This window comes from Ailuropoda melanoleuca, chromosome 14 (assembly GCF_002007445.2).
Source record: "Ailuropoda melanoleuca isolate Jingjing chromosome 14, ASM200744v2, whole genome shotgun sequence".
NCBI classification, from domain to species: domain Eukaryota; kingdom Metazoa; phylum Chordata; class Mammalia; order Carnivora; family Ursidae; genus Ailuropoda; species Ailuropoda melanoleuca.
Window position 1 is genome coordinate 94282801 of NC_048231.1, and position 72089 is coordinate 94354889.

Below are 72089 nucleotides of genomic sequence, written 5' to 3' on the forward strand. Positions count from 1 at the left end.
AATACAGTGATATGATATGTATTTATTAGGTTTATATTTATATTGTAGTGTATGATATATATTAATGCTTCTCCCAAGAGTAACCATTATTTCAACTATTAACACTACAGATTAATTTTGTCTGTTTTTGAATGTTATTGAAATAGAACCATATATTACATATTCATGAGTGTCTGGTTTCTTTCACTCAACATATTATGAGTCTAAATTTAATTTTATGAAAAAAACATAGTGTTTATGAAACCAGGTTACTCTGTACATTCATCCTCATCAATGTACCCCTTGTACTACAATAAGTATGTCTCATTTTATGGCTGATGGAGATCTATATATCTATATCTATATGTGTGTGTATATATATATATATATAGTTCATTATTGGGAATGGTTTAGGAAAATGCAAATCAAAACTACCATGAATGAGATACCACTTCTTACTCATTAGGATGGCTACTATCAAACACACACACACACACACACACACACACACACACACACACGCACACACACCCCAAAAGAGAAAATAACATGGAAAGAATGTGGAGAAATTGGAATCTTTGTGCATTATTGGTGTGAGTGTAAAATGGTGCCGCCACTGTGGAAAAGAGCATAGCAGTTCATAAAAAAATTAAAAATAGAATTACCATATGATCCAGCAATTCCACTTCTGGGTATATACCCAAAAGAACTGAAAGCAGGATGTTGAAAAAATATTTGTACATCCATATTTACAATAATATTATTCACAATAATAAAATGTGGAAGCAACCAAGTATCCATTGATGGATGAATGGATAAACAAACTGTGTATATATACAATGGATATTATTCAGTACAAAAAAAAGGAAGAAAATTCTGACATATGGTACAGCACGTACAAAACTTGAGGATACTATGCTAAGTGAAATAAACCAATCATAAAAAGACAACTACTGTAGGTTTCCACCTATACAAGGTACTTAGAGTAGTCAAAATCACAGAGTGAAAATAGAAAGGTGGTCGCCAGGGACTGGGGGGAGAAAGGAGTAGGGAATTATTGTTTAAGGGGCGTAGAGCTTCAGTTTTACAAATTACATCTGACTCAAAGTAAATAGAAACTACCTCACTCATCACTTCCTTTTATGTGTGAAGACTCAATTTCAATGCTCACAATTCAACTTGTTTTAGCCATGGAGATAAATATTAGGTGACATGCAATAATCACCAGTGTCTGACTGGAAACTTCAGAGAAACATCCATTAGTATTTTCAGAAAAAAAACAAGAAAGAAACAAAAGAAAAAGAGAAAGAAAGAAAAAAAGAAAGAAAGAAAGAAAGAAAGAAAGAAAGAAAGAAAGGAAGGAAGGAAGGAAGAAACCGAAAGAAAGGCTAAAGTTTTAAGTTATTAAGGTACCGTAAATCACTAATTAGAAAACCTACAGGTTTTCATATTTTAACATTTCTTTCATAAAAGGAAGAAAGTAATAACATCAGAATTTGCCAAATATGTGTCCCGCTGTTGGGAGAAAATACCAGAGACAAGGGCGGAACATTCTTTTAAGGAATTCCACATCACCAATGTTTTTGATAGTACAGCATGGTATTTTAGGGTTAGGAACAAACTTCAATGGCTCTATGTCAACAAGAGATTCTGAAGGATTTGACTTAGAATGAGGAGTATTTTAGAAAAACTGTAATAAATTTCTTTTACTTATATTCTCATATTATATACATTTTGGCATGATAAATAATAAAATATGTCTAAATATGTCTAAAAGTATGCTTCAAAAGTATAAAATAAAAGAGTGATAAGATGGTATCTTGTAATAGTTTAACAAGTAACAATTTTTTTCCTTAATGGTATACAGGATAAGGATGTGCCTTATGACTGAATCATAGATTCAATGAAATATGACATAATAAAATTTACTTCTGCTTACAGTAACTCATGAGGAGATATGCATAAAAGGGGAAAATATGACAAAATATTGATATATGTGTATATGCATAAGCTTATAAGGAAATAATAACTTATTTTTGGAAAAATTATAGAGTCATATTCATCACTAAGTAAATAGCTTGATTATTATTTTAAAAAATGAGAGCGACAAAAAAGCTTGGATGATCTTATACTACAAGTCGCTATTCAAATATGCTATATTAAAAAAATTCCTTATCGTCTTCAAATTGTTTTTGGTACATATTAGAAGAGAAACCTATCTGGAGAAAAACATTAATCTTGTAACTATGTCATTTTATGTAAACATGTTAAATATTTTATTCTGTTTTGTATCTTCTAGCAATAGATACAAGTTATATTAGCAAAAGAAGATTTAAATAAATCTTTCTGTCATTAGGTTAAGCCCCACAAAGCTCTGAGAGAAAATATCTCCATGTTTTTCATGTTTTTTATGACCCTTGTGGTGCAGTAAGATGCCTGTTTCTAAGCAGCAGCGTTAAACAGAATAAGAGTAATTATTATTGACACATAATGTAATTACCAATAATGTATTGGGTTCAAATGAAGAGGAGCATTTTAATCTTCACATGAAGCGATTGATGTGTTTAGCTCCCATTTGTGTTAATGGCAAGTATTCCCATGAACTCAGTGTCAGCAGAAGACAAATACACTCTAAAGAATCCTCATCAGAAATTCAAGCTGTTTTATTCAGCAGAAAGAACAGAGCTCCCCGAGAAAGTTCTATTGTTTAAATGAAAAGAGTTTTCTACTCCATAGAGCATAACCAAAGACTCCCCGCCCTTCCAAACATGTCCGGTGCACTGTTTTCTCCTAAAGAGAATCCTTTCAGGCTTCCTGTTACAGTAAGTGAAACTTTCCTCTGAAAAAATAAATCATTTGAGCAGAATTATGGCCAAATATGTGCTTTTTGGCGATTCCAGAAAAATGGAATCTTCTGTGTATAAAACTGGAGATAGGAAAAGAGAATTATCTCTAGACCAAGAAAAGAGTCTATTTTCCCCTCTATGTTTTCTGCTGGAAGTGAAAGAATAATTATTTTCCTAATATTGATACAAGGACATGAGAACATAGGCACTAGAATAAAAAATGTAGCTTTCTAGGTATCCTCTTTGGTGTAATTTTTACAAAATCAAAATTTCACTCAAGTTATTTTCTATTTTAAGAGCAATAAAACATCAGTAAATTCCTTAAGCCCTATCCAAACTGACTTCATGACGAATTCAAGCAAATATTTAAAATAAAAGAACTTGACTCATTTTAATTAATTACTATAGTTTGAATGATCTTCAAAATAAAACCACCACCAAACAACACCAACACCACCACCACCAACACCACTTCCTACTTTGAGATCCTTCAGGGAACCTTTTTATGAATAGATTAAAATTATGTGTAATGAGTATGTTGTTTCCCTGTGAGTAAAGCAATGCTTCTAAACTATCCCCAAAGATTGCTAAAATAAGTTGTGGCATATTTAAACAACAAAATACTGAAGAACATGTTATAAGAGAATACTTAAATATCTTGGGAAAACATTTATGCCTTTATTAAAGACTAGAAGAGTACAAATTAATATGTACAATGAGATTTGTTTCAATGTGTAGCACCAAGTATAACATTTTATATAATCATCTGTAACTTTGGAAAAATTTGGGAGAAATTTGAAATACACTAAACTATTAAAAGAGCCTATGGTGTTGGGAGCTTCCTTCCATCTGCTGGATGGGATGATGCCCAAGTCATAAATTGTTGAATAAAGAATAAAGCCAATTAGATATTAAAAAAAAAAAGAGCCTATGGTGGACTGGTGGGATTACAGGTGATTTCTTTTATTGTCTGTGTGCCTTTCCATATTGTACAAACCTCATACATTTAAGAAGCTGCTACTGCAATCATCAAAAGAATGCCTTAAAATAATCTCGTGTAGGTGAAATATGTGTTTGGAGTACATATTTACATACATAATATAGTTTATTAGCATAGTTTTGTCCCTATAGAACAAAAATGAATTTTATTTGCAGTAATCCCCATCTAAATGATCACATTTCAATTAACAACCCTCAGTGTTGCAGTATTACTGCTTCCCTTTTGAATTAAAAATTTCCCAGCTAATATCAGATACCATCATTATCTTATAGAACCCTAGATACAAGAATCCCCAAATATTTTGAGAGAAGTATAAACATAAACCTTCAAACTATAGGAAATAGGTCATACTGCTCACTTGTTTATTAAGCAGTGCAAATGGAAGAACAGAGAATTAACTGATTTCCTCTAAGATTAGATAGTGAATTTTACCTGCAAGCGTATCTTGTTTGCCTTCCATTTGAGAGATGTTTCAAGCTGATTAGTGGAATTACAATATCGATGTAACAGCCTCTACTGCAAAGCTTGCTGAACCCTATTTTTAAAGACTTAAGCTATGTATCTTTATTAACTTGGCCAGTCTGTTCTGAGATCACGATTAGAGTCCACATAAAAATATAATAATTAGAAAATACTTTCTGACCTTGAGCTGGCCAGAAAATTTCCTTATTTAAAAAAAGGGAATATTATGCTTTTGCAGTAATTTGTTAAACGTTTCTTTGGAAGACATAGGGAAGCAAAACTATAAACTTACACTTGCAGTATCTACCCATCAGTGGCAAATCTTCTCACCTAAGAAAAAAGAAAAATTGAGGATTGAGAGGGTGAAGTTATATCTCAATGTAATTACAAGGTATCAAAGAAATGCGGGAGCATAGAATTTCTTAATGGCTCTAATAATGCTATCTGAACAATAACATGTAAGTGAAATCAGTAATTTTTCCAAAGACACAACTGTGGTTCTGGATCATGTGAAAGTGTGGTGAGGAGAAAAACTTTACACAAAGCCAAGTTCATTAATCATGATGTTGGGACAAGGGCAGAGTTGTGCAGGAAATTTCATAAAACTATGGAGCAACTTATCTAAAAGACCTTCAGATGAATTTTAGACGTAATGTGATATTGTGGAAAAAATACTGGCCCAAAACTGGAAGATGGACTCTTTCAGCAACTAATTAGCTAGATAGACCTGCAGTGTCTTTGGACCTCATTTTTTCTTACCTGTGAAATAGGATTTAGAAATTCTACTTTCCATCCAAAAATAATGTCACTGTGTGAAATAATTATTGTCTCTTGGTTTCCTACATATAACTGGGAAGTATTTTTGCCCATATTGAAAACTCTATTTGGGAAATATTTTAGATTTTTCTTCCCTTAAAGATCCATTGTGACATATCATATAAAGTAAAACTGATCTTCAACTCAATATAAAAATGTAAGATAAAACTATTTTCCACTCTTAGTGCTGTGGGATAGGGGGAGACCACACAGTGAACCAATGAATTTCCGACAAGATAGATGTGGTGTCATATCACTTACTGAAAACAATTATTCTTTGGTGCCACAATTTCCCAAGGCCAGGAAATTACTGAACAATTAAAATAGGAAGAAGGCACAGTTATAATATTCATGGCAATGGGGGGGGTTGTATTTTTTTCATAAAAGAAAATATCCATTAATTTTATCAAAACCACCATGAGTTCTGTTCATTTCAGGTCATGTTTTGGTCGCCTTTTATACACCACAAAACATGCCAGGCTTTGGAAACACAACAGTGATTTTATAGTCAAATAAAGAGGAAGACATCCAGTTACACAAGGTGCTTTGACTGTGTGTATTTATCTTTTCTCTCCATCAGAGCACCTCTAAAATGGACAAAGGAAATGTGATTGAAGGCAATAATGGATGACAGATTTGAATACATTTTACTGGAAGAAGTCAGATGGAGGAGGGGCGCCTGCACGGCTCAGCTGGTTGAGCCTCCCCCTCTTGGTTTCAGCTCAGGTCAAGATTTCAGGGCTCTGAGATCCAGCCCTGTCTCGGGCTCTATGCTGAGCATGGAGTCGGCTTGAGATTCTCTCTCCCCCTCTCCATTGTCCCCTCCCCCCTCTAAAGTAAATAAAATAAATCTTAAAAAAAAAAAAAGAAATCAGACAGAGGAGATGTAAGTGACTGCATACAGAGGGCAGGCTGTGGGAGGCTGCAGAGGGCACACTAGTGAGAAGCAGCAATGTTCCAGATGTGACCCCAGGCATGGTGGAGGCCAGGGGTGACTTCCAAGGATAAAAACAGGAAGATTCAGATAAAGTTGACATAGTAGTGAGCCAAACTCCTCTAAGCCCAGAACCTGCTGAAATCCATCGGTAATACTTTGCATGTGTAAAATTATACCACAGGGAGGGAAAATATTATCCTTCGATTTCCCAAAAACAGGCTTCCTGGACTGGCAGCACACATCCGATGACTTGAAGGTGAAGTGAGCAGCGCACAAGGTTGATCCCCATACTGAGTTTCAATCAGCTTTCCAGGAGTCTTTTTCTTATATAGGCATAGACAGTCCCAGACCATCAGGCTTTTGAACAAGCTTCTATAATAAAAGAGAGAAGCAAGACCAAACAAACGAAAAAAACAAACAAGTTTTGTGAAAAAAAGATCGTTCAGGAAACAGACCAAAATCTTTTAAAAAAATTAATTAGTAACTTCAGATAAGCAAAGATATTATATCCCTGAAATCAGAGTAAAAAGGGGATAATTAGAGAACAAAAAGAGAAATATCAAAATTTTAAAGGATAAAAAATTTAGAAGAAGAATTCAAGAGGTTTAATATATTGGAAAGACAGAACTCAGGGAAGTGTATGGGAGTAATATGTAACAGAGATAAATCCTCAACTACAAAAAAGAAATGCAGGAGAAACTATCTTCATTTTGTAAATGAAGAAATGTCAGCATATGCACATTTTTANATTTAGAAGAAGAATTCAAGAGGTTTAATATATTGGAAAGACAGAACTCAGGGAAGTGTATGGGAGTAATATGTAACAGAGATAAATCCTCAACTACAAAAAAGAAATGCAGGAGAAACTATCTTCATTTTGTAAATGAAGAAATGTCAGCATATGCACATTTTTAAAATTTTTAAAAAAGATTTTATTTATTTATTTATTTGACACAGAGAGAGAGAGAGCGCACAAGTGGGGGCAATGGCAGGCAGGGGAGAAGCAGGCTCCCTGCTGAGCAAGGAGCTAGATGTGGGGCTCAATCCCAGGACCCTGAGATCATGACCTGAGCCAAAGGCAGATGCTTAATTGGAGCCACCCAAGTGCCCCAGCACATGCACATTATTTAGAACAAGCAAAAAAGCTGAATACGTTGCCTCTAGGTAACAAACCTCAAGATGAGGAAGAATGGAGAAGGAAACTACTATTAGTATTTTTATATATCAAACATTTAGTGCTTTAAAAATATACTTGCATTATTTAACAAAAGTGAACTTTCAACAAAATAAGCAAGCTTTTTAAAATGTATCAATATATTTAGCATAAATTGATTCAAAAATTGCAGAACATACATTGAAAAAAAACCAGAAGAGCATTCTAAGGATCTGGAAATTTCTGTAGTGGTAGAAGAACAATTATTGAAAAAAGAGAGTGACAGTACAATTTATGTTCTAGTTCCTGTATTCTTCTGTTACGATGGAAGCAGGCATTCCTTCCACTTGCACCAACATTTAACTCTGATGTGAAATGCTCTCCACCCAAACTTCATCATTAATGTCTCTAACAGACAAAATGACATATCCCTTTCAGATTTCTTTTAGCTTCTGCACTATTACAGCCAACTGTCTACTGGACATCTTTGCTTGGATGTCACCAAGGCACCTCAGAATCATCATGTCCAAAACTGAACTCATGATATTCACCGCCCCCACCCAAGTCTTCCTCAAACATTTCTCTTCCTAGTGGATGGCACCTCCAACCACACTGCAGAGCCAGCCAGAACCTGGGGGACTCTCTTGGTCAACTCATTCTCCCTTTCTCCCCATAACCTGTCACCAAGACCAGCTGATTTTCCCTTTATATATCTCTTCAATGGATCTATCGTTCCTACGTATGCTAGCCCTGCCTTGTTTCAAGCATGGCCAAATACAAAAACTAAGTATTTTATTTAAAGTAAAAACATTGACTAGAACAAGGATAATGGAGAAGGAGGGTGATTAGTTCGTTTGGAAGTTAGAAGAAACTTGGACTCATCATCGAGGAGAGGATACCACATTTTATACTAAGTCAGAAGCAAGTATGTGTTTTGGAAGCATTTCTTACATACATTCTTCAGATTGTCTTCAGGACCTTCTGCAATGTGTTTCCTCAACTACTGTTTCAGGTTATTGAAATATTTATAATATACTGGAAGTTACTGTAATAAAACAAGGGAGTCATATAATCAGATATATATATTTTTGATGGTGATAGTGATGATGGAAAATAGAATAGAATACCAATTTCTGAAATGTTATATTTATTTAGCTCATAACTCTATCAATAGAAGGAAATTAGCTTTCAAAAGTAAATCTTGTCGTTCCCAAATTTTTTGAAGGTGGGAGACTCTCTCTGCAATGGAGAAATCCAATGCTCCTAGGCTGAATTGCCAGAATATCTCATTTTCATGGAAATTTTTAAGTCTCCAAAGAAAGGTTTCCAACATAGTCCGATCAGTACACTCTCAAGTAGTTCTACTTTCCCAAAATTAAAATATAGCAGAACAGAAGAACAAAAGTTCTTGAGAACCTTGTCACTTTCACTGACTATCTTCTCTTGCATGCAATCTACTCCCCAAGAACTGAAAAGCAGAATTCATAGTAGTGGCAGGATGAAAAGACAGCTCAAAGGAGGGGGAAAAATCAATGGGAAAAAAATCAATGTGAAAGTTGTAAAAGCTATACCAATTAGCTCTCTAATATATGGCCTTTTGAAGTGCCAAAGAGCATTTTTAAGTGCTACTTTTTATTTTTATTTGAATAGACTCACTGCTAATGGTATACGGAAGCAATCATGTGAAACCAAAAAGACTAAACCCTAAAAAGAGCCTTCAGAAGCTAAAGGAGTATTTATAGTCTATACGATGGGTCCTTTATATTCACACCCAGTTTTTCTTGCTTCCTGTGAATTACCTTTCAATATATGTTGACATATGACTCTCAGAGTGTGTTTTAATCTTTTGAATAGGGCAAAAGAACAAAATAGATACCATAATTTGTAACTTTTCCTGATAATGTTGGAATACATTCACATTCTCTTACTCAAACATTATCACTAAGGCGTTTGAATTCCCAAAAAGAGTACCTTGGGTACATAGAAATAATAAGAATGGATACTTTCTGATTATCATTATTTAATCCCATTGGGTTCTCTAATTTCCGATGAAGACTATAATGAAAATATTGAAGGAGATAGTGTTCCTTACTCACTGTAAAGCATTTATTTCCCCAATTAAACCCTTACAAAGATGAGAATAAGATGAAAAAAAAAAAAGAAAAAAATGTCCTTGGGATAATAAATCATGCTCAGTTTTTAAGTAACAGCAGCATTTATTTATACGGTTCTTATCATAACCCAATACCGTTCTAAGTGTTTGTTAGCTCATCAGTTCCCCTAATCTTCACAACTACCCTGTGAAGCAGGAGTATCATTATGATCCCCATTTATGGATGAGAAAAGAGAGCCATAGAGAGAGTAAATAATTTGCCCAGACAGAGTCACTTGAGTAAGTGACAGAGTGGTGATTACTCCCAAGGTGCTTGGTGCTGTGCTCTTAAACACTTAAATGCTTTTCAGTAAAACATCCTTTGGTGGCTAAAAGTTGTAGGGCTTTATTTAGGGTAGAAGCATTAAAACAGCAATGCTGACAGCAACTTGGTTCAAAAGTCTTTGGATTCTAGATCACTAAATTGGAAATAATAGAAATGATCAAAATCCAAAAATCCTCTGTGCTATTGATCCCTGTATCACAGAAGTGACAGGCAGAGAAAAGCATTAACTATCTGTTGCAGAATTAATAAAATAGGGAAGCCCTGCTAGCCTCTCATAAATATAATGAAGGATATCTTTCTTCTTTCTATCTCTCTTCTACTGTGTCTGAGACTGAGTAGTAGTACAGCTTACCTAGAAGGAAATATACGTAATTATATATTTCACAAAGTGCTTAGACCTAGAGAAGACTGTTAGCTAACAGCCATGATTACTGATGGTAGCCTTGTCTTTTTTTTTCCTTAAAAGTGGATGTTCACTATCTGTTTTAGAGATACTCTTTATAGTGTTAAGAAAGAAGATAATTTTTTCTTGTTTATTAAAGAATTTTATTATGAAAGGATGATTCATTTTATCATTACCTCTCAGTATTTATTGAAATAAATCACTTGACTCTAAATTTATCCTTGTTATGATAATAAAATAATAATTAATAATAATGTATTTCTCAATGTTAAGTAATCCTTGCATTCTTAATAAACTCTCCTGTGTAAGGCTATCTTAGTCTGATGGATTCCATTTGCTAGCATTTTATTTAGGGTATCTGCATCTATGGTAATATTTTTCTTTGCTCAATAACAATATGAATAGCACCAGAATAATTTTTCTTTGACGACAGAACTTTTATCTAAGACAATCCTTGATTAGTGTGCTTTGGGAGTAGTTGTTTGATCATCAGTCATAGTTATGGCTCTATCTCATTTCTTAATGTCCTTGAAAAAACAGTGGTAATTCATACTTTCATAGAAATTTTTCTATTTTTTCTGCATTTTGAAATATATAAGTGTTTTACAGCAGTGTTCCCTCCATTTAAAAAATCTTCCTCCTATTCCTTGAATATAATGCATTTTCTTTGACTTTACTTTGGCATTTCCTATCATGTACTTCCCTTTTTTAGACATGTTAGGGTTTTGGATTTTTTTTAAAGACTTCATTTATTTATCATTTTAGAGAGAGAGAGATAGAGAAGGGGAGCATGGGGAGGGGTAGAGGAAAAGAGAGAATCCCAATAATGAATGTGGAGCCTGATGCAGGCCTAGATCTAACAACCCTGGGATCATGACCTGAGCCAAAATTAAGAATTGGTTGCTTAACTGACTGAGCCATCCAGGTGTCCCTAGGGTTTTGGATATTTTAACGACCATTTGAGAGCACCAGCTCTTGTTTCATTTATCAGTGTTACTTCTTTATTTTCCTTTCTAATTTCTGCTCATTATTATCCATATATTCTGCTTTCCTTTTTTTAAAAAAATTCTTAATTCTTAAATGCGTTATTTACTTTCATAAATTATTTCAATAATAGAAGCTTTTAAAGATTTAAATTTCCCTTTGAGGACAGCTAGATAATATCACAACTTCTGACATTTTATTATATTACATTTCACATTTTCTTAGTTTATGGTTTATTTTGACAAAATAATTTTTAAAAGAGCATATTAATTTTCTCAAGTGTTTAGATTTTAGAAGCGATCCTTTTGCTTTTAATTTCTACTATTGTTAAGTTGTGGGTAGAGAATGTGGCCTTTTAAATTTCTGTGTTAGAGAATGAGTTGAAGTTGTACTCTGCATACCTATTTGTATGTGTGGATGTATACAGTATATCATCATAGATTTTTATAGGTTACCAACAAACAGTTCATATACTTCATTTTTATGATATATATATACACACACACACACACACACNGCGATCCTTTTGCTTTTAATTTCTACTATTGTTAAGTTGTGGGTAGAGAATGTGGCCTTTTAAATTTCTGTGTTAGAGAATGAGTTGAAGTTGTACTCTGCATACCTATTTGTATGTGTGGATGTATACAGTATATCATCATAGATTTTTATAGGTTACCAACAAACAGTTCATATACTTCATTTTTATGATATATATACACACACACACACACATATATGTATATATATAATCATATATATGTGTATATATAACCATATATCATCTTGGTGACATTATCTAGATCCTTTATACCTATTAACACTTTCTGAATATCAGAATACCTTAGGTGGTGGGTCGTCTTCTNGAGCCCCACATCAGGCTCTTCTGCTATGAGCCTGCTTCTTCCTCTCCCACTCCGCCTGCTTGTGTTCTCTCTCTCGCTGGCTGTCTCTATCTCTCTGTCGAATAAATAAATAAAATCTTAAAAAAAAAAAAAATAAAATAAAAAAATATTACATACAAATTAAAGAGTTCCTGGGCCCTCTGAAAGAAAACCATGGATTCCTTTATGTTCACTAGCCATTATTAAGAACCTCTGCTCTGTAACTTAATTATTTACATGATATTTGCTTGAAGCAATAAAATGCAGAAAAAATTTATTAAAATTTCCTATTATGATACAGAGTTATCAGGCCCTTTTTGTACTTCTACTAATTGGGGCTTATATACATGGATACCAGATTGGGCATTGCACAAAGACTGGTATATTGTGCCTTCTCTAGCACTAGAACCTGATATCAATAACAATACCCCTCTCATTCTGTTTAGAATTATCTTATATCCATTTATTTGTGTTAATTTTATTTTGCTAATTTTCTCTAATTTAATGAACTTGAATAGTGTTTTACTTGAGTTTGTTGGAAATTTTATGTATAATCATAGTGTGGAAATTTATCTGCTCATTTCCAATATGTAAGTCTGATTTCTGTATTTTTATCTCATTGCATTTAATTATGTTTATGTAATATTAAATAATGATAAAACTAGGTATCTCTTTAATTGTTCTGATTTTAATGGACTTATTATTTACTGTAAGTTTAATGGTAATTTGAAATAGGTTATTCTGCTAAAATTATTAGTATACATTTAGAGTAGTTAATTAGCTTCTCCTATCAATTTTTCTTTACTTTCCTCTCTCTCTCTCATTAATTCTCAACTCTGACTGCATTACTCTAGTTTGACTTTTTGATTTACAGAAAAAGGAGCTCTTATCTTTCTCCTCTCTGCCTCCTTTCCTCAAACATCCAACCACTACTGCTACCAACTGGAAACAAAACCAATTCAATGCACTTCCATTATCAGCAATTTCTGCTTCCCTCAATTCTACATGAATCATGGTACATCGATACATTACTCAGAAACAACACTGCAGTTGACATTACTGATATTACATATGAATGAGGGAGCGATTTAGTTGAGAGCACAGGGTTGTGTTTGATAACCCACAAAACTCTTCCTGATGCAGCACATGAGAAAACAATAGAGTGTCTGGATAGTTCCCAAAGATGCTGAATAATTTTCCCTGCCTAGCAAAATAGCCTTTTGTTTACCCTGTTCTTAATAAACTCTTCTGTATGAAAGGCACATCGAGTTGGGGGAACGCACAAAGCAGATAATGAAATCGCCAGGTGTTTGAGTTTCAAGGCTGTTCTTTATGTTATTGCTTGTTTTGAACGTAGTCGTCTATGTTTTAAATGTTTATGATAAAATTACCATTGAGAAGACCTAAATTTGAGAAAAACTAATTTCTTCAGGCATATATTGAGGTTGTCCTTATATTAACAATGTGGAATATGACCAGTGTCACTTTTAAGAGTATGGCTTACATCCTTTCCAGATAAAGGAATAACACCCAGCATGGCATTTGTTGTAAAAGGGTAATTATTAGGTTATAAGCTTTTTGTTGGTAAAGACTTAAGGAGTATAATTTTTTTTTCATCATAATGCTTTTCATTTTGTAGAAAATCAATTTGTAATTATTGACTTATTTCTCCTCCTTTTGCTTAATACTAATGTATTTTAGAGGCAATAACTTATTTTTAACCACTCTTTAGCTTATCTTTGGTGTCCTGGAATTTTTTGGTGTCCTTATACAGGTCAGCAATAAAATGTAAAGGAATATTGTCTTGTAAACTGAAATGCTTACAGAGTTAATGTTGAGTTCATTGTTATTTAGTTACTTGAAAGCATGTGGTCTATGATAACACTTTTTTATTTTTTGAATGACTGGTTTATTTGTCTCAGAGAACAAAATATCCTGAGAAGATTCCTGCATCACCTCCCCAATTGATTCCTTCCGAGATGGAAAGCCAAGGTTCCTTACAGAGTAGGCGAAAGAGCAGCCAACCCACTGAGCACTGAGGGTTTTAAAAGCAGGATGCAAACAGGTATTTGAGCCGCATTACTCTAAAATGTATAAGCTATGGGAAAGAATCAATGAGAATTTAGGGTTTTATTTTAAATTTTTTCCAGCTTAGGTTGTAATGGACTCTGAACAAGGTGTCTGAACATTGATATTATGGGTAAAAGGAATGTTTATAATGATATCACAGCATGTGAAGACACTCTATCCAAGTACATACAAGTGGGTCCAAGTTTTAAGAGTTAACATTTGAGGAAAATATTTTCCAATATTCTCCAATTGTCTATCATCCTCATAAACTCTGTCCCCTTTTGTATTTTTCAGGTTAGTCCCTTGCAATATGTAAAGGAAAAGAAGCAGGAATTGCAGAGATGAAGTTTATTTATTTTTAATATTGTCTTTAAGTAAGCTCTACATCCAATGTGGGGCTCGAACTCAAGACCCTGAGATCAAGAGTCACATGCTTTACTGACTAAGCCAGCCAGGCACCCCCAGAGACGAAGTTTAAATCCAGGCCTGTTTGATGCTAAGCCTGTGATTTCTCTAATGCTTCGTGCTATACAGAGAAATTATAACTGTATTCCATTTATTAATCCGAACAGCTTTTTTTTTTTTCCCTCCAGGAATTTTTATTTTTACTAGAGTCTTTTTTTTTTTTAAACTGGGATTGATAAAAATATTTTCCCTCTCCTTTCTTTCTGCCACTGTCTAGACTCTGATGAACACAGGAATTAACATAAAGTTATCCACCAAGTGTCAGAAAAGAGTGTAAACAGCACAAAACTCTGAGTGCCTGCCAGTCAACTCTCAAGAGGCAGGTCTCCATTTGGCCATACTCCAGGTTATCTCTGGTGATTGTTTCCTCTATCCTCTGGTAGTAGCAGGTGATGAATGAACCAGTTTACCCCATTACTCTCTGGACAAGTACTGAAATATCAAAATTAAAGTCTTCACCAATACTATTTTTTCATAAAAATTAATCCTTACCATTATTATTACAACTATAATGCACTGAGTGCCTGTTGGAGGCCAACACTTTACAACACTCATAAAAATACAATCAGAAGTGTTTTTTTTAATCCCGAGTTTATGGATGAAGGACCTGAAGCTCAGAGAGGTCAAAGCACTATGCCATCACATACCACCAGTTCATGTTTCGACACGAATTCAAATCCAGATCTGCCTGTTGTCACAACATACACACTTGTCGCTTTACCCTGCTGCCTCTCAACCAAATAAATAAAGGGCAGGCATGAGGCATCAGGGGAGGAAGCTAAGAATTCAGGCAACCATCTAATCATACAAATAATTGGCAGTTGCACTTCACGGTGTCTCATATGTATAATCTCATTTAATTCATGAATTCTACAAAAGCTGAGGCCAAGACTGTAAGGAGGGAGAATGCAGAAAGACAGAGTGAGAGGAAAGCGCCTGTTTTGTATGGAATCACTAAGGGAAAGAAAGGTCACATTGCCAGCTGGTGCTATGCTGTCTGTCATCAGGTTTTATGATACGGTGTAAACACTGGGGTCTGTGACACTGAACAAGGAGGGAATAGCTTATTACCTCCCAAAATAGCACAAAGGCCAAGCAACTTTAACTGGCTTAGCCTCAGGAAATTTCTCCATTCTCCAAGAATGTAAGGTCGCATTAAATTATTTAGAGACGTAAGGCTTGAGTGTATCAAAAAACCTCAGTGCATTATTTTGATGATGGTTGAGTGAGGACTTGCTGTGCTCTTGAGTTCAGATTTCCTAAAGAGGCCTAATATTAAATCAGTTGTTGAATTATGAAAAAATAAACACAATATCTTATTAAAGGAAAACTGAACTATACATGTATTAGTGAAAAACCTACTTGGCATATTCCTCTGAATTTAAAAGAAAGAAGCTGTCTCCCAGGCAAAGGTTGTCATTCCGTAGGGAAGACTTGAAATGAAATTGTAAATCCCCAAACAGAGATTTTATTAGAGTGGAAAACCTGACAGAATCCTAACCATAGAAGCAGAATAGCAAAGGCTATGATGAACACCGGCTCTGTAAGATTCTGAAACAATTAGGACAACAGAGAGAAGAAAACATTAATTAATAATTTTATGTGTACTCACTCATTGATTTCTCACCAAAATTGTTATATTTTCCCTTTGTAAAATTAATTTTGATAATTCTCCTTGAGAAGCTGTTTGTTAAAAAAAGAAAAGAAAGAAAACTCTGAAGGAAGTTTCTAACTTGGGAAAACTTTTCTATCTTACATAATGCCTGTTTTTCAGAAAAGAAAAAAAAAATCTCCCAAACTCGGACTTCAAAAAACCTGTGATATTTCCTTCAAAAAAGGGAGGAAGAGGTTGTTTATGCAATATCCACATCCTCACTTCTATTATCCATATGCCTCCTACCTAAGCTGATCGCAGTTCGTTTGGTAGGGCAATGCTTGCTGTTCAATCTTCAGCAGTGGGATCCTATGTTGGAATAAAGTTGTGTCTAGAGACCTGATATATAAATCCAGTGCAAGGTCAGCCAGACAGTTGAGGACTGGAAGTTGTGCATAGGGAGCAAAGCCCACTTCAGATGGCTTCTCCTCCACACTCAGGAATCCCTAAGTCTCAAAGGAAATCATGAGAAGAATGACCCCAACTGTATTCTTTTTTTTTTTTTTTAAAGATTTTATTTATTTATTCGACAGAGATAGAGACAGCCAGCGAGAGAGGGAAACACTAGCAGGGGGAGTGGGAGAGGAAGAAGCAGGCTCATAGCGGAAGAGCCTGATGTGGGGCTCGATCCCATAACGCCGGGATCACACCCTGAGCCGAAGGCAGACGCTCAACCGCTGTGCCACCCAGGCGCCCCCCCCAACCATATTCTTAACCGATTTGACCTGTTCAGATTCTGTTCCACTCCCTTCTCTGTGGTTACATGCCTGTTCATGTTTCTAAACTCCTGCCACATATTAATCTTCATGAATAATAACAGATAATCACCATGATAAGCAATAAGTCATTTTTTTCTATTGTAGGGTTAACTAGCGGTTTTAAATTTTTTTTGATAAAAAAATGGAATCATTATAGCAGGTGTTAATATTATGTATAAATACTGTAGTAAGAGGTTATATCTCAATACTGTATCAGTGGGGATTCTCCAGAGGAAAAAAAAAAAATCAATGTTGTGTGTGTGTGTGTGTGTGTGTGTGAGAGAGATTTATTTTAAGGAATTGACTTGTGATTGTTAGGCTGGCAAGTCTGAACTCTGCAGGGCGGACCGGCAGGCTGGAGGGCTTGAGGTTTCAGTCTTGAGGCAGAATTTCCTCTTTTTGGGGAAATTTCAGTTTTGCCCTTAAAACATTCTACTGATTGGATGAGGTCTACCCGTATCATCGAGGGCAATCTTCTTTACTTAAAGTCAAATTATTGTAGATTTTAATAACATCTACAAAATACCTTTACAGCAACACCTAGATTAGCTTTGATGAAATAATTGGGTACTGTAGCCAACTCATAAATCTAACAATCAAAAATAAAATGTATAAAAATTTTTACTTGATATATACACACAAAATAAATGCTAAATATAATAACCTAGTAATTTAAAGAAAGTACAACACATTTAATATTTAAAAGTTACTGCACTTAATCTGAAGTTTCAAAATACAAAAAATATTATAATTGTCCTATCTGATAGCTGATCTTTGTTTCATGAAAAATAATACAGGTGAAGAAAATTTTCTTTCATTTTAGGAGGTTGTCGATAGAATTGTTAAGGTGAGTTCAAAAGCATCTTCTAATTGGTGTCATATGAGCTCCTTTCCCGTTTTAAGAATAAAAAGATTTGTGCGCTTGTTCTAATTTGGTTTTACTAGTAAAATCAATATTACTTTTGCTACATTAGATTTTATATCAGTTTCTGTGTTCAGATCAGAGTATTACACAACATTCACATCTTCTCTTTGAGACTCCTCTGTTAAAGTATTTACAAAGAACTCTAGCTTTTAGTGGATAGTTCAACACTTAAAAACTTCAGAAAACATCACTGGATAATATTTAAAGGATGTAATATTTGCTTCTTTTAGAAGGGCTAATAACATATATCTCATTTCCATGTTTAAAGACTTCTTTTACTACTAACATGGATTATTTCTTAGAATACATCTCATAGGACTTATATATGTATGCAATTATTCATATTTATTTTATCTGCAAAAATTTCACACTGTTCGCAACAGGGCCACATTGCACAGATGGCAACAGCCACCAACAATACTAATTGATTAGATAGTGACCACTTCTCTGTTCCTATTTCAGTTCCCAGATATAACAGCATTAACTTTTAGCTTTCCATGTGTATATGTCCTTCTCCTACTTTTGACATAAGTGGATTCTTTTGAAACTGCGAACATATTGACTGCTAAGCTTTCATTCTCATGAGAAAATTAAAATATATTTTCTTTTACCTGACTTGTCAACTTAAAAAAAAAACGATATTTTTTTCTGTTCACTTAATTTTTGTTTTGACACTTTTTTTCCCCTCAAAGATTTTATTTATTTGAGAGAGAGAGAGCAAGAGAGAAAGCATGCATACACACACACACACACACACACACACACACACACACACACACACGTGGGGGAGAGCAGGGAGGGAGACAGAGAAGCAAGGTCCCTGCTGAGCAAGGAAGCCTGAGGACAAGGGCTTGATCCCAGGACCCAAGATCATGACCTGAGCTGAAGGCAGAGACCTTAACCCACTGAGCTACCAAGGTGCCCCTCTTAAAAAAAAAAAACAAAAAAACTTGAGCCAATTTTGAGATTTCCCCACTCCCTTCTCTGGGATAAGGAGATCAGCATTAGCTCAAACAAATAAGTAAACACATTCCTTATAATAACAAAACAATCCTGATTCCTCCCTCCTGTCCCTGTATTATTGTCATTCATTTTACTTGTATGTAAGCAAATCTACAAAAGGGCACAAACGTTCAGTTCTAAAATATAGAAGTTCTGCGAATCTAATATATAGCACGGTGACTATTAAAAAAATAAGAAAAATAAAAGTTTTTAATTTACCTTCACTTATTTCTTCTTTGATGTTCTTCCTTTCCTTCTGTAGCTCCAAGTTGCTGACCTGTATTATTTTTCTTCTCTCTAAAGAATTTATTTTCACATTTCAGGCAAAGCAGGTCTACCGGCCACGAACGCTGGTTCACAAACTCGGGAGTTGCTTGGGTAAAATCTGAAACTGGCCTCCTACACAGCGGGCAGGCAGGGACCGAGGTAAGAGGCAGCTGCTCCAGACCCTTAGGCGGCAGGTTTTAGGAGCAGGGGAACTTCTTTATGAAGATTGTCTTGGCGGTGGCAAGACCTGTAGATCTCCGCACCCACTCACCAGAGTCTTACGTGTTTATAGAGAGGCCTTACTGGGGTTCTACCACATATACTGCTCAGAAGGCCTCAATAGCACTTGTGCGCTCAAGGCTGCATCTTTGAAGACAGTTGGCTGTGGGAATGGGAGGCAACTTGCTTGTTTCAAAGACTGAGAAGGTGCAGGAGTCAATAGCCTAGGGCCAACTGGCGGGTCAGCCCGAGGCCGCGTCCTCTTGATGACCTCCCCAAACACTCCAAACCTCAAGACCACCTCTTATAATCTCACAGGCCTCGCTCTTCTTCTATGTGCACAGCAGGGTCCGCGAGGGGCTTCGCTAGCACGGCGGTGGCTCTTTGGCTGCACTGGAGGCAGATACCACAGCAAAGATGCAGGTTCATGCAAGAGAAAACACCGATTAAGATAATGATTCCCAAAACAAGGAATTTTTTTTTTTTCCCACCAAGAGCCCACTGATTCACTGCGTCCTCTAGGGTTGGATTACACAGAGAGTTCGTTTGTGTCCTCCTGCGATTTAGTAAAAAGAGGATACATGAGCAGACTCATCCGGTTTGAACACACAACGGTCTGTTTCAATAACAACACAGGTAACTGCTTGCAAGGCAGTAATAATGGCCAAGGCCATTCTGTTTTGGAGGACAGCTTTTCCAATGAGAGACTTTGCAGTGTTCATTAAGGGCAGGCATTGCCAGCTACCATTTAAGGCTCATTAGTGAATTGTGTAAGGGCTTTTATATGTGCTATCATAACCCTCAAACCAGTGGAGGGGGGAAAATAGCAGCCAAATGATCATATCAGTAGAAACAGAACGTGCGCTCTCTCTTGAGGAAAGAGAGGTTAGGAATATATGTTATCGAGGGGCAGATTCTCCTGTGCCCAGGGAAAACCTAGGGTGCAGCACTCCAACCACCCAAGTGGAGCCGAGGCCAAAGATTGAGCCACATAGCCATCAGGTCCTATTCAGGGCCACCAAGGAAAACCTGAGGAGGATTAATGGGTCATTGCCAAACCACTTGCTATCCTTTAATGTGACAGAAGGACTGCGTGATTCCACTGATCTCCATTCCATATTCCTGGTACAATTGGGTTGGTTCTGTTTACAGTGACTTTTCTGTTCCCAGTGTAGGGGAGCCCTGATGCTCAAACTGCCATAACCTGGGGTGAGCCACATGAACTTATCTCAAATATGAGTGCAGCCACCCATGGTTCCAATGGTGGTAGTTTTAGGATCTTCCTGATCAGTGGTTGGATGGGCTGCCCGTGTAGTTCGCCACCATGCCCAGTGTTATCGATCGTGTGTGTCACAGGCCAGTTTTGATGAATGAAGAATACTAGTTCTAGCTTGTTTCCCTTAATGTACTGTTGTAGGCTTTCCACTCCCCTCCCTGAAGTGGTGATATCCACCATGGCAACCTGACAAAGCTAGAGAGGGGCAGCTGGCAACATATCCAACAGTTTGCCAGGCATACAAGGGGGCCCACTGTAGTAAGGTATTTTCATCAGGTGCCCACCCCGGGGCCAGACACCACAGGAGGAGCAAAAGTCCAAAGTTGAAAAGAGAGATATTTAGTAGGAACTTGAATGGGAAGGTCTTCTCTTTCTGTAAGAATTGTATCTGTGGTCTGATCCTTAGATGTTAATGTGGCTGCAGCATTAGAAACCTCACCTCGTTGTGCGTCCATACATGTTAGCTGGGGGAGGCAGAACTGTCAGACAGGAGGAGATGTGGTAGGGATGGATATACCCGATCGCGACTCTTGCATTCCCCCCTCTTTCAGTGGTGTGTGTTCCATTCCAGGTACAGTGTGTTTCCAGAGGTCCAGCTTGCAGCAGGACAGTGGGATCCTAGTGAACACTGAATAGTTCTCCCCTCACCCCGGAGTTTAGAAGTAACCCACCCATCCCGGTGGGACATCCCATCACAAATTCCAGTAGATGACACCTTGCCCAGGCATGATGGGATGTGGTGTTCTCAGCAGCATAGCATGTTGATCCATAGTGAGAGGCCAATTTTTGTCTTCTGTGACTTCCATACCTTTAAGGTCTTGGGTGACTTGGCATGGGTTCCCAATCTGCCATATGGGGCAATAGGTTCTATTGGCTGATCATTCAAATGTATTGAAGCCTGGACAATACTTTTGTCCACTTGGCTGAAGCGTTTTTACCTGTTTAGTAATTTAACAATGACTGACTGTTCAACGAGGGTATCCATTCATGGTACTCAGTTTCTCTAATCCCTAATGGTGGCAGCCTGGTTTTCACCATGATGGTGGAAAGCTTGGGTGAGACCAGAAACAATGTCCACATAAACCAAGGCACATGTAGAACCCTCATTTGAAGGGAGGGGGCCAATATAATCAATTTGCCAATCTATCACCAATTGGAAACTCCAGTGGACGGCCCCAGGCCCCTTTGGCAGTCGCCTTGGGTGTTGTTTAGAACACAGAGGGCATGCTGTTGCTGTGCTACCCAAGCCCTGTATTTCAAGGGTAATCTGGCATCCTGGGCAACACACCATCCGACCTGGGTATGACAGTGGCCATTTTCCTTTGCACCTAATCTGCCGTATCTCCTGAAGGATCAGTTGCTAGGGCTCATACCTGAGATAGGGCATTAACTTCTTGATTGCCAGGAACATTTGGTTTGTTCCGGGGTCCATCACCACAACATCCTCCCCTTCACTCTCCTCACTTTTGCAGGGACTTTAACCTTTGACGTCTCAATCAGGCTTTGTCACAGCACCTGGACCTTAATCCCCTCAGGCTGCACCCTCTCGGCTTTGCCGAACTGCATGCTAGGGTCTACAAACTGCTTCTCCTCCTCTCCCACCTTGCCTGCCAGCCCTGAAGCCAGCAGAGCGGTGAACACTGCCCTTCCTCCTCTAACCTTGGCTCTTCTTCCACCTTTCTAACTCAAGCTTCAGCCTACCCAATCCTGGGGCAGCGGTTTGCTCTGTGTTCACTTCTCTCTTATGCACAAAGAAGAATTGTTGATTTTTCAGTCTGTTCCTGTTTTACTTGTTGCTAGGACGGAGTGAGAACTTCCAAGTTTCTCACCTGTGGCTTCCTCACTCTTTTTTGTTAGCATTTTAGTTATCTGTTGCCATGTAACAAAATGGCCAAAAAAAGTACCACGTAACGAAGTGCCACATTGCCCCAAATAATGCATCAGGAATTTGGGAGCAACTGAATTGGTTGATTCCGTCTCAAGATCTTATAAGAGTTGCAGTTACAATGTGAGTCAAGGCTGGAGCCATCCAAGGCTTGACTGGTGAAAAGTCCACTTTCAAGCATGCTCATGTGATTTCTGTCAGTCACGCTGTCGGCAGAGAGTTATGGGAAGAAGATGCCATGGCAGGTAATGATTCTGGGGAAAGGTGAATGCAAGGCAGACCAGGATGCATAAGAATGATAGGCCTTGCTAAGGAGTTTGGTCATTGTCTTCCAGCGGAGAACAGTTGGAGGCTTTTAAGCAGGGAAGGCATGTTGAAGCACTTAGTAAAAACTGCTCAGAGAAATGGAATGTTAGTAGCTTCGTTGCTTTATACTGTGAGATCAAAAGGTACTAAATAGGGGTGTGCCGGGGTGTCTCCATCAGTTAAGAGTCCAACTCTTGATTTTGGCTCAGGTCCTGATTTCGGGGTTCATGAGATTGAGCCCCACCTTGGGCTCCATGCTCAGCATGGAGTCTGCTTGGGATTATCTCTCTCTCTCTTCTTCTGCCCCTACCCTCGCTCTCTCTCTAAAATAAATAAATGAAATCTTTTTTAAAAAGTTGTTAAATAGCAGGTATAGCAAAAAGACTCCTTGGTCAGGGTTTATGTCAAGAGATACAGAAGGCTCAACAGAACTCACCTGCTCATCTGCCTTCAGATCTCAGGAAGCTCTGTGCCCCCACTAGTTCCATGACATTTTCTGGTCAGAATTAGCCTCTGAGGGGCGCCTGGGTGGCTCAGTCGTTAAGCTTCTGCCTTAGGCTCAGGGCGTGATCCCAAGTCCTGGGATTGAGCCCCGCATGGGGCTCCTTGATCTGCTGGGAGCCTGCTTCTTCCTCTCCTACTCCCCCTGCTTGTGTTCCCTCTCTCGCTGGCTGTGTCTCTGTCAAATAAATAAATAAAATCTTAAAAAAAAAAAAAAAAGAATTAGCCTCTGAATGAGCTTTGGAAACGAGAGGATGTGTCCCGGGGCTGGGCTCTGCTGTGTACCAAGCATCCAAGCATACCAGCCATTGCACCCTTCTGCTTTGAATGTTTTCTGTAGCTAAGGCAATAGGAAAGCTAATATGTATCAAACACTTATCAGTGGCATGCCTGCTTTAATTGCTTTATGTGAATTAATACCTTTAATCCTCGTAAGAGCTCCTTGATAAGTTGCTATTATTACTCAAATTTTACAGATATGATAACTGAGACCGGGAGTGGTAAGTGGTTCAGGGTTACAGAGATAATAAAGGGTGGTGTTGAAATTCAAGCCTGGGAAGTTAAACTAAAGACTTGATCTCAACAGTCTCATTGATGCCACTTTCAGGGAAATTGCATAAATACTCAAGCTCGGAATTGTGCTTAGATAAATGAAATCTCTGCTGCAGACAGCTCAAGGGAAGTAAGCATAAACAATCTGATCCAGAAGTTAAGATAAACCACGGTCTATTTTTTTACTGTTTCTAAAGAACATTTTTCCTTGCATTCCACTGATGCCAATAGGATAAGAGAAATGGATTGTCGAAGTCCCATGTAAAGGCCGAGCATTATTGGTAAACGTTAATGTAATTCTTCATGTTAAGCACCCTGTTTTGTTCTTTCCACCTTCAGAATCACTGAACCCCTGAATGTGTCCCATTTCCAATTCTCAGTAAGATGATTTGCCTCTTTCTCCTCAAAGTCAAACCACACTGTAACACGTGTGATTAGTCCACTACTTATTGAGACAGGATCTGTATGTCAAAGTGAATTATTTACACTTCTACATGGATGTGGCTTAAAAGTGGAATTGACAATACAACTGATACTGACAATCAGGTTTCCTTTCTTTACACATATATTCTAGACCAATGGGCTGTGAAATATTAATCTAAAAGAAACCCTGTGTTTATTCTTCTCAAAATGGGAAATTACCTAATCCACTTTATATACATATCCTCAATTTGTTAGTCTCTAAATTTGTAGCTCTTATTGTGGCTATTTCTGACCTACATCTATTTCTACTTAACAAGGGCCTTAGGTGGTAATTTTGATAATTCTCAGCTTGTTGTATGAAGAATGAACTTTGTCTTTAATTGGACTTGTACAGAGTATGCATCATAAAAAAGAAAAACTAAATCTTTTTTCCCTTTTACTAAATTAGGCGTAAGAACCCTTTCAAGCATATTATCTTGTATTTATACTGGTTTTAATAAGTTCGGAAGATTAAGGGCATTACTACTTGAACACAGTTGGAAAGAATCGGATCCTTTTTTTTAGAATGTGTTACAAATAGTGCTCTTCATAGCTGCCAGGTATGACACAAATCACATTTTTCCACACTGTTTATTTTTATTTTTATTTTTTAAAGATTTTATTTATTTATTCGACAGAGATAGAGACAGCCAGCGAGAGAGGGAACACAAGCAGGGGGAGTGGGAGAGGAAGAAGCAGGCTCATAGCAGAGGAGCCTGATGTGGGGCTCGATCCCATAACGCCGGGATCACGCCCTGAGCCGAAGGCAGACGCTTAACCGCTGTGCCACCCAGGCGCCCCAACACTGTTTATTTTTAAATAAGAGGATTACATACATTGCCAATCTGCTGTAATCTCACTAAATTGCGTTTTAACCAAACTCTACGGAATACAATTAAGGAAGGTCTCTGAAGATGATGTAAGCACACACAGTGAGCAGCCATGTTTTCCGAGTCCTGCATGGACCCACCAGGGACGTGTCTAAGTAGATGACGCTTTCTGAGGCACTAATGGACCTTACTGTTAATGGTGACTCCTGTAGCTAGAACACAGAGGCCCTGGGAGTACCCTACATACTGTAGGAATTCTTTCTGCAAAATCCCTGGCGGGTGCTCATCCAGTCTTTCTTCCTTACTCAGAGCCTCTGCTCTTGTGTTTCTCTCTGTTTAGAATAACTAGGGTCTTAGACCTTCGCATGGGTAGAGTCTCAACTTTAAGTTGGCTCAACTAGTCCTTCCTCAGAAACTTTCCCTGGTAAATGAAAGAATGAAAGAAAATTCCAGCAGCTCTAGGGACAATGTCATACAATGCCATGGGTTAGGCATTCCATTGTTTGGAGCTCTAATGGTTGAAACATCTGTATTAATTTGGGAGGGCTGCTGTAGCAAACTGCCACAGGCTGGGTGGCTTAAACAAATGACATTTATTTTCTCACAGTTTTAGAGTCTAAAACTCTGAGACCAAGGTGTTGGCAGGTCTGGGCTCTCCTGAGGCATCTCTGCTTGACATACAGATGGCAGCCTTCTGGCTGTGTTCTCACATAGTTTTTCCTCTGTGCACACCTGTCCCTGGTGTCGCTCTGTCCACATCTCCTCTCCCTACAAGGACACCAGTCAGATTGGATTACAGCCCACCCTAGAGGCCTCTTTTTAACTTAATCACCTCTTTAAAGGCCCTATCTCCAAATACAATCACCTCCTGTAGTCATGTGGGTTAAGCCTTCACCAGATGAATATGGAGGGGGCACAAACTGAATTCATAGCATCATTCTTTGCCCAAAGGATTCTTTCTGCTTTCTGGATACCCTCTTCTATGTCATACTTGTCTTTGCAGCATTATCTTGTGTCCTTCATACACACTACTTAACTGAACTTATTTGAAAATGCCTGCTCATTTACCATAGCAGATGAGAGAATGTGGCTCTCAGATTTCCTACTCAGTAACCACAATTGACTAAAGGCCTCACTGGGGTGCTCTGAATCCTTTGTTACACCTGCACCAAGGTGACCCCTCCTGTTGGCTGCTCCCAGCCAATGACTCAGTGCAGCAAGGATACTAAGGCAGGTTCTTTCCTATGAGATACAGTGCTCTTCTGGCTGGAGACTTTTCTTGAGGATTCTCATCAGTCTCAGGAAAATGTCTTCAAACTGCTCTGCAAGCTAAGACTTTCTTTCTATCCCTCTCCATCACAGGGGTGAGACCTGCACTAGGCTGATGACTTCCCATCCTCTGGCCCCCTTCTCATTTTCCCTCATAGGCATTTCTCCCAATAATCTCTTGCACATCTAATCATCTTGACATCTTCTTGGAGAACCTGGACAAATTGTCTCCACATGTGTAAATGATAGAGGTCTTCTCTTTTCTGAGAATGTAACTTAAATTGAGAGAATGGATTCAAGAGTGGAAATTCTAGCAGGCAAGGGGAAATATATGTATTTTGGAGAGCCGAAATACCATTGAAATAATTCAATGCTTATAACAAGGACAACATGAATTTAGTTAAAGTGTTTCTCAGACTTCTAAATAAATCATTAGGCATTTTAAAATATAAATTTATGTGACACAAAATTTTTATTCTGAACACAAGGATATTTTATTCCTCTTTATACTTAAACAAAATATATACTTTTTTTCCTACCAAAATTATCAACACCAAATTAATAGGGTCAGGATAAAACCTTCCCATTTGAGCCTCCAGAATGTTATCCTCAAACCTATTCCCAGTCCAACAGCCCCCCATCCCTGCTCTGAGACCAGCCAGAACTAACCTCATTAAGTCCATTACCTGTTTGGGTCAATCACCACAGGGAATCCCAGGCTTCCAGGTTTTCCCTCACTGCACACATTTTAATCACTATATATCTTTGCATATCCTTTATTATGTCTCTTTCTTCTACCTTCCCTAACTCCTAAAACCTCTCCAGTGAGCCCTCTGGAATTTATGGTCCATCATAAATAAAACTCCCTGCTCTCTTCTCTAAAAATTACCTTCCACCCACTCTCAATGAAACTTAAATCTCCCTTAAGGACATGGCTTTCTCTGCAGGTTCTTGGGCAGAAGCTGTTTTGTCTCCCTCAGCCCTCATCCCAGGGGGTTTGAATCTGGGTAAGTGTTCTCTTTGTCCTCATGGACAATTATAGGCTGCAATCCCTCTATGGTCCTGAAACTCTGTAACGTTGATTATGAGGCCATTCGCTTTGGCCACATATCTCCCGTCCCTCACTAAATCTGCTCCAACCACAATGGTCTCCTTAATTTTCCTCGAACTCACTGGAAAATGCCATACTTGGGGTCATAGTACTTCTTACTTCCTTCCCTACAACATGCTCTCAAATATTTGACTAAGTTCCCCTGTTTCTTCATTTTATTTAATTTTTGGGGGGTCAAATGTCAATGAAAGATACCCTGTCTACAATATTTAAAATGGCAACCACCTTCTGCGACATTTCTTATAATCCATTGCTTATATTTTCTCCATGGCACCTGTTTTTATTCATATCTTCCATTAATAACTTAAATTTCAAAAACACGGGTTACATTCTTTACCGATGAATAAGAGTCTACCATAGAATAGTTACTCAATAGACGTTTAATGGATGAATACAATAAATCGAATTTATGGAAATTATAATCTTTCTCCCCTCCTTAGAAGGATAAGTTAAATACTGTTTTAAGAAAAATCACATTGCTTTCTTATTCAACATCTTCCTATTGTTTTTTTTCTTTCTGTTATGTGCCTAATGTTCTGCTAATAATGCAAACATGAATAAAGTCTGATTTCTTACCTTGATGGGTACCCTTTCTAGCTATAAGACATAAATATATACAGATTATTATGATAATAACAGGGATAAATATTTATGCATATTTAAGTTTTAATTTTCTCTGGCAACTATGTACAGGGTAGATTTGAGAGGGACAAAACCAGAGACTGGGAAACCAATTAGAAATATGCACAATAGCCAAATGATAGACAGTGGAACCCCATGTTAAACTTTTTACTTGGAATGGGAAAGGGCAGACCCACGGAAAATAATTTAATAGGCAAAATTCAGGAAAAATAATTTTGATTATATTTAAAAAGTGAGAAACTAACAAAAGACTGCATGATAAAGAGGTGTTAGAGGAAGTCAATGGAGAAAGATTAGAAATTAACATTTCATCTGATGAATGTTGGTGCCTATGTGAGATACAGAGAATAGATCCTGAATAGTGGTCTCAATATAAAGCTTGGTAGAGAAGTATGGGATGGAAAAATACATTTGGGAGTTCTCAATGCATCTGCACTAGTTTAAGCCTTAGAAATAAATGAGATAGCTCAGGATAATATATAAAGTAAAAATAATCAAGGAGCAGAGAATTACACTGAGAACAACAATTTGGAACACTTGTAGAAAGGGGGATGATTTTATAGAAAGGATAAAATGTCAGCGAGATCACTCCCCAAAAAGCATAGTTCCTACCGTGGTATGATGTAAAGTAAGAGATTAGAGAGTGTCAAGAATGAAAACATAAGCAGAATTCCCAAAAGCAGCAGAGAAGCTCAGTAAACTCAGAAAAGACAATTTTCATTGGATTCAAAATTAGGAGACCACCAATGACTACCAAAGCAGTTTCAGTGCACTTGAGAGAGAAGCAGGCAGCAGGCAGGGCCCCGAGAATGGAATGGGCTGTGAAACTGTGGTCTGTGTGGCAACAAAGCTTTCTTTCATTAATTGCAGATGAAAGTGAGCCATACATGGGGCAGTAGGTGGCTGGGAGATGACCGGGGAGGTTTAAGTACATTGGAGGCTAAGAGGAAGAATCAGAAAGGAGAATGTTGGAGATGCAAGAGAGAGAGAGACAGAGAGAGCAACTGATGGCACAAGAAACATTCTGGACACAGTGTTCAGGAGTGGGATAAAGAGCTGAATCAGAGGGGCAAGAGAGGCCAGAGGACTATGACGGTCTTAGGTGTGGATATAGATTGGCTTGTAGGAAGGGGACAGCCTAGCTGATGTAAAATGACATTGGTAGTCTCGTTTTTTAATTAAATAAAGGAGGCACGTTTTCTTGCTGACAATTTTAGGGAAAGGGCTTGGATATTAAATAAGACATCTGTGAAAGCTTGGTATATTCATAGAGGGGAATGGAAGAGAATGATAGTGTTTACAAGTCATTGGAACAAAGACACAAACTTCTTGGGGAAACAACCTGCATGGTTGGGTAATATCCTCCAAAAATCCTTATCCTTCCACAACCACAAATGATAAGGCAGGAGGTGACACTGATCCTGAGTTAAAGTTTTACTAGGAAAGTATGGTAAAACAAGGTAATGGAGAGACCAGATGGAAAAGAAGTAGATTTGATGGTTGCTCCTGTTTTCTAGGTGGGACCGGGAGGGAAGAGAGACCAGCGGGAGTTGACAGAAAAGGAAGAAAGGGATCAGGAATCTTTAACTTTCTTGCAACCAGAGTAGAAATGGTAGGTATGAAATCATGGGAGATTTGGGAGGAAGGGAATACAAGATTAGAGAGATGGTTCTTGGAGGAGAATCTCTTGGTAACATTTGTTCCAGATGATTTCAATTCAAGACATTGTCTGATAAGAAAAGGGGTAAATTTTATGAGACTAAAGGATGTCCATGAATTTGAGAGTAGGTAGAGTTTTGGAATCCAAAGAAAACATATAAATATTGTAGTTTAATTTCTAGACAAGGGATCTGAGAGAGAAATAACTTGTTTGAGAGCACACAGCTAGTTAGTGGAAGAATCTGGATCAGAGCAAGATCCTTCTGACAGAGTAGATTTTTTATTTGTTTATTTTAATATTGCTTCTTGTTATCTAATACTGGGGAGTATGGCGATACCTTCTGAAATCTTCCCTGGAATTTCTCAATCAAGTGATTGAGGTAAGTTGTGGGATCTTTGTGAATAATAAGCATTTGGAAAAGTAAGCAATGATAAGAAACGAAAATTTGCTTTTCTTTTGCTCATACATTCCACATTTTTTATTAATAAAAATTCTCTCTCTCCCTGTTTGCAGATACACCTTATAGAGGAAGAAAGTTCTAAGGCTGGTTAGAGATTTCGATGGAATTTATTATTGTCTTTTATTACTTTCAAATACTAGTTCAAGAGGAAATCTAATAAGTGTATTATTAAAAAAGGAAAATAACTTGCATTTGCATATTGAATTGTGTATGTGTTTGTAGCATTGCTGCAAATATTTCCTCCAAATTTCCTATGTTGACTCAAAGTTATTCTAGAATTCCAGAGTTGGGGTGCTGATATGCTGTTTACTTGCCTTCCCCAGAGTTGGGGTGCTGATATGCTGATTACTTCCCTTCTATAAAAAGAAAAGTCTACTTTGAAGGTGGTTTAAGAGCCGATGCTGTGCACAAATTTGCACACATTATTAACACTTTGGCAACAGGTGCCTTGCCTCTGTGGGAACATAGAACAGGTACCACAACTCACTGAGCTGACTCCCACAATGGATTCTTAGTTAGCTTTCAAAAGATAAATAAAATTGCTTCTCATCTCTTAAAGAAGGTAATGCGTAAGCACATGCCAATTGACTGTGACGAATTCCATAAAATCAGCTGTCACAAGGAGCAGTTCAACACACTTTGACTCTTTGTAGGGAGGGAGGTACCCTTTTATAGTAATAGTATGAGTAGTGTAATCTACTGAGTCAGTAATAAATTTTGGCTGATACAGTTAAACTCTAATCCTGTTAGATAACTATTATATATTAATTAGTTAAGTAGGTTTCAGCCCTAGTGTTTGAAAATACAATAGATGATAAACTTACATCATGGAACTAATGATAATACCTTGTATCAAAAGTGTGAAGGAAATATATATATTTATTTATTTATTAGGTATTTGAGGCATATGATTTTGAAAAGTATTTGAGGTAGGTGATGCTCAGCTTGTTCCGACTAATTTGGGAAGTGTATAGGGAGCATGGAATATGAAAGAGAGAAGTATGTTTGGGGAATAATAGCTAATTTTTAATTATTGGAACATAGGATGTGTATGAAGTAGGGACAGAGGCAAAGCTAAGGCTATGCTGGAGGTAGGCAGGGTCATGGTCCTAAAGCAATAGTTGATTAGGTATAGGGCCAGGACTGAAGCCAATCAAGGAGAAAATATATTAGAAATATCACTATGCACAAAAGTTGAAATAAAACTTATAATTTGCCAATCATATTCTCTATAAATACCATGGAAACTGCAGTGGAAGTATTACCTTATATAATATGGTTAAGTTATTGTCATTTTCCAACGAATGAAAATGCAAAGATTTATCTCAAGAGACACGCTTCTTGAAATGAAATTGTGTGGCTTATTCTCAGTCCTTAACCTACTTGATTATTTTTCAGTATTTTATACTTTGAAATATTATCATCATTGAAAATCTTTCTGATTGGCCTATATCAAAATATACTATCTAACTATTTCTCCAGTGCCTTCTTCAAGCCTGCGCTTCTAGCTGAATCTAATATTACTCCTGCCCCTCCAGTAAGTAGATGTGTTAACTCTCCAATAACCTCACTCTGGGCTACCATGACTGCCCCTACACAGCACACACTTATCTTCACAGGAACAACTACTTCCCTCTCTTGCACTTGTCAAAACCTATTCGGGTCAAGCTCTAGGAAAATGCTACTCTTTACTCGAAGTTCTAATTAACCAGGAAGAATTAGTCTTCCCTCTTGTTCCTACAGATGTGTATAACTCTTTATTCCAGGACTAGTATTGTGACCTTCTTTCTTAAATTATCTGTTTGCTACCCAAACCTCCAATACAAGATGTTAAGTTATTGAGAGGTCAAGGCCCTGGCCAATGTTGTGTTCCCTAAGACACCTTTTTTGTTCAGTTGCCAGTTTCTGTATCCCTCCTTCCCACGTATCTAGGGTGGTGAATCTCTGCTAGATATGCAATCTAATCCCAGTGCCCAGGACTAGTTCTGAACAACCAACTTTGAGGTATAATGTATTTGAGGCATGTACCCATCCATACTGGCCATTGATACATTCCGTTTTATGCTAAGACATGAACCTCTCTACCAGTTACTCTGACTCAGCTACTCAGCTGATCCTTCCTCTATTCCTTTACCCTTGACTATTCTATTAATCTTTATGGTAAGGAATAATATCTTCAAGTCCTTTGGTCTCCACCTAGGTCACTGATTTTTCTAATTTGTAGACAATAGGTGTTTAATAAATGCCTGTTGGGTGGGTAAATGAGTACGTGTGCACGAATCAGTGAATGAATGATAAAGACTTGGTAGACACACGGATTGATTGCTACTGTCCTGTAAAGGACACTCATCATATGGACCACTCCTCAGGTATAAAATTTTTTCCACTATGGAGTTTTCTTTCACTTAAGAAATGATCTGCTAGAGTAAATCCTGCCCTCTCTGTCTGATAAACGGGAGGGGAGACTCCTTCCATAAATAAACTAACTGGTATTCAATAATGCCACTAATTACAAGAATTAGTGTGGCAATATAAACCTTTTAAAGCAGTAAGGGAACCTCAAGATTATTTACAATTTATCCTTTACACAAAAGAGGCTCTTGAGAATAAAAAAGGTCAAACTACTTGCCTAAGTTTCAAGGAAAATTGTAATAGAATTGAGACAAATGTCATGGTTTCCTAACTTATCCTGTGTTCCTTTCATTATAAGTACATTTACTTTATGACGTTAGGATGAAGTAATTGAATATCGCTGAATTTTTATATTTCCTATATAGTGATTAATTTTTTAGTGTGTTATTACTGTGCCACAAAATTACCAATAATCCTTATAAGGATGTATTGTTTAAAGGGTGATTTTTTTTTAATACATCACTCTTTTCTTGACATGAATGGGGCTTCATATGACATTTTTGCAAAAAACTGTCCGACCTGCCCAAAAGCTTTTTTAAAAAAGCAGCAAATGTAGAGTTAAAATTTCAGAGTAAATACTCTCTCAATTCCCAAGGCAACAACTTTAAAAGGGAAAACAACAGAGGCCAGTGAAGGAGGCTCTAAGACGCCTGTTTTGTGGCCCTCATGGAACTTTGCACTTCCTGAAATCTCTGGAGGAAGGAAAGTTATTTGTGTTAGTACCGCTGGGGTGAGACGGTCCCTGAGAGTAAGTTAGGGGACTGCTTTGGACGTTGCTTTTTGCTCTTTCCAGCCCCTACGAGACTTCTTAGCACATTTGAAGCAATAAGGGAAGGAATCAATTCAACTTTTGTGCTTGTAGAGCAGATTCAGAGACAATACTTGTGTGAAATCATATCGGTTTCGCATCGCTAGAATTTATGGTTGTACTCAATGCTGTTGTACTAGTTTGCCAGGGCTGTTATAACAAAGTACCACGGATGGGGTGGTTTAAACCAACAATCTGTTTCTTTAGACAGGGGTATGTGGGCTGGCTCGGGTGGCAGCATGGATCAGGGGAATGTCAGACTTCAGAGAGCTCAGCCTCATGTCAACCCACAGCCATCCACTACAAAGCTCACAGACCCATCCCTTCCTGCTGGTGTGCCCTTGCCTTCCCAGTGGAAGGGAGTCAGGGGAAGGATGGTCAAGCAGGCTGTGGGGTTATTAAAACATATTAGAGCTGGATTTGATGGGTTTGTGGAGTTGGCCGAAGATTGGACAGAAAAATGGCCCCTCTTCCTCATCTCTGCATCCCAACAATCCCAGGACCTCAGAAGTCATCCATTTTCCCACCTCAGGATCAGTGGCAGTTTCTTATTTTTCAGGAAAGAACCTGTTATACTCTGTTATACCCTCCACCCAGGAAAATCCATTTCCCTTTATAAAGCGGACACAATCCTATGAGAATTCTTTACTGGGAATCAAAGTCAAGTACAGCTGGCAGAGCAGCATGACTGAAGCACTCCTGGACAAAATCATGAAGGAAGGGGACAGCTATAAAAACATGCCTGTCTGTGGAGAGGTCACCTCAGGCACCACAGAACTTGGGTGAAAAACTGTGTATTCAGAACAATCCATCTTATAATTAGTTTTTGAGAATAAAATAAAATGATACATATAATGTTCATGCAATGGGACAAAATCATTCTGATTTGCAATTAGAGCTACCCAAACCTGAACTTATTTAAAAATAGATGAGTCGATCTGCCGGTGACTCTGGGAGCTCAGGGCAATGACAGGATTTGTACTTGGATTGTTCCTTCAGTAGATCTGACCAAATGGCATTAATGTGATTTGAACACTGAAGTTCCAGCCAGAGCCTAAGAAGTCTTTTGCTCCATTCCCCTGCTACCTGGAAATCACCAAGTTGAAAATGCCTCCATTTCTAATCCATTAAAGTTAACAACTTTCAGAGCCATTAGAGATAACAACTTCCTCTGTCACAGTTTCTCATAGGAACCCCCTGTGAAGGATTTACGCAGAAAGCGGATCAAAGGAAAATAAACAAATTCAAATTTTGTGACACAGTGACAGGAGAGATGAGGGGAACGCACTGCTCTGACAGGAGTCTGACCATGTCGTCTTTTACTTCAGGATGGAAATCCGTGCCTGAGAGTGGCGAGCCAGGCTCGAAGATGCACACCTTTCTTCCCTTCATGTCCACAAACAACTGCAAGATGGGAAGAGAGTCCTTCACGGGGAAGGCTGCAGTCCTTTGCTGGAAACTTATTCCTTCAGAGAGGTAATGTCCCCTGGACTCCCCCCCAGGTCTGCCTCTTGGGAGAGGGTGCTCCCCCAGCTCCTCCTTTAGAAGTTTTTTGGGATGGGGCTGTCTCTTGCTGGAAATTTGCTTGTTCCAATGCTTAACTTTATTATTTTTATTCTTCTCCATTTTTCAGTGGTCAGAGAGCACACTTTCTGCCTCAGAGAACGTGCCCTCCTCTCATCCTACCACAACCACTGCTTTCTTATCCTTGACCCAATTCTGTATCTTTCAACAAGAATCCGAAATCCATAGTATTGTGAAAGAGAGAGCCTTCCTTAGGCTCTCCTTTAAATCTGCAAACATTCAACATGTTTTTCTTTATACTGTCGTAGAATTTTTTAACAATTCCATAGGAAAATGACATTTTAGTAAAGGAGCCTGTTTTCATTCTACCTCAGAAACAGTATCCAATATTGGACTGTGGAAACAGAATAGTTCATAGACACCGAATCAGGCTTGGCCGAGTTCAAATCCTAGAGAATCTAGGACTTCATAGCTCTGTGACTTTGGACAAATGGCCGAGATGTCTGTGCCCCAGTGTCCCTGTCTCTAGGGCGAGGATGGGGATATTACCTACCTCACAGGTAGCAAGTGCGAAGCTCTTAGCCTGCCACAACGTGAAACATTTGCTCTCTCTAGTCTGATGCTTAAAGCATTAATTAATCCACAGATTCCAAGCTAAATCGTATTCATGTCGGTGAGACTAAAGAAAGAATGCTTGGGTCTCTCCTTCGGCTCACGGAGCGGCGACAGATGTGGTAGGGACAGCAGCAGCCCACCTAGTAATCATATTCACAGCCTGTCTGAGATAGTCTGATAGTCACTTTGGAATGGCAGAAACCAGAGTTAAGGGAATAATAATGGCGAAGGGAAGGGAGTTGAACATGTGAGATTATTTCCTGTCAGAAAAAAAGCATATTTCTGAGTATCTAAAGAGGAACAGGACAAGTGAGCACGGGAACCAGATGTGGCAGCCTTACTGAATACAAAGCAGGGCATAAATAGCAGATGAGAAAAGGTGTTTTCCTGACAATAAATAAATAAATAAATAAATAAATAAATAAATAAATAAATAAGCTTGCATGCCAAAGCCATGCCTCCTGGAGTTCTAACGTGGTGGCTTTGGGTGCTGGCTCTGGGAACAGCACCAGTTAGGTCACTGGAGAAGTCCCCTCACCTTTTTCCCTCCGGATAAGCACACAGGCTATGCTGTTTTCACACTTCTAACATAGGAGTAACTGGATGAGTAATTTTGTGGGTTTAACAATCATTTTAACATTTTATTTTGAAATATTTTAGGCTTACTAGAGAGTTGCCATTTTTATATATCATTCATCCAGCTTCTCCTAATCTGAGCATCTTATATTGCTACAGTGCAATTACTGAGACTGGGAAATCAATACTAATGCAATGCTATTAACTAATCTACAGGGTTGAGTTGAATTTTATCAATTTTCCCAGAATTAGTACAGCAAACTCCAGGAAAATCTAGCTGATTTTAGTCCAGAATTTTAGGCGATAGGGAGAGGAATCATGAGTTCTCCGAATTCGTGGTTCCATTTTGTCTTTTTTTTTTTTTTTTTTTAAGAGAGAAAGAACAGGAGTAGGGAGAGGGGCAGAGGGAGAGAGAATTCCAAGCAGACTCTCTGCTGAGTGTGGAGCCCGATGCAAGGCTCAATCCCAGGACACTGAGATCACGACCTCAGCCAAAATCAAGAGTCAGACACTCAACCGACTGAGCCACCCAGGCACCCCCCCATTTTGTTTTTAGGACCCTAACTTTGCACTATCCAATTTGAAAAAGGGGGCTTCTTTCATTCTGCTGGCTTTGTCTCCCCCAGAACCAAATGTTCTGAACATAGCCCCTTCCAAACACGCGTACTTTCCAATGCCTTCCTTTCCTTTGTCTATATTTGATGTCGTTTGGCTTTGTGTTTTTGGATTTGAAGGGATTTAGTATTTCTTTCTTTCTTTAAAAAAATTTTTTTATTAAGTAGGCTCCAACACCCAGCATGGGGCCCAATGTGGGGGCTTGAACTCAGGACCCTGAGATCAAGACCTGAGCCAAGATCAAGAGTCCGGTGCTTAATCGACTGAGCCAATCAGGTGCCCCGGATTTAGTACATATATATTTTTTTAAGATTTTATTTATTAACTTGACAGAGAGACAGCCAGCTAGAGAGGGAACATAAGCAGGGGGAGTGGGAGAGGAAGAAGCAGGCTCCCAGTGGAGGATCCCGATATGTGGCTCTATCCCAGAACCCCAGGATCACGCCCCAAGCCGAAGGCAGATGCCTAACGACTGCACTACCCAGGCGCCCCAGGATTTAGTATATTTCTGGCAGTGATTTGAGATCATCCCTTGACCCCATCCGTATTTTCCCTCTTCACTCTTCCATCATTTTTTTTTTCTTTCCATTTGCTTTTGTTCATGTCAGAGCCTGGCAGTAAGTTAGGGATGTGTGTGAGAAAGAGATAGCATGTGCCGGGATTAGGGATTTTTCTTTATACATGGTTATTTAAAAACTGGGTATTCTCTATCTTAAGTTATGCTGAAGGCCTGGTTTTGTGTCAATAAACTCTTCCTTTCTTATTACTTTTATTATTTTCCAGTTACCCAGAAATTCTCGGGGTTTTGTTTTGTTTTGTTTTATGGATGATAAAGACACAGGTGGTAACTGGACAGTATCCTGAGGGGTCTCATGATCTAGTCTCCTATCATCAGGGAATGTTTGCCCCCTACAGGAGCTACGTCATGTGGACTTAAGGAAAGAAGATTCTGTTAAAGATAAGGCTTACAAAGAATCCCCACATTCTCGAAAATCTCATACCGCAAGAACCTTATTACATTGTTTCGTCATGTAGGTTCAGGAATTTCAAGACGATATTAAAAAATGTGGGCAAACATAGTAAGCAGCATGTCATGGTTGAAAGTTAATTGCTAATGAAACATAAGGATAACTTTGTTTTTGTTAAATTATAGGGAAAGGAAAAGAATCTTATTCTTTGTCAGAACTGCAAAGATGTGATCATTTTAACAAGCGAAATTTTCTTTTGGATTTTTCATTACTTACTAGTTAAATTTTCATCTAAGTATTCCTTAACATAGAGGATGCTTAGTGTTACAGATGGAATGTTTGTGTTCCCCCAAAATGCATATGTTGAAATCTTAACCCACAGTGTGATGGTAGTAAGGAGTGGGGCCTTTCGGAGAATATCAGGTCCTAAGGGTGGAGCCTTCATAAATGAGATTAGTGCCCTTATAAAAGAGACCCCCAGAGAGCTCTCTTTCTTCCTCCTCCATGAAAGGATACAAGAAGCCAGCAGCCTGCAGACCAGAGGAAAGCCTCAACAGAACCCTGTCCTCAGATTTCCAGCCTCCAGAAGTGTGAGAAATCAATTTCTGCTTATGAGCCACCCAGTAACTTGTTATAGCGGCCTGCACTAAGACACTTAGCTTGTTACACATAGTAAAACAGAGTTAAAAGTCAAAGTTTCAAGGTCTTTGTTCATATATACCACATATCTACAATTTCTTTTCAGATTATTTTTAATGTTAACTGCAGTGACCGACGTGATTTATGACCTCACTTTTTTTGCTAATAGTTCAAGTAGTGTGTTAGGGGAACTCATTAGTAAGTGGGCTGTATACAACCCTTAACTGTGGTTTATTTCGATCATCAGCTCAATGGGTGGTATGGCTGATCTGCAGCACCATTAATTTTCAAATCATGTCTATTGCACCATAAGGATGATAAAAGCGTAAGGAACTTGAAGTCGCACTGCACATGACTCCAGGGTCATAAACATGTCATGTTGACAACACTACAGTCTGCCAAGCGTTCTGATGCTAGCAGAGACCTTAAATCCTTCACTGCCAACAATTTCACATGACAGAGGATGGAAAGGATCCCAAGATCTTACATTAAGCCCACTCTTAAACATCTTGATCTTAACCACTTTACAGATGTCTTTTTTGTTCCTAGAGTTACCAACTTTGTCTTTTCAAATAAAAGCTTCTCCCATTTATGTGCTCCTTATGGCTTTAACTCTCCCCTTTTAAACCACTGGAAAGAGGTTCTCAATAAATCACCACTTGTCTTTTAAGTTATATCAATATTTAAAGAAGCAAATTTCTTTTAGCTCTTTTGACTGAAAATGGAATTATATCAATTGTTGGCCTATGAACCATTCCCTTATAAATTTAGGGAGTTTTGATGTAAGGAGGAAGTAAAGGTTCAGAATTTCAAAAGTTCTCTATATGATTTAGCTTCTATCCTCCAGATCCTTGATTTTCAGTGTTTTATATAATAATGTTTTTGGTGGTTGGCTTTACTCTACTCATCACTGTGGCTCCCTTCTTAATCTTGGATTCACATTTTCAGTTTTATTTTTTCTGATCTTATGCCCTATTGATTCTTCAGCTTGTTTCTTGTTATTGCTTTGCCAGAATCCATATCCTTGTTTTGAGATGAAGTTTTAACCAAGAGTTTCGTATGGTCTGGAAAACAGTATTGACTCTTCTAATTTTTTCATTTATTATGACAACTTTATTAATCAAACAGGATGTGACATCCACTGTGATAGAAACTGAGAATGCAGTCCCGCCTGCCCTGAAGAAATTCAATCTAGTGGAGTAGATAAAAGAACTAGGATACACTCTGGAGAGTTTTAAGACTGAGGTGTGGACAAGGTGAAGTGCCACCAAGGAGAAAGCACAGAAAAGGAGAAGACCCTACATTAGCCGGGGGTGGAATCGGGAGCAATCAGAAAGCTTTATAAAGGAGCTGGCTTTTGATCTGAGTCATGAAAAACTAATAGGAGTTTAATAAGCTCTCTCTCCCTGTCTCCTAACTCTTACTTTCAACAAAAGCTTTGATTTTAAAAACACCATTTTTATCCTTTATGTCTTTCTCCTGTTAGCATCCTATTTCACTTTTTTCTCATCAGGACTCACCTTCTTGAAAAAATAGTCTGGTCTATTTTCTTAACAACCAAGCACTCATCCATCAGAGCTATCCAGACTGTGCTCTAGCCATGGACAAAAACTCTCCGTCAATTCTCATAGATGACGTCCTAATTGCCAAATTCAGTACCAACGTTTCTTTCCTATTTGACCTTTCTGTATCATTTGGCACAAGTTACCACCTCCTTCTTGAAACTGTCGTCTATTTACTTTCTTGCTATCACTTTCTGTAATGTTCATTTCTGGATGGTCATGCGAAAGTTTTCCTTAGGTAATTTCTCTTACACCTTGTACTACTTAAAGAATCCTACAGGATACAGAGCTCTAGGGTTCCCTTGATTAATTAGATACTTTATTTAAGAACAGCCAAGTGCATGATCCAGAACTATCTAGAGCTGAGGGCTGGACCTGCATTTCTCTGGAGCAGACGCCCTGTCTGCAGGGATACCATTATTCTGACATCAGTTGATGCATATGCAGTGTCTGTACGGGGTCTACTCTATGTAAGATTCTAAGGACAAAGGAGGTGTGTACATGACTAGTTAACAAATTATATGTGAATATCAAATGGGGTTATATTTGTTTTCCTTCTTCTATTAATATTCTTGGCTGCTTACTTGTTTGGCAGAGATAATTTTGGCTTATATATTTACACTTGCTTTTATTAAATCCATTGGCTTTATGGTTCTTTTCTGTTTGCAATATTTCCAGCAGCAACTTACTCAACTCCTATACAATCCTCAGTCATGTATTATTCACTCCTTCTATGTCATTAAGAATAATGTTGAATTGGAAAAGGATGATGATCCATCCTAATAGTACCTCATTAGACACTCCTCTCCAACTGTATGGTGAGCTATTTATTCAGTGCCCGTGACCAGCATCCTTTTACCTACATTTCATCAATAACAACTTTAACCAGGCTGTCATTATTTACCAATTTCCCAAATTTCTTTTCTTCATTTTTCTCTTTAAAAAATAGAGCCATATAAAACCCATTATCAATGGCTCATTGATTTTTATGTCCCTCCCTATTTGTTAGCAGGCTTTTATTTTCTCTGCCCTCTTTTTTTTTTTTTTTTCACTCTCAATATTTAAAAACTCTACTCACTAACTCAGTCTGCGTGTTTTCCTCTGTCAGTCTTCCCCACTGGAAGTTTCCTTTTTCAGATTCTGTTCATCGGTTCTTAACAGACTTTTGTTTTTTCATATATCTTATAAGTTCCATACTAGACAGTAAGCTGTTGGAGAGAAAGGAAAAGATGACGTGTGTGCTTTTAAAGTGAGCGCTTCACGAATGACGTCTTTTCTAGGTGATAATGAGTGAGAATCACAAATATGTTTTATGAAATGATTCCCTCATGTTCAGCTTTTGGCAGCTCTTATTTTCAGAAATAGTAGCAAGCTCCTAAGACACAGAAGGGGTTGGAGGAGCTGAGGATCTTTATCTGCAGGAGCCACATTTTAAGGACTTCGCTTTGGCTGTGCCTCTTGCTGTTGGAACAAAGATCACAGGTATTGATCATCACATCCCCAAGTGCTGGAGAAAACGTTCTCCACAAAATCAACGCCATCTGCTGAGCTTCCTATCTTTCACGATTTTCATATTGTGTTTCATATTGTGTATTTAAATATTTTAATTACTAGTACCTTTTAGTTTTCATGTGCGTAGGAGTTTTTAAAGCGAAGGGCACTAGTACACACATGAAATACAACAGTAATTACAGGGAATTACGTGGAAGGATGTTGTGGAAATTATCTAGATTCTTCAACCAATTACTGCATGCCTCTCACTCTGCAGGGAAAAAATTTAATTAAACCTTTCTTACAATACAGCGATATGAAGGGGAGAACCCAGTCTTATAGCTCTATAAAGATTATACTCAGAAATTTAGATTTTCAATTAAATGAGTGTTCTTACATTTGATTTGTGTCTCCTAAATCGGAGATACTTTTAAATTTCTTCTTTTTTTTTCTTATACTCCCAACCATTATTTAAGCCTTATTTATTAAAATATTACATGATTTTTCTATATTTAAAAGCTGAAAATAATCATGGGTTAATATCATTAACTGCCTTTTCTTTTCCTTTGAGCACTTCCTTTATGGTTCTCAATATTTGCTTATTCCATTTATTCTGCTATTCTTCCATGGCACGTGAGAGCTTCCCATCTTACAGACAGCCTCATTAAGAAAGGTTTTCCTGGGGCACCTGGGTGGTGCAGTCGTTAAGCGTCTGCCTTCGGCTCAGGGTGTGATCCCGGCGTTCTGGGATCAAGCCCCAGGTCAGGCTCCTCTGCTGGGAGCCTGCTTCTTCCTCTCCCACTCCCCCTGCTTGCGTTCCCTCNAAAAAAAAAAAAAAAAAAAGAAAAAAAAAAAAAAGAAAATTAAGTCAAATCCAGTCTTAATAATATTACTCCCATATACATCATCCCTACCACCACCAATTTTGACTTTTCTTTCCCTTTCTTTTTTCATTTTGGGAATAGATTTCTTCTGAAACTGTCTTTCAACATTTTTGATTCTGATCACCTTCAAAACCTAATGAGGAGTAACTGATACTGAAATTTCTATCCCACAGTAACAACTAGAAAGCAGAATGAAATCTATAAATAATTGTTTACAGATACTAAATGACAGAACAGGGCTGTGACTCTGAGGGTGGGAAACAAAGTGAGTCCTCTGACTGGCTCTGGCTTTCTCTGTGAATCTGCTTTCTGGGCTCTAGTACATGGAGGAACTCAAGTAGATCACTGAAATATTGGTATCTTAAAGAGGCAGAGATCAGACACTGGGGAGACCGAAGTGGCAGGTAACTGTGGGGCACAGTAGCGTAGAGAATGGAGCTCTGCATGTAGAGAAGGAGATCAACGAATATTTATTGGGATCATCTGGAGTCTTTGCTGAATACTAAGCTGTGCAAATACTGGTTCTAGAAGATTCTATTAAACTTGACTCTATTCTAGAAGCACACTAGATCTAGGAGAACTGGCATGGAACAGTTACCAGGAAGCTATAAGATAAACTGTTCCCAGATCTCAAAAGGGCTTAGAGACATTCAAGTGCCAACAAAGCAATAATGGAGACACTCTGTTAAACATTGGCATTAAGTAGAGAGACCAGAGTGGACACACTTTACTGGAAAGGGTAAAACAGCCCTGGAATAAAGACTACTGTAGATAAGTCCTGGCAAAGTCTAAAATCAATAAGCCGATCAACAAATAAACTCAACTGCCTGATAAAAGACAACTCTATTCTACCTTTTTAAATAAGAACACAAAACTCAGACTCTTGATAATGTAACTATTACATTGTTCAACATCCTATAAAAATTGCTAGATATGTGAGGAAATAGTGAAATCTTGGCATAATTTAGAGAAAAATTATAAAGAAATTCAGAACTGACAAAGTAGTGGAATTGGCGAAGATAAAACTTCAGTATAAGAGATCATTGAACATGAAGATATTGACATAGACTATCCAAACTGAGAGAAAAAAAAAGGCTGAAGTGTATAAATAGAAACTCTGAGAGAGGTGTGGTTCATATCAAGGGAGATAGAATGTGAATCCCGGAAAGTAGGATGCCCAGAAATAAAATGGAATAAATAAGGGTTATATTTTTCAAAATGTGATAAAAAATTTTAACTTTTATATCTAAGAGAGTCAACAAATCACATGCATAGTGTCAATGTTACATTGTAAGAAAAGCATATAGGATGGAACCTATTTGTATGGCCATTCTTGGAAAATACCATCTGTAAGCACAAGGTCAGTGTACAAAAATCAACTGTACTTCTCTATACCAGCAATGAAGATTTGGAAAATGGATGATTAAAAAATACCACTTATAATATCTTAAAAATAACATGAAATGATTAGAGGTAAGTTAAAACTACATGTGGAAGACTTGTAAAATGAAAACTACACAATATTGTTGAGATAAATAAAAGAGGACCTAAGTAAATGGAGAGATATACCCTATTCTTGGATTGAAAGTGTCAATGTTGTTAAGATGAGTTTTCTCCAAAAAGATCAACTGACTCAAGGGGATTCCATTCAAAATGCTAGCAGGCTTTCAAAATTAAATTTATTTATTTAGGAAAGGAGTAGAAAATGACAAGCTGATTCTAAAATTTATACAGTATTGCAAAATATCTGTAATACTTAAAAGTAGGTTACAGAAATAAAACTCATCCACTATAAGAGCTAATGGAGGAAAGGTCAGCATTGATATATTAAAATATTTAATTTACATTTTCAGAAACCTGAAGAAAGAATGGTAATAAAACTTTCTACATGCTTACAGATTATTTTTAAATTTTTTACTACTGGAGAATGTTTTCTACATTAATAATTCCCATTGTATATTTTTGGAGTATAAACATCTGTAATGAATGTTTGTATGCAGATATATGATCTGTTAGTGGGAATATAAACTCTTAATATTCCCAATTTGCCCATTTTAAGTATTACAGATGGTGCTGTATATAAAGCTACTTACCTTATGCCCAACAAATATGAAATTAATATTTTTGTTTTAATAAAAAATAAATTGCATCTAGGCAAATTATTCCTTCACTTCCTATAGAAACTAAAGTTTCAGGACCAAATATTATTTACGAAGAATCATAAGCTAAGCTACCACCACTTTACAATTGGATATTGGTCTAGAAATGTCTTTTGCTGGCTTACTTTTGATTCATAGGAGAGACTTGCATTTGCAGTGTTAGATGCTTGGAGGAGACAGAAACGTAAATATTGACCTAAAATGTTAACAAGATAATGACCAGGAATTTTTCTAAAATGTTTCTAGGAAATTATGGATACATGGTAAACAATGATATATAGACATCACTTCACAGCCTCAAAACCAGCAGACTAGAAATATAAATCCCCTGATACTACCTGCCTACCTACCCTTGAACAAGTAAAATTATTTTATTTGTATTTGAATTTATAAAAACATTTTGGGTTTCTGTGAGTCTCTTCTGTATTTGACCTATATGATATAATGTTTTCCCCAGTAGCAGTTTTTCCCTTTGACTGGAAACAAAACGAATTAATCATTTGGGATGCCCTGCTGTAAAAATCTGTATTTATTTCTGGTGATTAGGAGTAGAGAAAATACCATGGTTTGAAGTCTGTATTTCTTTGAACTGATATTTAAAATTAGGTAGAGTCTCTGAATTAGCTCAGACATATTCTTTACTGTGATGATCCACTATATTATTTCATATGCTTACACATATTTTAGAGTGTATCAATCTTTAAAACTTAATTGTATCATTTTATTGCAGGTTCAGAATTGGCCTTGTTTCTTAGATTTTAGCTTTTGAATTTTCTAAATTTGTGAGTTTAATCTTTTTTTTAAATTAAGTTTTAACATGTTTTGCCTCTTTTATTTTTTTATTTTTATTTTTTAAAAATATTTTATTTATTTATTTGACAGAGAGAGAGAGACAGGCAGCAAGAGAGGGAACACAAGTAGGGGGAGTGGGAGAGGAAGAAACAGGCTTCCCAGCGTAGGAGCCTGATGCGGGGCTTGATCCCAGAATGCGGGGATCACGCCCCGAGCTGAAGGTAGACGCTTAAGGACTGAGCCACGCAGGCGCCCGTGTGAGTTTAATCTTAACCCCCATCATTTATAATTACACATATTTCCATTGAATTTATTAAATATTTGTAATTGAAGAGATGAAACATTTGAAAATTGTCTTCTTTTAAGGTAGTGCTTTCAAAGACCATTCCACTAACATTATAAATAACACTAGCAAATAAAGCCTGCCTATAGGAACAATAATTAGCTTTCCTTTGTGATGGGATAGAATCAGAACTCTACCGAAATTCATTATATGGATCAAATAGTATCTATTAGACACTATCCTACATTTTGTGAAATTATTTTGCTAAAATTGTGAAGTTTAGTAGCATTACATTTTAAAAACCAAGAAAAAGCAGAATAGCTGTTCAGGGTATTAAACTGTAGCTTAAGCTTCCCCTTCCCCTAATAGTGCTCAATGAAATTTTACCTAATAACTTCAATTTGACCTAATAATTCTAAAAGGAGGCAAGCCAGGCAATCACCAAGTAATGGTAACATAAAAATATAGTATCTATCTATCTATTGATATATATATAGATAGATAGATATGTATATATATGTTTTATATTATATATACCATAAAACATATTTTGAAGTTCATCTAATAAATATTTGCTGAATACTTATGTACCAGGAATTTATAAAATATAATACATATCTTAAAAACTATTTATTATTAATTTGTAAATCATATTTTAATTACCCATAATTTTCAAAAAATTAAAAGTATATAAAATATTTTAGTATCTTTTCTATTCTTGTGTCTTTTGAAGGCACTCTTCGAAGGAACCAGTCATAAAAACTTGGTAAATATCCTTCTAAACTCTTTCTGTGATTTTACTATCACATAAATAATATTTGTATTCATTCACATTTATACTAGATTTTATATACATCAGCATGTATAAATGAAATCATTAAATAATGTTTTATTTTGTTTAGTTTTCCTGAGAGTTGCTTTTTTTCCTACTTAAAATAAGCCCTTAATACTTAAATACTTAAAAGTGTTTCCATGTCAGTACATAGAGTCTATCAGTATTTTTAACTTCTTCTTCTTTTTTTTAATCTCCTTTATAACCCTTAGTGTGAGTATATCCGAATGTTCCCATTTTTTCACTATCAGGTACGATACTGAAATATATGTGCTCATGATTTGGTTACTGTAATTTTCCCTCCACTGATTCCTGGGGTTTGACCAATGTGATTGGCAGGACACACAAACTCTGGAGGAAAACTCTCGGAGAACATAACACATTTCTCACAAACAGAGTCTGAGTACTGCAAATCCACATGAGATCAGGCAAGCTAGTTCTAAAACCATCATTCACCAGAATACAGCTAACAGTGAGTACTGCTTTCTTTGGTTCTAATTTACCCAGGGAATTTGACCCAGATCATCATCCAAAGTTAGTTTCTGCATCCTGGTTCCTCTGTATTTTCTATGTGGTTTTCATGTTGTACTTACAACAGTATTTCCTCCTCTTTTTCTAAGACAATTCTTTTCTTCTTTTACCTAAACTATTGCATTGTTGGGGGGGGGTCCTATGTCTCCTTTATCATAGTTTCCCAAATACTTAGAATAGTGCCTATGAGCAGTGATCTAGAAGCATTTCTGAATGATTATCTATTACATATAACATATCAGTTGTTTAATATATTTCTGTGAAAAGGAAGGTAATCCAACTTTAATGTCATGCAAAGCCATAATAATTTAGTTCATCAACATGTGAGCTATCCTATCATCCATTTAGAAAGTCGGTTTCCACTCACTGCTTTACTTTTTCATAGGAAAATAAAAGGCTACTTACTTTTTGTGAAACAAATTATCTTTAAAAGAGAAAGGAGCCGTTTTATAATTTTTTTTATGTTGGTGGATTTAGATATTTAGATACCTTTGATCTAGTAAGATTCTGACTTCCTGCATTCAAACTTCAGCTCCACTCTTTCTAAGCTGCCACCTTCGTTTCTCTGAGGCTCAATTTTCTCCTTTTTAAAATGAATATAAATATGCTTTCCTATAATGAGTATTCTATGGATTAAATGAGATAGAGCCCAAGTCGTATGTCAAGTGCCAGTCTCTGACAATAAGAGAGTGCAATATTAATACTAGTAATACACTAATTAATAACAGCATATGGAGTAATGAATAATAACAATGATTAGTAAAAATAAGAATAGGCGTAATAACACTTACTGAGTATTTACTATGTGCCAGGAACTGTTTTTGGTTCTTCACATACATTAACTCATTCTGTCTTCATTACAACACGTTAAGATGGGCATTGTTGTGTCCCTATTGTATAGATGAGAGAACTAGGGCTCAGAGGTAAATAAAGAAACCAAGATTATGTGGTTAAATAGAGAAACCAGGCTTCAAATTCAGGAATCAGCTGCTGGTGGTACTGGAGATGATAAATAAAGAAATAATGACTGCTATCTTTATGTGAGTACTTCCAACTATTGTCCTTCAAGTTCAAAGGCGAGTGAGTTAGAATGCTTCTAGTTTTGAGAATTATGCTAAATGTAATAGTAAGTTCATAATTCTCAGAAGGTATAAAGTTACTGATCCATTATTTGCTTCTATTAGTTGCTAAATTTTCATCTTGCTGTCAGATTAAGCTATGTCATAATGAAACACATAAATTTACTTGAGTAAATTAAATGTATTAATTGACTATGTAAGACCATATTAGTAACCTACATTTGTATACTAATGCAGTAAAATTTCCTTCCATCAAATTTGCACTTCTTCTCTTGTCTTGTCCTTTATGTTTGTTATCTGGATATCGATAAAACAAAAACAATGAACTTCTTATAGTATCATGCATTTGGTTAATTATTCCTCACACCGTTTAACATAGTGTCAGATTAGCTCTAAATTTTTAAAAAGTAAGGAGAAAATAAAAACAGGATTATGTAATTAGTATTTTTCCTTTATATGTCTTGATCTGATTAAAAAATTCAGATTTCATAGATGGACATGGAAGAAAATATAAGAAATACCTCCTTGTATTTAAATATCAAGTTTTAATCTTAAAAGAAAGAAAATTATAACTACTTAATTATCTCCATAAAATATTAGAAGTTAGGTTAAGCTGATGATTACATTAAAGAAATCAGATAAATCCTGCTCCACCCAGACCCACAGTACTGCTGAGTGTTTACAGCCATAGCCATAAACATAGAGTTAATACTAACATGGTTATTTTCATTAGTTACTGGGAAATTCAACATTATTTGTGTGGAATGTGGGATATTCAGTAGATGGTTTTATGGAGGGATTATAGTATTCAGTTTGCTAGTTTTAAGTAAGCAAAGGGACAGATTATTGTCATCCTTATGGAATTAAATTCTATTTGGGAAGATAAAGTTTATACCTATGGATGGCTTGGAAAACATTTAAAGGAACATATAATGTATGGACATAAGACTGTAGAAAAAAGTAGATATTCCGAGTATGAGAAAGATACAAATTAAAGATGTGGTTTGAACTGCATAGAGGGAATAAAGAGTACAGGTTTGTGTAACAGTCTCTTCCAAGCCATGCTTTGAAAGGGTTGATGTTATAATCAGAAGTTTAAAAGAAGATCATTTAAATTCCATTCTCTACATTCTCCACAGGTCTACCACTTCTTTTGATGTCAATGTAAGAAAGCTGCCTTTACCTACTTCTTTGCAGGAAAAATAAAAATCAAAGCCGATAAAGAAAAAGATCCCCTGAACTTTCTCTCAACATCCCTGCAAACTTAAATGAATGCATAATGATTCCCAGCTTCCACTTCAAGGAAGGAACTGATGTTCAAGCTGCAGGGTGTGCTGTTACCGGACAGTCTGCCCCTGAAATCCCTTCAGGGTCGGTCTAAGCTGCAGAGAGACTCCCTGCCAAGTTCCCACCCTTAACAAGACACCAAATCCAGGGACTGATCATAGTAGAACTGTATATGTATAGACCTTGGACAAACTGAAGGGCCATTCTAGCTCCAGGGCTCCCTATGGGATGAGCCAAGGCTGTCATTAAAACTGCCATATAGTGTTCTTTCTTTTTCTTTCTAACAATGGTCCCTTCAACACTTTTCCAAAGTTAGATCCTATTAGTGCCCCTTAATTAGCACCCTGCACACATCATTTAATATTGTCAGCCATGCTTTTTGAAATGGTCTGTCCCCTCGTCTGTGAAGTCAATATATTCCTTTACAGTCTTTCTTTACAGTCCCATCTCCTTCACCTAACTTTTTCTTTTCTTCTTTCTTTTCTTTCTTTCCTCTCTCTCTCTTTCCTTCCTTCCTTCCTTCCTTCCTTCCTTCCTTCCTTCCTTCCTTCCTCCCTCCCTCCCTCCTTCCTTTCTTTCTTTCCTTCTTCCTCCCTCCCTCCTTATTTTTCTTTCTTTCTTTCTTTCTTTCTTTCTTTCTTTCTTTCTTTCTTCCTTCCTTCCTTCCTTCCTTCCTTCCTTCCTTCCTTTCAAAGAGAGAGGGAGAGCAATTTGGGAAGGGAGAGAGATTCGGAGAGCAGAGGTAAAGAGAGACTCTTAATAGGCTTCATGCCCAGCATGGAGCCCAATGTGGGGCTTGAATTTACCACTCCGGGATTATGACCTGAGCCAAAATCAAGAGTCGGATGCTTAACTGACTGCACCACCCAGGTGCCCCTTCCTTCACCTAACTCTTAAATGTTGCTCTATCTTAGGATTCATCCTAGATCCTCATGTACACATGATCTCCCTAGACATGAATGAATAAATCTCATTCATTTTCATGGTTTCAATTACCATCCACATGTTTAAAAGTCACAAAACTACACCTTCAAGCCAACATTTTTCTCCTGTAATCAACATCAACAAATGGAACTCCTTATTGGCTTAAAATTGGAATGCCCACAGTGGTCTAAAACTCTCATGTATGCCCCCAACATTCAGGGATTCAGTGAATCACTAAGTCTTGTTGCGTCTACTTCAAAAACACTTCTGTATTCTAACATCTTTCTTTCTTTTTCTTTTTTTGGTGGGGTGGGGGGGGGTTGTGAGGACCCTCATCTTTATTAACTCTAGTTTAGGCTATCACTCTTTACCCTTCTGTATTCTCTTCATTTTCATTCATCTCTACACCTTCCCATTGATTTAGAGCTGGGGCCAGAAAACTTTGTTTGTAAAGGACCAGACAGTAACTATTTTAGGTTTTGTGACTCAGAGGGTCACTGTTGCAACTTCTCAATTCAGCCACATTAATTGAGATGCTACAATGAGTGATGTGAAAGCACTCACAGGCAAAATGAAAATGAATGGTTATGCATGTATCTCAATAAAGCTTTATTTAAAGAAGTAAAACAGGGTAAAGGTCAGATTTCCTTTGTTTGCCAATGCCTGAGCTAAGTCACTATTCTTCCCAAAACTTTTTCCTAACTTCCACTCTTTCTTTAGATCTCAACTTAGATATTACCTGCCTCTGTTCCTTTGCATGTGTTTCCAACACTTTATTTTGCCTATTACATTTTATTTTAGTTATGTATGTAATTGCATGTTACCCCATTAGCTTATAAACTGCAGTAGAGTAGCAACCAAACCTATCTTGATAGTCTTTGTATCCCTAGGATTTGTATAGTGTTTGGCCCAAGGTAGGCACTAATAAGTATATCTGGATGAATGAAAGCATACTCAAAAGTATGGATTTGGGAATAAGCTGGATGTATTTAGGGGAAACCAGAATTGCTTAAAGGCAAAACAGGCTATGGGTATGGGTAGCAATCTGATGTGAGATACGATTATACTTTCCTAGAAGATGCATAGAATCAGTAAATTATCTTGAAAACATTCTAAGGTTTGAAACAGCCTTAGGAATTATATATTGCAGCAGTGAGCTGGACTAAATTTTATTTTGCTTCCACATGATTCAAAGGTATAATGCACTTCCATCAATACGGCACGCCTAACGAATTTTCAGTGTAGGTTGGAGGGGTTCTGTTGAACGTAAAGGAAATTGGTCCCAGGACATGACTGCCTGTCCAATTTGGACTCAATCTAATTGTCCTTTCTCATGCATATTTTCTCAAAGACAAATGCCTCATTTCAATTACTTCCACAGGCCTTTTTATTTTTTCCCCCTGCCTCTGAATCTTTTCATCTGCTATTACTTCTGCCTTAAGCAACCATCCCTCTGTTTTTCATTTGGCTTCTTTCTTCCCAGCCTTCAAGTTTCAGAGGGGATTCTTTGGGTTAACTGCCTACATGCTGATCATCCTACACTTGTAGTCCCTTTTCACTGTATCAGATTCTTTTGTAGAACCAATCACCAGCTATTGGAAATTGGCAGTGTTACTGGAAACGCGTTGTGCCCCAGATTCTCTGTGAGGAGAAGATAATGATGGCACTTACCACACGGGTTTATGCAAGAATTGAATAAATTAAAGTCTTGAAATCTTTCTGGAAAATAATATAGGTTGGCTGTGTAAAATAAAGATGATTCATTTAAATATTAATTATAGGATTATTAATGGCGATTGTATTACTACTTACTAATTAAGCAATATTAACTATTGTTTATTAATTATCTCCCTCACTAGACTGTATAATCAATTAGAAAAGGGCCATATGTGATTTTGTTCTAAATTATATACCCAGTGCCTATGGCTGTGACTGGCACTGCAGTTACTGTTGAATGAATGAGACAGTGCTGGCAGCCTTCTCTCCACTGCCCATGGTGAAAATCCTTGAGCTAACTGGTGTCCAGAGCTAGACCAAGAAGCACAGGCCTACGAGGAATATACCTCACTCAGGTCACCTAATCAGCAGGTTTAAAGTAGGGAATTAAGCTGGAGAAATTTATCTTGTCCAGGCCTGCCTATACCAGATTTTATTTCACCAACTGCTAAATATTTACAAGATTGTGAATGCCACGCAGGACTCCCCATTTCTTCACCAGTTTCCACTGGTAAAGCAGTTGTGTATGGGAAGTTTTCAATTCAAATACTGTCTCACTCCAAAGTTTGTTCCTATGTCCAAGTTTATGAGTATAAGGAGGCATTAGATAAGCAAGTTATTTGCTTCTACTGGAGGTTGGTTGTCACTAGTTCCCTCTGGTGTACATGTCTGTGTGTCTAAGTATTTCAGAAATAAAAACTTTTATCCTTAAAATAAAATTAAAAGTGAAGAAGAAACCAATGGCAGCCAGTCAGGCAAAGTGGGAGCTACATCGTTCACATAAAACGAATAAAAGCATTTCTAGTACTAGAGGATGAATATTCCAAACTACATAGCTTACACTTGAACGATAAATATACATTTAAAATATGTGACTGATGTTAAAACAGGTACTTAATTCCTGAGAAAACTGTTTTGAAACTATTGCATAGATACCAGAGGAAAAACAGCTTATCTATTTTGGAAAATAAGACTGTTATATTTACTTTCAAGTATGCTGGTAAACAAACATTCAAGGTTACACCTTACAATGTATTTTTACGGTAACAATATTTCCCATTAAGCACAACACAATAAATCTTTTTAAGTCTTTTGTGGATGTATTTTTCTCTGAGCTGTATTTAGCCTTGAACAAGGCATCCTGATGAAAAAATTTCCTAGAAACCAATGTTGAAAAACAAGAACTTATGAAATCCCATTTTATCTACAAAGAGACAGCAATGAAAAGAAAAGAAAAAAAAAAACAACTTATTACAACAAATGAAAAATTGTAACTCCTTTGCTACTAAAAATTCCTTTTATTGTATTAACACACTGTCAGAACACATAAACCTATTTTGTATAGCAATCAATTCTAAAACAATTACAAAGCTTGCAACACAGCTCTGGAAAAGATCTTTGAGTTGTCCTGGCTGAAAAAATTCTCTGAAAATAATAGAACTATAATTTTGAAGGAAGGGGCCTAGGAATTGTTTTTCCTAGGGAAAAAATATTAAAAAAAAATAAAGATTTAGGTTTTTTTAATCAAACTAGGAAACACTGATACACATAAAAATAGAAATCATCGTTAATATTTGGTATCCATGGGTCATTTTTGTGTGCATTTGGTATATAACCATTCGTTCTTTTTATTCTGTATTTTTTTTTTCATTTGAAAGGGATGCTACTAACTGTAATTGGATACTATTTTGAGCAAGTATGAGTGTTTTTCTTTTCTTCCCCACCATAGAGCTAGGTGAATGTTATCCCCATAGAGAAACTCTTCTGCCAATATGGTACCTAAAACAGTAGAGTAGCAATAACTGAAAGACAGATAGGTAAAACTCCTATGTTTCTCAGTTCTACACATAATTTGTAATGTGTAAAAAAGTTACCATGAATATCTCTAGAAGAGCACAGAAATACATGACATTAAATTTGCATATCTAGATAAAGCAGAGATAAGGAACAGAAGTGTGTTCTGCAGGACTAGAAGCCCTGTTGGGAGGCATCGGTAGCACTAAGTAGAACTAAGCGAAAAACAAAAAAGCAGAAGCAATGAGCTACCTACTAGAATGGAGGACAGCACTCAGACCAATGACCCTCCCTAGAGTGACCCAGACACTTAAGCTCTTGTGGAAATTCAGATTAATCCTGGGGAGAAGAGGAGGTGAAGAAACTTGAAATGACAGTAATAATCGTAAAGAGACTGAGACTGAATTCAGGGGGGCTCAGTTTTCACGAATTGGAAAGCTTAACTTTTTGGTAACAATTCACAGAGGTGATTTTAGTCAACTTATAGCTAAAGAGATCTTACCGCACATCCAAGATGCATATTTTAACCTGTTACATATACATTCATAAATGTAACACTGTTTCTCAAATGCTAATATATTTTATTTTAAAATTTATTTATTAATTTGTTATTAATATTTTATTTTATTTTTTTTGGTAATCTCTACCCCCAATGTGGTGTTGGAACTCAAAACCCCAAGATCAAGAGTCGCATGTTCTACCAACTGAGCCAGCCAGGCACCCCTCAAATGTCAATATATTTTAAACATTTTTCCATAGCAGTATCTCTACTAAATAATTTAAATTTAACACCCATATAATTTTTCATTATATGAGTTTATTGTAATATATTTAACAAATTCCTTTTTTTGGGGGGGGGATATGCCTTGTTTCCCATATCTTTATATAGGTGCACATAAATTATTTTCATCTTTTCCTTTAAATTAAAAGTCTAACTCTTTAATTGCTAGATCACATGATAGCTACCTTTTGAATTTTTTAATGTGGAAAATCAAATATTTCTCTAGAAATATTGTACCAATACACATGGCTGAACAGTATCCATAATGGATCTTTTCACTGTTATGTGGGGAGCAAGGAATAGGAAAATATTTGGAAACTTGATAAACATTTAATATTAACTCAGGTTTTTAAAGACACTTTTATTACAAGTAGATTTAAATGTTTGTCTTTAGGTAACTGGCTGTTTATTTTTCATTCACTTATTTTTCAAATGATACTTATTTATCTGATTGTTTTTACATACAATATTAATATTGATTCTGCCTATATTAAAATATTTCCAGTTATCTCTTCATTTTTAATTAACTTTTTGGAATAAATTTAGTTTCTCATAACATTAGGTAACATAGTAAATAGTGTTCCTGTATACCCTTAGCCTAATTTTCCCCAATGTTAACATCTTACATAACCACGGTGCGTTCGAAAAAACTAAGAATTTCAGTCTGGTATAATATATTAACTAAACTGTAGATTTCATTTAGACTTCTCCAGTTTTCCCACTAATGTCCTTTTTCTGTTCCAGAATCTAATCCTGGATACCCCATTTCATTTGTAATCCTGACTTTTTAGTTTACTTCAGCCTGTGACAATTTCTCTGTCTAGTTTTTCATTACTGAAACTTTTGAAGACTACCAGTCAGGTATTTTGTAGAAAGGTCTTCAATTTGTGTTTGCCTCATGTTTTCTCATGATTACACTAAGATTGTTATGGGTGTGGGGGAAGAATACCACAAAGGTGAGGTGTACTTCTACCATGGTTAGTGTTATATGTCAACTTGGCTGGGCTATATTTCCCAGTTTTTTTTTTTTTTTAAAGATTTTATTTATTTATTTGACAGAGATAGAGACAGCCAGCGAGAGAGGGAACACAAGCAAGGGGGAGTGGGAGAGGAAGAAGCAGGCTCATAGTGGAAGAGCCTGATGTGGGGCTCGATCCCGTAACGCCGGGATCACGCCCTGAGCCGAAGGCAGACGCTTAACCGCTGTGCCACCCAGGCGCCCCTATTTCCCAGTTTTTTAATCAAACACTAATTTAGGTGGCGTTGTTAACGCATTTTGTAGATACGATTAATATCTACAATGAAGGGACATTAAGAAGATTATTCTAAAAAATGTGGATGGATGTCATCCAACCACTTGAAAGCTTTAAGAACAAGGACAACTTTCCTGGAAAAGAAGGAATTTTGCCTTAGGGGTGCAGAATCAAATCCTGTCTGAGTTTCCAGCCTGAGTTTCCATTGCCCTACAAGTTTTAGATTGCCAGTCCCAACAATCACCTAAGCCAATTCCTTTAAATAAATCTATATCTCTATATCACCATATCTATCTACTGTCTACTGTCCATGTATCTATTTACTTTCCAACCCACCTATCTACTACTGTTACTATTTTCTGGAGAATACTGACTGATACATCTTCTCATTGCTTGATAACAGGAGATAAATAGAATGAACATGACTCATGATGGGAGAGGTTAACCTTGATCACTTGGTATAGCTGATATCTGCCAGGTTCCCTTTCTGTAAAGCTTCTATTTTTCCCTTATGATCCTCTACATTTTACAAAGAGTTGTTAATTCCAACGGATAGCCTAGTAGATTGGAATTAAGTTCTACTTCTTTGGAAGGGCGACTGTCTACATGTATTATTTGGAATTCTTCACTAAGGAAGACTTATCCCTTCTTCCCCATTTCTTTATTCATTTGACCTTTTATTTATCTCAATATCAATGAATATATACTTATTTTGTATTTTAGGTTGTAATACAATATTATCATTTATTTTATTCCTCAAATTTTTCCAGGTGTGGCCATTGGGAATTCTTTTAATTGGCTCCTGTATCCTTTTTACAGACCCCCAGCTTCGTTTTGCTTTCTTTGAACTTCCTTTCTGGCACTTCAGGATCTCCCAAATCATCTTGTCCTATTTTCCAAGCCCCAAGAATCAGTCATTTTTTCCAAAGGACCTTGGTTAAACTTACTGGAGAACTGTATTTGGAAACCAAGAGCTGAGTTCTCAGTGTGCTCACTGATATGTCATTGTTTGTAGGCCCTGTCAATAGATGAGCTAAAAAATGTATGTGTGTACACAAAGCTATGCATATGCACATATCTGAAGTGACTCCTCTGCTAATCCAGTATCACAGGACATTCTAGACCACCTCTCGTGCTTATTTTTAACTTTTTAATTTGACAATGAGGAAACTGGTTACCATTAACTATAATTTATTTACTTGCTTGTTTAACTGTAGAATACATGTAAAGTAGTTTCAGAATTGGTAACCCAGGGGCGCCTGGGTGGCTCAGTCATGAAGTGTCTGGTCAAGATCGCAGGGTCATGGGATAGAGACCTGCATCAGGCTCCCCACTCAGCGGGAGTCTGCTTCTCCCCCTTCCTCTGCCTGCTGTTGCCCCTGCTTGTACACTCTCTCTCTGTGTGTCAAATAAATTAATAAAATCTAAAAAAAAAAAAAAAAAGAATTGGTAACCTATACTCTTGTGGGAAATCAATTTAATAACTAGAGTACAATCTTTATATATGGTTCTTTTAGTCTGTAGTTTTAACAATATTCAGTAGAAACATTGTTTCCAAAGCTACTCAGGACAGTTCCTTTTTACCTTTACTTTCATCAATGAAGTCATACTATAATTTAATTTGCTGTTTCTTCTATTAAAGGTGGGGACAATGCTATTTGTAACTCAGCACATCATTAAATTGATTCTAGAAGTCTGGAATTGTTGATAAAGGCTTCAAGGAATTCAATGGGAAATATTTTTAACAAATTGCACAAGATCAACTGGATATCATATACTTTTAAAAATTGACCATTAATTCATACCATACTCAAATATTAACTTAAAATGGATTGTAGATCTAAATATTTAATCAGAAATCATAAAATTTTTAGAATAAAATCATTAAAAATTTGGAGTAGGCAATGTTTTCTCAGATAGAACACAAATAATGGAAACCATAACATATATCTTTAGAACTAGGTACATAATCACATATCTATGTCTATAAATTTGACTTCATGAAAATGAAATCTTTTCTTTCTTAAAGACACTATTATGAAAATAAAAAGGCAATAATTAGAATGGAAAAAGAGGACTTATAAGACATTTATCAGACAAAGATACTGTATACAGAATGTATAAAGACCTCTTACAATTCAATATTAAAACACTGATAAACCTGGGCACCTGGGTGGCTTAGTAGGTTAAGCGTCTGACTGGCAGTTTCAGCTCAGGTCATGATCTCATAGGTCCTGAGATCCAGCCACTTGAGTCGGCTTAGGATTCTCTCCCTTTTCCCCTCCCCCACTTGTATGCGCTCACACTCTTTCTTTAAAATAAATAAATAAATAAATAAATCTTTTAAAAAAACATTGATAAGACCTCAGACACTTCACAAAATATGCAAATGTTCTACAAACACATGAAAAAACACAGTATTATTACTTATGAGAGAAACTGCCAAATTAAAATCTCAATGACATAGCCCCACAGACCAAATACAGTTATTAAAATTAACATGAAAAATGCTTACCATGATTTTTGTTCTCGAGGGTGTGGACCAACTTGAACTCTCATATACTATTGGTGGAAATGTTTAAGTGGTACCACCATATTGGAAAATACTTGGTAGTTTTTTACAAAGTGAAGCATACACATACTGTGACTCTTCGGTACTTATTCAAGGAAAAAAAATGTATAAAGATGTTTACATCAACATTATACCACCTTCATTTCCAGTAGTCCAAAGCTGGAAACCAAGTGTTCATCCTCAGATGAATCGATAAACTTAAAAGTAGTAAAAGTACTTAAAAGTAAATACACACTTAAAAGTAAATACAAAAACGCAGGGGTGGGGGTGTGCACATGGCAAACCATTGGTAAATACAGATGCATCTCAAAATGGTTATTCTGATTGAGAGAAGCCAGGAAAAAAAAAAAAAGACTGTAGAACACGATTCCATTTGCAGATAATTCCTGGAAATGCAAACTAATCTGTATTGACAGAAAGCATATCAGCGATTGCCTGGGGATGTATTAGTAGAAGTGGTAAAAAGGAATACAAAGAAATTTCTGAAGGTGACAGAAATGTTTTCTTTCTTCAATGTGGTGATAGTTTCATACAGGACCCACATACATTCTGACAATTTTTTTAATACTTCAAATATACTTTATTAAACCTGTTTTTAAGAATGTACCAAGTCGAGTAGGAGGAGGGTACCGAGAGGTAGGTGTGTGTGTGGGGGGAGGTGTGGGGGTGTGTGTGTGTGTCTGATGACTCTAAGATCCCAGCATTCCCTTCGCGCTGCCACCAAGATGCCGGCGCCCATGTCACCGCTTTTTCCAGGCAGGCCGGTGGTCTGGCACCTCAGGGCCATCAGAAGTCTTGCCCTTGGGGCTGCGTGACGCCACTCAGGCGCTCACGGTTGCTGGCGGCGCAGAAAACTCAAGAATTCAAGGAGTTCTTACCTGAGAAGGGAATGAAGAGACAGCTCCCGGAGCTCTTCCACGGTGGCAGGGCAGGCAACTCCTCAGACCATCTACAGCGGCTTCAGCACCACGGCCGTCTCACTTCAGGTGGGGCATCTAACGGCGCTGCTCGGCCTGTTTCCCTTCCACGGAGCCTGCCACAAAGTGATCGCACTGGCAGGAGGCGCCACGGTGCTCCTGGGACCTGAGCTGCAGACTAAGGAGCCTGAGACGTGAGCCGCGTCAGCAAGGGTTGAAAACCCCGGTGGCGGCTAATGCCCAGCCGCCCTTCACAGATGGGCAGACCTGGGGCTGCCTCACGGTGCTGCACAACAAGGCCCGGGAAGAGAAGCCGCGGCTGGTGGACTTCCGGCAGCAGTGCGCAGCCGCTTTCACATGGGCATGCTGCTGAGGGGGGCTCTGCCTCCAGACTGGCTCAAGAGCCCCGGGGGCGTGGTGTGGCCTACTTCTTACAACTGAGGCTCCAGGCCCTTCACCTCTACTGCCTGATCTGGATGTCAGGTCCAGCAGGGTGGATCCGATTAGCTGGGCGACGTCTTATCCGGATACGAGTTCATCCACAAGTTGACCGGAAAGACATGTTACACGAATTACAACGGGAGCAAATCTGGTGAAGTATGCTGGCGGTGCTGTTTGGCTGCGTAGACCTAAGACATTTCCATTTGAATTCTGTCAGTTCTTTGTCGGGCCGCACGATGATTCGGTGGAAAGGTACCGGAAGCTCTCCACCTTTCCCTTCCAGAGATTGACCACATAATGGAGTTACAGGTCAAGAGGGAGGAAAGCGGGGTTCCCAGAAACGACTTGCTGCAAAAGTTAATAGAGCTTGCTCACGGACAAGAAGGACTGGATTCCGCTAAAAGGTGTTCAGAAGCCTGTTGCCTTAGTCGCATACATGTGTGATCAAGAGTTAAAATGGCTGTTTAAAGATTTATTTTCTGAATTAGTTCTTGACCCTGGAACAAACATCCTGAATACAGGCCGCAAAGCAAATGCCATTCTAGGGTATTGGATGATAACACGGGCGGAGTCAGTATAAATCACAGACAGGCAACAAATCCTGAGAGCGTTTTATTTGTTGGGCAACATATTCTTAAGGATGACTTTAGTTAATTAAAATAGGAAAAAGGAATTGCTACACCATAAAATGGTTTCAGCTGTGATGAAAAATCCTGATTGTTCAAAAAAACCTATCCATCATTCATTCTTAAATTATACCGAAGTTTTGGCTCCGGAACTTAACACCATTGATTGCCTGTATCAGAGCAACAGGGAGTGGAGTATAATCTAGGCCTCCAGGGTGAGTAATCTCATTATTTATGTAGCTTGGTTAATAAGTAGGGTGTTTGTGTCATGAGGGGATATTTTATTTTCTGATCTGCAAACATTAAGGACCACCATAGAAAACAATGATTTCATGGGTTAATCTCTTTTAAAAATAGTACTTCATGAAGAAACTAAATGCTGCTTTCGTATCTTACCTTTCTTGTTCTCATTTTTGCTAATAGGGAAGAACAATGAAGAAGAGCTGTGTGAGAAATTATGGGTATTTTTATATCAGGTACTACACATAGCTCACTGATCTCGCCAGTGTTGTACTGTTCTAAAATCAGCAGCTCCTCTAGTGTCCACATTACATTAGAGATATGAAATCTGGGGGTGGCTGGGTGACTCAGTCTGGTAAGTGTCTGCCTTTGGCCCAGGTCATGATCCTGGGATCCTGAGATGGAACTTCACCTTGGGCTCCCTGCTCGGCAAGAAGTCTGCTTGTCCCATTGCCCCCTCCCACTCGTGTTCTCTCTCTGAAATAAATAAATAAAATCTTAAATAAAATAGAAATATGAAATCTGGTGTTGGAAACTTGTAAATCTCTAATTTTTGCATTGTTTAGGAAGTGAAGGTAGTTCTCCTGAAAAAGAGGAAAAGTATTAGGTAAAGCCAAGTTGACATTAGAAATTACAGTAGACAATGTATCGTTTCAAAGAAAACAAAAGTCAATACTTGACTTTCCAGAAAGTTTCTAATTCAGTTTTCCAGTCCCTTGCCTATGTTCTAGTATAATTAAATTTATTACAGCCTTAAAAGAAAGTACCAAATGGACATTACTGAACTGCAAAATATATCTGATGAAATTCAACAGCTGCTTGGATATAACAGGTTAAAGAATCCAAAAACTTGAAGGCAAATGTAAATAGGTTATTCAAATTAAAGCATGTAAAGAAAACCAAAAAGACAATAGTTTCAGCTGTGGGACAGTATTAAGGTAGGTAATGTGCATGTCATTGGACTAGTATTAGAATAATATGTTGCCTGCCTAGAGTGCTTTTTTACTACCACATCTAATTTCTTGCTCAATATGAAACTCCAGGGTTTAACTACCCGCAATGATTTTCTGACCCCCACTCCTTCCATAGATATCAATGCGTAGTAATTCCTTTGCATTTCTTAATTTTAGTATTATACTTTTATTTTTGTACCTTTAACAACTCATTAAATGCTTTATTTATATTTGTCTCTGCCACTGTAAAACAGACAGGGATGATGTCTTATTTATATTTATTTATATAGTATCTAGTAATGTGACTACACATGGTTATTCTTTAATAATTATTCATCAAGTGAGAGAAAGAATACTAAAAAAAGAAATTTGAAAAGATAAAACACAAGGAATAAAAATACCTAAAACTCATTACTATGAAACCTCAATGGATATGAGAAACTACTCTGTGAAAGAGAAACAGGGCAAATTATTACGCTTGATAAATAATTGATAAATGAATAAATAATTATAAATAATTCCGATTCCCTTAAAATTGATTTAGGGTAGCATGGAAAACAGACCACATTTTGAGCTGATAGAGAGCATGGCTTGTGAATCAAAACAAATGAGTTGCTTCGTGTTTGTGTAACACATGTCTTTCATTGACGTTCATCTCCTTTTTCCTGTCTGATAAGAAGCTAAATTGGTTAGCATAGGTCTTTCATTTATTCTATTAACTTCAATCTATTTTGGGGTTAAAGTGTTTCTTCTCATTTTAAAATAATTTAAAAGCATTTGTCTCTAGTATGCAACAAGATAGCTGTCTCACACTGGTTCCTTGCTTACCTGCCTAGGACATAGTAGTTCTCTGCCGAGGGGTTTTCTAACCCTAACTGGGACATAAAAGTCTCATGAATGTGAAAATGATCTTCTGAGAGTTTCTTTTTTTGGTGAGGGACATGGTTTAAATGACTTTTCTCGACTCGGGGAACTTCCATATCACGTGCTTATAAAAAGTTTCATTACAAATATGAGACCAGAATTTTTTTGTAAGCTCCCATCTCTTTATTTTGAGCATTGCTTCCTGAGTCAGGTAAACCCCTATCTTACACTTTGGTCATACATGAGTATCATGCATGCCCTATACAATTAAGAACAGAGGGGACATAAAAAGGCCCCGTTGGTTGGGATGCTAAGTATCAGGTAGAGTGGACTGCATGCCATTTTATGTCTTTCCATTTATAGGACTGTATGAGGCTCAGGAATCAGCAGGATCTCAATGAAACAACAGGCAATGTTATCAAATAATAATGCTGATGGAACAATCAAATATTTAGAGAGTACTACTATCTAGCATAGAATGGCTGGAATCTTTAAATTTTTTTCTTAAATTTTAGCAAAATGTATGCCTATAACACTTTTTTTCTCAGCATGGTTGTGGCATACATGCTTACTCTCCTGAGTTTCCATGGAGACTTGGCACTACGGTTTGTTTTTGCTTTGTTCCCCTACTTACAATTTTCCTTTTAGTAATTTTAGTTCTCCCAGTGAAAAAATTTGTTAATGATCTTCAAAAGTGTAATTGTTGGATTTGGAGAAGTTGTCTCCTTTCTTGTCATTGTCATTTGCTCAAGTACTTTGAATACACCATTCACCTTATTTATTACATGGACACTGCATGAAAGAATATATTTTATTAAATATTCAAGAGTTCTGGGTATTTATTTACACTATGTTGCTTAGAATTGTAAAGTCTAAAAGCTTTACAATTTATCTAATCCTCTAATTTTATGTATTAGGGAACTAAGCAGTAGAGAATTGAAATGATGTGTGTTAGATCTTATACCAGTTTGCAGAAGTCCCAGGAGTAGCTAATTCCTTTGTTGGTCTCCCCTGCTGTGTCAGATATATTTGGTTTGTCCCTGTAGCCTTTTGGAGATTGGAGAAGACACTGCCTCTGTTTCCCCATTCACAGAATTGTTCAAATGAAATAGAAAGCTTCTTGACCGTGGGTGAACTCAGGCTTCTCTGTTGCTGAGAAATCTGCTTTTGCGAACTGTGAATCACTGTGCGGCAGCTGCTTGCAGGGAGAACACCTGTCTCTGTGGCTGGTGTCTGTGCTTTGGCACCTTTCACCACCTCCGGTTGTAGTCAAAGCAACAGTTTTTGATTTTTAGAGGGCACCAAAGTTCTATACAGTAACTTTATTTTTCTCTTGGAGAGAAGTCCCCTTTTGGAATCCCTGCGCTTTCATAACACGTAAGGACCCATTTTTAGGTTCTCTTTTGTCAAGTTGTGACTGGACTCCGAAACATTACTTACTCTTTCCTGGGGTAAGCCCATCACTGTGGGGAATACATATGTGATTCATTTTTATCCCACATTGGAAGTATACACTCACCAGTAGGCAACTCTTACAATCTCATAACTGCAAGTTTCCAAACAACCTCACTATGACGTATGCTATTTTGCTGTTGGACACCGTGCATTATCATCATAATCATTGGTGCTGTAAAGACAAGCACATTAAGTATAATATAGACCAAATAGAGTACAAAGTTTTTGCCTTCTGGGAACTTGAATTTTAATGAATGCTATTATTTAACTGAAAACGTATTATGCCAGAAGGTATTCCAACTTACTGTGAAATAAGTTGATGAAAATGTTATTTTTCATAACAAATCGAGGAAAATTGAACAAGCGAAGGGGACTGAGCAAATTTCATTAGAAGGTGCAGTATATCTTGTTCAGAGTTTAGTTTATGGGTTCCTTTCATGTATCCTTAAAGCAGAGATTCATAAAATGTAACCATTTCTTTAAATGAGATGACAAATGTAAAAATTTCCTTTATTCATCATTTCTTACTCTAAACTTCTCCACACTCATCATTATTTTCAAATAGCACAGTGGTAGATACTCAATAAACAACTCATATATATGTTTAGAGGATTTTGAAGCCAGCTTGGGGTTTGAATATGTTATATTTGATGGTACTTGTTTAACGAATGAATGGGTTCCCCAGTCCTGTCCTGCCAATCATCTCTCTTCTAATGAAATCCTCAAGGGAACTGTATAAAAGGGATAAGAGTGAGTGAGAATCAGCATGTCATTTTATTGCCAGCTGGGTAGATACCAAATTCTAGTGAGCAGCTTGAGGCACACGCTTTATGTTGGAGGCCTTCAGGGGCCATTATTTCCCTTAAGGTTTAAATCTCAATTTTGAGAAAGTACAGTCCTCTGGTTGCCTGCATAATCTTGGAACCTGAAGGAATTGCCAGCATATGTAAGTGTTCAAATGGCAAAAAATATAGCCAAAAATGTCTGTCTTAGGGTGGTAGGCTTGGGCCAGTTTATCTCTCAATTTCCTGTAGGAGAGGAAGGAAAGAGAACATGACTTTTTATGTTAAGTCCTTCTTAGGTCTTCTCATCATACAAAGGCAAACAGTAGGTGGTCGTTCTTGGTAGGAGGCCAGTAAATTCAGATGGTTTCTACACATGGGTGTATATGCCCTCAAATTTTATGCTACAGTCTGAAACAATAGTTTAATGCTTTATTCATCGTGAGAGATTGGAAGAGAGGAGTGGGGAGTCTCAGAGGCAGGCGAGACCTCTTTCTGGAATGGAGAGCCTCCCAGTTCCTCCTGCAGAAACAAACACTGGCTACCAGAATAGACTGGTATTCAACTTTCTTATTCCTTCTGTAGAATCACAGAAATAGAGTCAAGTCTTGGCATTTTGTATAGTGCACTTTGCTCATTAATGGGAGATAGCTTCTGGAGACTTTTAAATTGCCCAAGTACTTGAATGTTTGTATTCTTAATGAATTTTCTGAGGACTAACAGTTTTCTATTCTCTCTTTTGCAGTTTACTTTTCATTTCTTTCAATTCTCTGTTACTTCTCTATGTCACTAACAAACTTAAATATCTGGAAGAAGCCAAAATTGACCTCAAACCAATAATACAAATGCTCATGAAAAATAGAACTTGCTTCTGCTATAAAATAGACGAGACTCTCAGATCTTTACTTACATTGTCTTATCTCAGTTTGCAAAGAAGTCTAACAATCAAGATTATACAAGATACCAGACTATAAGTAATTAGAAAGAACAAATTGAGAAGAGGTTACTTACTGCTGTTCATTGAGAATAGCAGTGAATAGCTTAATAGCCAGAAGATAAACCTATAAAAAGGAAATATAAGAATCTTATAAAGCATAGGATCCAAGTCAGTTCCTGTAGGAATAAGCCAAGTTATAGGACAATTGACCCCGCATTATTAGGGAGAGTTTGATACATTCAATATTGTCTATTTATTTTATAGATTTCTTAATCTCTATTTAAAATATATAAAAATATGAAATACAAATAATTATTTCATTTTATCCCTGTCTCACTACACACAAAACATAAATCACCTTTATGTAGAACCATATACAAAGTTGAACGAATAAAAATCATTAATACATTACATGTTTATTTCATCATGTAAGTTTTAGTTGTTTTTAGCAAGTGTAGAGAATTCATTTTATCGTCCTAGATATATGAGAAGTTGCATGTAAGAATAGAAAAGGGGGACTTCAGAAGAACAGTAGTTAAAACAAGGGCCTGAAGTCTAATGACACTGTGTTCAAGCCCTTGCTTTGATATTTGACTCTCATGCATTCCAGTTTCTTCCCCTGCTATCATCATTGTAGGGATTTAATGCTTATTCCCATCATGCAGACTTATTCTGATCATTAAATGATAATAAGTAGAGGCTATTTGGGCTGTCTATTGAGTAATGTAGAATAGAGGAATAATAGATAATGGGTATAGCTTATTCAATTTATCTCTAACATAGGCCTTGAGAATTAAGCACTTAGAATCAGTCTCCTAAAAATAAACTTACATATTTGAGTGAATAAATGTGAATAAATGCAGGACGTAGAGAAACTATTTGTTCTCTAGTGCCTGCAACTCTTGAACCCATAGTAGGCATCATAGTATCATGGCCCCAGCACTGTCCTTCAAGATGGAGGTGGCTGGTGGTAGATGCCAATTGCTTGACTCCTCTTAGAAAAATGGCTTAAAAAACACTTATTTTCCAAGTTAGTCACTTATCTCAGGGGAGTTGGGTCGAACCACAAAGCGCCATCCAAGCAGAGAGTATGTGCGCCAGGGCACAAATCCTGGTACATATCATGACCAAATCCTTTTTTCTTAGTGCTTTTCCACTAAGTGACAGGGAAAAGTGGGGCCACCGTCATCCAAGGTTGTGACATCATATATGATGTCTTTAAGTCTGGGTCACTGAAACCAAAGCATTTTTCTCTGTTCAACTGCTTTACTTAATGTAATGGTATTAGCAATACCGGGAATTACATTATTGCTGTAAGTAATTTCTCACCAGTGTTGTCAATGTTCCTTTTTTGTTTTTGTTTTTTTAACTCAGAGTTCTTTTTTTTTTATCATTATGTTATGTTGGTCACCATACAGTATATCATTAGTTCTTGATGTAGTGTTCAATGATTCATTATTTACATGTAACACCCAGTGCTCATTACAATACATATAAACACTATGGCACTTGTTCTATTTTTCATATATATTGAAGTGTGAAAATGGCAGAATTTTCCAAATTTACCAAAGTTCAAATGTAAATAGTAGACCCTTTCTGTTTGAATATTAATTGCATACTATTGTCCTGGATTTTTTTTTAAGATTATTTATTTTATAGAGTGCATGTAAGCACAGGGAGGGACAGAGGGTGAGAGAGAGAGGGCGAGCTTTAAGCAGACTCTACTCTGAGTTCAGAGCCCAATAGAACTCCATGTCATGATCCTGAGATCATGACCTGAACTGAAATCCAGAGTCAGACGCTCAACCAACTGAGTCACCCAGGCGCACCAAGACCCAGGTTTTCTGTTTTTTGTTTTTTTTAGTGGAATCATTGGTTCAGAGAATTTCAGTCACATATTAATGTATTGTCTTAAAACCCTGGATATGTTTACAGAACAGTTAACACCCTCAAATAACTGTCAGTGTGTGTGTTTAACTTTTCATCAAACACTGTTGTCAAAGTGACAGTTTTTTATCTGGAGTTAAGATGTTCCATTGTTAAACACCTTTACCTCTATAGTGGGGCAAGGAGAGCTGATAAATTCAATCATGCTGTGTCCTGGTTGCTGAATATCAAAGTAAAGAAGCTAATTAAGTCACCTAAGGATACATGTGTGAAAGCAAGGGAACCCACAGGCTCTAGGATAAACATGTTTCGAATTTCAGAAAAAATCTGGCTTCACAGGAGTGCCAATGTGCACATTAGGATAAGTGCAGTTGAAATATTAAGCATAAGTTTACACTGGCACTGCACGTGGGATTGAAATTTGTGCTTCTTAAATCTATAGGGACGCAACAGTGAAGGAAGGGCACTTTTGAACTTCAAGAACAAGAGATTCTCAGTATTACTCCTTTCTCTAAAGACTCATCTTCACACATCTAAAATCCAGAGATATTGCTTGTTTACATTTTGGCAAATACAGTTCTATTTCAGTGCTTTTTTGTATATATCATTTATATTTTAAAAATTGATGTTTTTAGAAATAGGTAAATATATTATAATTTTTACTATATATTATATTATTTTTTTAAAAAAATGTTAAGTATTTTCAAAATTCTTAAAAACTATAATTCTACTATGTTTGGATATTTAATTTGTTTCTACTGGTTTGCTGTTATAAACATGAACGTCTCTGTGCACACATTTATGTACATAATATTGCTAGAATTAAAATTAATGGGTCAAAGGATATTGATCTAGTTTTTTTTAGTACATATTGAACTTTTTCTCTGGATAGTTTATATCTATTTAAGTTTTGCTGGACAGAAGTGCTTTATCACATCCTTACGTTCACTGGGTATTATTAACATTTTTCTTAGACTTTTAGAAAAATCTTGGGATTTGCTTTCTAAATTAAGCAAGATATACAAGGCATCATTCAGTATAAAATAATGTGGCACCACGTAGAAGCTAGCCTTCTAGTTCTTGTATGGTTTATTGTTCTACCACCAGCAACGAATGGTGGAAAATCACAGTCCTTTTAGACCCATGCCAACACAGAGGACTGACTATAAGTTAGTATCTACTGAAGAATAAAAGGAGAGTCACAAGAAACCCTTTCCTCCTTACACATGAAATGAGAAAGACTTTCCATGGAAATACTTTATTACATCATTAAGTAGCTACTGATAAGTTTCCAAATGATATAACAACTTTCTTGTGTCATTCAGATCATAATGGTACATCATTAATAAGAGTCAACCTTTGGTCTAAAGTGATCATTACTTGTAGTGAAAAGTTTCAACTTTCTGAATATTATTTTAAGACTTCTGGGTGAATCAACATTAGATAAACAGGTAATTTGAAGCACTATGCTTTTTAAAGTTTGCTTTATGGTTGTATTTTTTTGTTTTGTTTTGTTTTTTGTTTTTTAAATGCAGGAAGCCTGATATTTCACCTAGCACTTTAATCTTACTATGTGTAACCACCTGACTCTAATTTATGTTTGCTATCATTTCAGACAGGACCAGTCCTGTCCAAAAACAACATTAAAATATGAATTTGTAAGTCTGCTGTGCTGAAGCTGCATTAAATAAATGTAATAATTCCATTCCAAATAATGAAAATTGATGATGACATGTTACTTTTAGTAAACAGAGTCTGCAGTTGATATAGGAGTGCCTTAGATCAAAATCAAGATGTATTAAGGACAAAAGAATAAAATCAAAGAAAGAATTATAGTAAATCCAAGGAAAACTATTCATGAATTAACCTCAGGGTTTAGGACAGCCATGAGCAAGAGTCCTGGTGGCAGGATTCACACCTGTATTTAGATGCTAGTGCCATATATCCTCAAGGAGTGTTATTATAGTTGTGAGCGAGTGTAAAAATATTGTCCATAAAAATATGTTGTGGACTGAGGGCAGGCTTTGGGATATAAGAGGCCTTGCTTGGCTCCTGGGAGGCAGTCAAACTTGAGTACTAAGTATGACCTTCTCCACTTATTGTCCTGGGCCAAGAGACAAACCGAGTTCAACTGAGTGGCCTTGCTTTATTTTGGGAACATAAATGAGGAATTAATTAGTTCCATGGGGGAATACTGTGTAATTATTCTCCTTGCGGACTTGTTCTCTTTAACTCTTGTGTTATTCATCTATTTTTGTATGTTTTCTTTTCAATATTTGTTGCCTTGAAATATTATATACTTAGGGTACACAAAATACAAATGTAAAGCTAAATGGTTGACAGCACAACAAACACCAGGGTTAACCATCATCAAAGTCAAAAACAGACTTGAAACAATCCTCACACCCTCAAAACCCTCTTAGTGCTCCATTCTAGACAGTTCTCATTCCCTTTCCAGAGAATGCACACTCTATCCTGATTTTATGGTTTTTTCCATTTCCATGATTTTTTAAAAAAATAGTCTTTATTTTTTAGAGTAGTTTTAGGTTCACACGAAAATGGAACCAAGGCACAGTGATTTCCCACATATCCCGATTTCATTCATGCATAGTTACTCCCGTTATCAACAACCCCCACCAAAGTGATATATTTGTTACAACTGATGAACCTACATTGACACATCATTATTACCTGAAGTTCATAGCTTATATTAGGGTTTGCTCTTGGTGTTTTATACACTATGGATTTGGAAAATGTATGATGACATGTATTATTCACCATTATAGTTTTATGTAGAATAGTTTTCTTGTCCTAAAATTTCTCTGTGCTCTACCTATTCATCCCTCCCACCCTCCTAAACTCCAGCAACTACTGATCTTTTTCCTATATCCACACTTTAACCTTTTCTAGAAAGTCATGTAGTTGGAATCGTAAAATACATTGACTTTTCAGATTGGCTTCTTTCACTTAGTCATATGCATTGAAATTTCTTCCTGTCCTTGATAGCTCATTTTAGTACATAACATTACATTGCCTGGATAGACTGCAATTTATTTGTCCATTCACCTATTGGAAGTACATTTTGGTTTCTTTCATGTTATGGAAATTATGAATAAAGCTGCTATAAACGTTAGTATGCAGGTTTTTATGTAGATACAAGTTTTCAACTTCTCTCACCAAGGAGCACGATTGCCGGATCACATAGTCAGTGTATATTTAGTTTTATAAGTTGCTGCTAAATTATCTTCCAGAGTGTCTGTACCATCTTGCATTATCACTGACGATAAATGAGAATCTCTATTGCTCTAAGTCCTTTCTAGCATTTGGTGTCGTCTGTTGTCAGTGTTCTGGATTTTGGCCATTCTAATTGATGTGAAGTAATGTTTCATTGTTGTATTAATTTGCAATTCATTAATGATATGATGTGGACCATTTCTTCATATGCTTATTTACCATCTGTATATCTTCTTTGGTGAGGTGTCTATTAAGGTTTTGGGCCCGTTTTCTTAATCGAGTTGTTTATTTTCTTATTTTTGAGTTTTAACAGTTCTTAAACATTAAAAGTTCTTATGTATTAGGAGTTCTTACATATTTAAGAGTTCTGATAACAGTCCTTTATGAGATTTTTTTGCAAGTATTCTCTCCAAGTCTATGGTTGTATTTTCATTTTCTTGACAGTATCTTTTACGAAACAGAAATATTTCATTTTAATAAAGTCAATTAATTTAATTGATAAATTCAATTAATTTAGTAAAGTCAAGCTTATCAATTATTTCTTTCATGGATTGTGCCTTTGGTGTTTCTCTAAAAAGGCATTGCTCTACCCAAGAATATTTGGATTTCCTCCTACGTTATCTTCTTGGAGTTCTGTAGCTTTGCATTTTACTTTTAAGTTTGTAATCCATTTTGAATTAATTTTTGTGAAGGGTGTTAAGCTCTCTGTCTAGATTCATTTTTTCTTTCTTTTTTTTTTTTTTTTGCATATTCCACATAGCGGCATTTGTTTAAAAGACATTTTTGCCCCAGTGTATTGCCTTTGCTCTTTTTCCAAAGATCAAAGGAATGTTATTTATATGGTTCTATTTCCGGGTTTTTTATTCTCTTCCATTGATCTGTTTATCTGTTCTTTCATCCATATCAAACTGTCTTGATTGTTGTAGCTTTATAGTAAGTCTTGATTCAGGTAGTGCCAGTCCTCTAACTTTTTTCGTCTTCAATATTGTGTTCACTATTCTGGGTCTTTTGCTTCTTCATATAAACTTTAGAATCAGTTTGCTAATATCCATACAATCACATGTTGGGGTTTTAATTGGGATTGCATTGAAGCAGTAGTTCAAGTTAGGAAGAAATAACATCTTGACAGTATTGAGACTTCTTATCCAAGAATATGGGATATTTTTCCATTTACTAGGTCTTTGATTTTGTTCATCGGAGTTTTGTAGTTTTCCTCATATGGATCTTGTGCATATTTTGTTAGATTTACAACTAAGTATTCTGGTTTGGGGGTGCTAATGTAAATGGTATTGTGTTTTTAATTTCAAATTCCATTTGTTCATTGCTGGTAAATAGGAATTAGATTGATTTTTATATTTTAGTCTTGCATCTTGTAATATTGCTATAATTGCTTATTAGTTCTGGGAGTTATTTATGTTGATTCTTTTGAATTTTCTGCATAAA

At 36.9% G+C, this 72089-nt stretch overlaps 1 pseudogene; it reads left to right on the forward strand.

The window, feature by feature from the left end:
* Nucleotides 1-34742: 34742 nt before the first annotated feature.
* On the forward strand, nt 34743-60447 carry LOC100468439 (annotated as a pseudogene).
* Nucleotides 60448-72089: the final 11642 nt, after the last annotated feature.